The sequence below is a fragment of the Aythya fuligula genome, chromosome 12 (assembly GCF_009819795.1).
Source record: "Aythya fuligula isolate bAytFul2 chromosome 12, bAytFul2.pri, whole genome shotgun sequence".
In the NCBI taxonomy this organism is placed as follows: domain Eukaryota; kingdom Metazoa; phylum Chordata; class Aves; order Anseriformes; family Anatidae; genus Aythya; species Aythya fuligula.
This window is the reverse complement of record NC_045570.1, coordinates 17,690,516-17,762,604: the sequence shown is the minus strand read 5'-3', so window position 1 is coordinate 17,762,604 and position 72,089 is coordinate 17,690,516. Positions and strand designations below refer to the sequence as shown.

Genomic DNA, 72,089 nt, shown 5'->3' with positions numbered 1-72,089 from the left:
AGATTAATTAATAAGTTGTATTGTTATGATTAATCACAGTCAGATGATTACAAAAAGTGAGGTTTTATCATCTGAATGCTTTCTAATTGCATGCTGTGATATACCTATGTCTTTCAAGTCCACATGCAGTAAATCAAGCAATACATACAATAATATCCAAGAACTTGGCATAACCACCATGGAGATGCTGTGAAACCCTTTTGGAACAGCTCCGTCTAGATGCCCTCCTTCATTTATTGTAATAAGAAAGCAAGCAGGATTGAGGCCCCAGCTCAGCTCCTGCCAGGGAGGTAGGTAAATAGAAAACAGAATGCAAAGTTTGAAGGACCAAGATGGAGAATAATTCAGAGACCTTTTTATTGGACTGCTGTGATTGCCAAGCAAGAAATTCCTTCCACCACCTGCTAAAAAGCCTGGCTAATAAACCACACACACACAGCCTGGCCACTTCCAGGCCCCTCCACAATCCCTGCATTTGGCCTTCCACATTCCTTAAAATCAGCTCTTGACACTATTTCTTACCCAATTTCCCCTCTCCCTTTAATCTGTCATAGCCACAAGAGTAGCAAAAGCATTTCAGATGACAGTTTACACCGCTACACATTAATTTCCTTGAACTGGAGTAGTAAAAGTCTTACTGTCATTCTCAATTGAGGGCTTATTTCTAACTGTAAAACCAGTGACCTTTTTTTTGACCTGCTAAGACAGCGTTTGGTTTTCTACTTTACCTGGTCATTCTGCAGCTTTCTAGCCCTCTGTCTTTTATGATGTTTTAAAATAAAACTCCTTTTGACATAGCATTTGAAAATGAGTTTTAAGGACTACTCTCTGATAATAAACTATGAGCCTGATCCAAAGGCCGGAGAGGTCAGAAGATTTCTATGTGCCATGAGCTTGAGATCACAGTTTAGGTTTACCAATAGCTTTTTTTTTTTTATTTTATTTTATTTTATTTTTTTAGTCCTTTATAAGTATACTTTTGCCACAATTCTGGATAACTGGAAGACTTGCATTGTGAAGAAAGAACATTATAGGAAAAAATCAGGAAATTTTTACTCTTAATTTCTAAGTTGAATTACTAAAAGGAATACAATTGAAAGAGATTATTTTAGATCCATCCTTTTCTACTTCTAATTACACTTAAGATTTTTAATAACAGCAAACTGCAAGCTCTTCTCAAAAGATCAAAGATAAATTGCTTTCATTGGATTCTGCTTGGCTGAATAATAATAATAAAAATCTGCTCATGTTTATACAAACCTTTATTTGCAAGGAACACTGAGGTTGTGCTTCTCCACCAGAATGATATATGGTTTTCTAATAATGTTCCTTGAAACTATGCAGTTTGTTCTTCATTTCAAAACTGCCATAATTTGGGAGTTCCTGGTTCTATAATTTCTCAAAGGATGATCTGTTAGCAAGGTGTTATTTTGACATGCCATTTATTTTGGAGTGGACTTGGAAAAGCAAAGATGACTTGAATAAACAAGTAGAAGTTATTATCTAATAATGATGTTTGTTTGAAGGCTTAGGGCAAGTTAGTTTTAACACCACTGATTTATTTCCAGATGCCTTTTGTGCTAAAAGTGATCATGTTATTTTGATCAAAATTATTCGATGAAAAAAATATAGATAATATAGGTATTTTTAATAAATCGCTATCACAAACAACAGAAATTATTCTGTTGCACAAAGGAAGATATGCAGCCTCACAATCCTCACAATTCCCCTTGATCTTTTCTGGGATCCTCATGCCAGACAAGTAAGAAGTGAACTAGTTGAAGCGAGGGTTTGCTACACGGCATGCTATTACTGTCCTGCTCTGCTTCTACAGCCTTTAGGAGAAAAAGCATGCTCTAAAGTTGTTAGCATACAATTTAAGTTCCCATTGTCAGATTTGCTGCTTGAACACACCTAGTAAGTATCTGGGTTTGCCATTTCAGATACAGATATACTGAAGATCAAAGTAAAACATTTCAGGAGGATTTTAATACATTCCAGAGATCTGACTATAAGACAACTCCTCAACTAAAATATCCCTACCAGTATTTCTAGCTTTAAATTTTCATTCACAGGAGATTCTAGATGAAGCATTAAGTAAGGGCTGGGGAAGACATTACACTTCAATAATACCTCACCTCAGTTTAAAAAAACCTATTCAGTCATAGAAATACAAGGCAGGGACAATAAGGACTTCACTTTTAAGAGGTGTCTTTTAAGACAGTTAGGAACCAAGTGTTCTGTCTCACCATGGTGTGTACTAAGTAAATCATAGACAAAAGTATTGATAGTTTGCTTTAAATATTTTTCACCCATATGAAGGGAACTCAAAAGTACAAAGTTTGATGATGTTACCTCATTCAAGCAATGTCATTTCTTTCCCCGGAAAGTAAGGGCAGTACAGTAAAACCTCCATTGAATAAGATGACTGGTCTTTACTAACCACATCTCTATATTTTATACCAGGTATCAGTGACCTAAGATGCACAATCAGGTTCCAGAAACATTCAATCAAGCCCAGGAAGCACAGTGCCTTGGTCATACCAAAACAATATAAACTGAGAATTTACCTTCTATGGCAGTTTCTGTAGGTCATTTATGCTAAAAGGTGTTCCAAACCATTAGTATGGTATATGAGAGGAGACCTACATTTCTGGGAAGCTCCATTATAAAAAATAATAATAAAAAGTGATAGTTTTGTGATGGCTCTCTACATTAATTGGTTGATGTGGAAAAGGATGTGCAATCAAACCACATCACTGCACTATGATTTTTTAATTAAACAATAAATTAACAGTGTGGAGATCAATACTCAATTCCATTTGAAAATGCCAGATGGGCCCAAATTCAGAAAAGGTCACACATTGTAGATGAGCTCTCCTGAAATAATTAGTGAAAGAAGATGCAGTCTAGCCTCTTAATTTGGAGCACATTTTGAAAAATGTGAGTAATTACTTATTTTCAGTATTAGGAAATTAATACAGAGATTATTGAAAGTCTGGAAATTTTACAACAGCATAAAAAATGTGAACTGAGGGTTGCGAGATGGATGCTATGTGTAAAGGAGAAGTGTAAAGCTAGCTGGGCAAAAACAGGAGAGGGATGAGGTGTTTGCGCTTTTGTTCTGCTCACCTTTAAAAGATCTATCCAGCACAGACATGCAATTTCAAGCCCTACAGAATTTATTCTCAGAAGTGAATAGCCCAAAGCAAGCTTATCTCTTTAAGCAAAAGAATAGGTAAATATAAAAGCACCAGGAAGGAAGCTGAATACATTCAGTAATCAAATACCACCCAGCGGACCTCAACTGGTATCTATAGAACTGATCTGGCTATTATTTTGTTGTTGTTGTTAAATATTGAGATTTAAAATGCAATTCTCCTAGATGCTGCAATGTGCAATACACTATATTGTACTACATGCAACAGCAAGAAGCAAAGTCCTACTACTAACATCAGTTTTTCCATCTTCCTGCATGACCAGCATTCTAACAAAGTTGAGATCCAAACTATAAATAATTTGATCCAGAGACACCAAAATCAGTATGGTAAATTTACAGCAGTACCGAGCCCTGTCAGAGTGCTCTTTGGAAGATTAGGATCAGCCTCTGCAATCTGGTATTGCTACATCAGAGAAACAGATGTGTCCATCTCATGGCACTGAAACCTACACAGCCAGTTGTCCCTTTTTCAATGGACAGCTCAAACTTACTGCTCTTTTCTTCAAAACCTGGAACGAATCAGTCAGTAGCTCTTTTAAAGGAGTAAAAAGGGAGAGATCCAAAGCACCCACCCCAAGAACTACGTTCAGTTTCCCGTTCCCTGGAGGAGAGGTAGGTTCCTACATTAAGCATTTCAGAGCATGAGCTTAACTTCAGAGTCCTGCTGTCTATTTATCATATTAGGAGATTAATTTCTCTAAGCTTCTAATATATATTGCTAAAATTAGTTGGTACTAATCTCTCCTTCTTTCCCCATTCTCCCAACTTTTCTCTTCTAAGGTCTCATATTTCTTAGGCTTCATGGATTACTTACAAGAAAGAGGGCCTTATCCTGGTTTCCCGGGATAACTGACAGAAAAATAGATGCCTAATTATTTTAAGCAGCTGTATTACTGGGACTATACCACAGGATACAGGCAGAATTCTGAGCCTCAAGCTAACCCAGAAGGGTTTTAATGCACTTATATTAAGACCCTAGCAGTATGTAGATTATCTTTGTTACTTGAGATTCACCGTGATATCGATGAAAACAATGCTGTATTCCTCAACAGAGCTTAATAAGGGTAATAAATGTAAATGGACACCATGTAGAAGATTTCTCCTGCTCCAGCAAGCTGGAAACACACCTTCCATCTCTACGTATCATTCCCTACAAATAAGCGCAAGCCTGCAACTGGCAAGAATCAGTCCCTAGAGACAATCAGAGAAGTATTAAGTGAGATCGCACCTCAAAATGGGAATAACTAGCTTAGCAATAACTCCATCATTAGTATGTGGTAGCTGCAGATCCTAATTACACTTAATATTTGGTAGCTTGTTAAGTATCTGATGCAGTGGTGAAAGAAAGGTGCAAAGGACAATGAAGCCAATAAGCAAACACACAAACGAAGCATCTATCTTTTGTGAGAGCTTTTTTTTTTTCCTCTTCCTCTTCACAAAGCAAACTCTGTTCTACAACAGATTGGAAGATTGATTTCACACGGCAGCTGGGATATCCCCCCACCCCTTTTCAAAATCAAAGTGCTGTTTGACCAAGGTGGCAGTCTGTCTGACACCTCCAGCAGAATAAATACTCATTCTTTCTCTTGTATCCTTTATGGCCTGAAAAGAAAACATGTCTTTCAGGTGGGGGAAAACTAGAAGGGAAATATATGCATTCACCTACAAGGAACACAAATATCAGTCTTCAAAACAAACAAACAAAAAATATCATAATTCTAGTTCACTAATTTGTACCAATATAACTAGGGCTTGAAAGAAAACAGTTTTTCCATAGGGCACCTTACCACAATAGGTATGTGAAGCAGCTGAAATGCTTCCTAAATAGTATTGACATCTAAGAAAAATAACAAAAATCTTGGAATCCAGGTCTTAGTAACTAACAGATGCTAAAAAATAAAAAATAAAGGCAAAACAAGTACAGAACAACTCAACATTTCACAGGCATCTGGAAAGCAAGTGGCTTAGCAAACTGCAGAATTTGGGAACAGGCAGAAGGACCTGTGCATCTCACTGGGCCATGTAACACCAGCACACACCAAACAAGAAACTGGAGCACGTCGGATCTTACAGCGTGGTTCAAGCTCCCCAAAGGCTGATGTTCCTTTGCAATTCTGTTTCTAGGTAACCAAGTCCCTGTCACACACAGCTTTCCATATTTCTGCAGGGGACACTGACACGAGCAGCACAGAGACCGCTGCTATCAATAGGTAACGCTAGCTCTCTGTCTTTTGATAAATTGTCAGGGAAACGTAACATTACATTGTCACCTGTGACTGGCAGTGGCATAGGGCTGAGGCTGGGCTGCATATGCTCAAAAGGTTACGTGTGCGCTGCTGCAAGCCATTAGATTTCTGTAACACCACCTCACAGGGCTGCAAGGCAGCAACCTCAGGATTTGCAAGAGCATTCTTGGTTGGGGAGAGCTGTGCTGTCACAAGGATTAGCCTGAAAGCTGTGAACGCCTGCCAGACTTTGAGCTGCTGCCATCTGCAGCATGAACGGATGGACAAAGCAGCTCGAAAGCCAGCGGGCGCTTTGTGTGGGGATGCCGAAGGCTTGTGCTAGCAGCTTCCTAGGGGAGATCACAGCTCTTACACTCAGTTACTTGGAAGCACTAGCATAAAGGACTGGCCCTCCAACAGCAGAAATGGTAAGTCAGAGGGAGACATATTTGGGGGCTGACTGCTACTGCCCTGCTGCATGCAGAGAGCTGCACCATCCTGGCTATACATTAAGACAGCAGAACTTGCTGCATCCAGCCTGAGGCTTTAGAAGGCTTTCCCTTGAAGCATCCCATGCTCAACAGAGAGGCCTCAAGACAGATGATATCAGCAATTGATAAGCCTCACTTAAGACCTCAAATTTAATACCAAGAATTGAAACCATATGAATAATATCCTTCGAAGAGGAACAGGAAGATGAATCCAGAGTATCTGTATTTTAAAAAGTTACCTTTCTACTTTTATTAAAACCTTTTTTTTTTTTATCTTAAAAAGAAAATACCTGACAAAAAGAACCACATATAAACCAGGAGGTAGTGCTAAGAGATGGTATAGAATTTGGGTGCTTTCATCTAAGCACACTCAACAAGCTCTATAATTGTTCAACATAAGCCAGCTCCTCTCCTGCTCTCAAGGCTCTTTCTTTTAATATTCATTTCTCAGAGAGATGCATCAAGGCAAAAATTAGTATTTAACCAAACATCAAATCAAGACAGCACACAGGCCAAATATCAGACCCCTATTTCCAGGCAAGTAACAAAGCTGAGGCAGTAACTTATTTTTACATATACAACCAATGAATACTATTAGTGAAGAAGTAAGTTTGGCAAGAACCTCCAACGCTTGTGTTTCCTACAAAAATATCCTTCACATGCAGACCTAGTTGAAAGCTGATATACAAAAAACAAACAAACAGAACTTTTAACCTCAGTATAAAGGTTTCATTGCAATATATTCAAATGGCAGATTTCATAAGCTTGAGGTAAATGTTTGCTGAGAAATTATGCGGCCTTTAAAAATACATCAGAATTGGGTTAAAGAAATTCAATGATTTATTGATGAAAATCACGTCCATCAAAACAAAATTACTTTGCACTCAACTCTACAGAGAAAGCCCAGAAAGCCATCCTTGTTTCTCACAATCATGTAGTTAGATCTATTTTTAAATACAGACAATAAGGGGAATTGAATTTGTCTTTAGGTTTCTGATGCCTGCTATAAAGTTTTAAGGCTCTAGCAGTAGTGAAAGCTTAGCTTCCTTCATCAGTGATGCCCTCTCCCTCTTTCCCCCCTCGGTACCATGCCAAATGTTTGGTTTTTGGCATACCAAATGATGGCTGGAAGAAAAGCTGAGACGCAGGGTGGCATTTCAGCATAAGCGGAATGGACAGATTGGCTCAAATAAGGCTGCCAAGCTAAATACAGTTTTAAGGAAACCTTCAGCTTTACTCTAGTCTTGCTATCCGTATTCACTGCTGCTGCACATGTCTGAGAGAAGAGAGGTCTAAAAGAAAGACAGCAAGAGATGGAGTCAGGACTCAGGGAAGAAAATTCACTGGGGACGAGTTGACTGATCACTGTATCAGTCAGCTCATAACCCTTAAGTATAGGGGTTAAGCTGCAAACAGGCTGCACGGATTCACAACAGCACAACCATGACAAAACCCATTCAGCATAGACAGCAAAACCTTCCTGGGCCTCTGGGTAAGCCCTGGGACAGCCAGCTCCAGGGCCCTCTATTGCCGGTAAGCGACACAGCTCATTTGCAACTGCTTTGCCCTGCAGTTCAGCCATTCCTGCAGGATAACCCTAACACTACAATAAGATGACAAGCCTTTGTATGTTAAAGACTCCTCAGATGCACAGGATTGGTAAATATACGGCTATTAGATGCACCCGTACCAGCCAGCTTTAGTCACATGTAAACACCTAGCTTTCAGGTATCTGTTAGACTACACGTGCTCTGCATCTCCTTCTGTAAAACTACACGTGTCCTGGAGCCAGGAGTTGCTGGGCATACAGTTCAAAAGTCAGTGAGCAAATCCATGGATCTAACTGAAAAAATTTACTTCTCTTTTTAATCTTATAAAATGTAACAACTCAGCAACACTACCAGAGCAGTGAAAGGTACCTGTAAAGTGCTCTTGCAATGAATTTTCAGTTCAGTCACAGCTTGCCAGATATATTTCTACCTCTTCCACTAGCTATGTTATTGCTCAAATTTGCATTTTTTCCCCCCAAGATGGATATCACTGTAGTAGCCAGATTTCTGTTGGAGCACTCCATGATTCTGCTGGAACAATGACAGCCCTTGTGACAGCAGTAGAAACACAGCGTGCCTTACCCATCACTAAGAAAAAACATCTCAGTACCGAGTGTGGGTTAGATCCCTGATTCCCACCTGCAAGACTACTGGGGAGAGAATCAACATCTTTGAAACAAAAGATGACACACTGCTTCTGCTTTCTGTTTGAAAACGTCATTTAAGATAGCTTCAAAATTGTTGCTGAAGCTGATAGGACATACACCAGTTCTCCTGTGGCTATATCAAAGAAGTTAACTGGATAGTTTTATCCAGAGCAAATTTCAAAACAATGCTGTCTCTTACTCATCCCTTTCTTCTTTTCTAATTTCACAATAGTGAATTAGAAGCCATTTAGAACAGGGCTTCAAATTGCTGGCATCACACACAGACTTTTGAGATGCTAGCACTTGCCATGCTCATCTCTTTGCCTGCACGAAGACATGTGGTGAGGGAAGGTGCAAGAAGAGTGTGAGGCTAACTGGGTAGCAGTATCTCACCCCATGTACAAAGAGGGAATTACTGCAACTTTGGTATTTATAAGAGGACTTTCCTCTCATAGTGACTTCAGATCTTCTGTTTGGAAGTTGTGTTCTAGATGATATTAGCAGCATTAATCCTAAAACTTTGAAGCTGTAAAAAGTGTATATATTCTAATCTGTATGTTAAGCTAGGGGGTATTTTCTGCTGAAACTATAGAATCATTCCACTATCTTTCCTTATTCAGCTATACCGTGACTATTATTACAGTAATGCCATTCTGTCAATTGCCCTTTCATCTCTTTTTTCTTAACATAGATCCATTTTTAAACCTATCACGGGTTTTATAACACACCACTTTAATGTGTCATTTATGTTCTTCCCACTTGAGTTTCAGCCTTTGTCCAAGACTTGAAAACTATATGATAGCCTGCTCAATCTTCAGGCAAAGCAAAATAATCCCATTTCACTTACACAGGAGTAACCCATTTTACTTTGAAATGTAAATAATTCTAAGTGTTGGAGGAATGTGAAGGAAATTTCCCAACACAAAGTTCCTATTTGATAGCTTATAATAGAGTTCTGTCTCACTGCCACTGAACTCCAAAAATTCTGGCTGCAGTTCAGCAGCATGGTTAACTTATATTTAAGTCCTGCTGATCAATATGGAATTTACGTGCTTTGTCAGATCAAGATCTACACAAATTAAAAAAATATATATTGGTACTTCCCTGTGCTTCACATTTAAATACCTCTAATTCCACTCCACAGACAAGCACAGGAGATAACCAGCACACAGGTAACCCTAAAACATATATATGAATTCACTCCCATGAGCCAGTATTCAGTAGATTGGTGAGTTTTTACAATATGCTGTAGCAACTGCAGAGAAAGGTCATTTATTTCATCACATAGCAACAAATGGGCTTAGAGCTAGCTGCAATTATCCTCAGGGAGCAACAGAAGCCCCAACTGATCTCAATTAAACTGGCATCAATTCAGAAGAACCCCAATGAATCCCGGCTGTAAGTGGAAATGGCATTTAGCCATTTTAATACAGGTAATGCATTAATAAAAGTTGCAACATTCCATCTTAATCTCATAATTTAATAAAACTCCAGAACAGTTTTTGAGCAAAAAAGCATTTTTTTTTAAATATTTGTTCATAAAAAAAAAGAAACAATTTTTAGTTAGAGCTAGAAAAATAGCAGTTTAAGATGAATCTGACATGTTTTGAGAAGACACTAGAGTGTAATGGTATTAATAAAACAAATGTTACTGTTATTCTGGAAACACCACCAAGTAGGTTTGAGAGCTTTTGTTTTCCCTGAACATATTTTTGCTTTTAGTCCCAATCACTATTTACTGTCACTGACAGTCAGACACAGAAATACAAGCCTAGCAGAGATTATTTTACAGAAAAATCAGAACAGCCACCACATTATTTATCCAGGTTGACACCCGGTTCTGCATTACGTACATAATATATTCATAAGACACCTTCACTGTAAATCAAGTTGAATGTTCTTTAAAATCAAGTCAAATTATTGGTTAGAAATGTTTTTGTTATTGCTTCTATGAAGAGAAATACCATAACATTTTACTGCTTTTTCAACAGCTGAGAAAGGCCCTGTCCCCTCTGCACCTTTCAGTGTATTATTTTTCAGATTTTATGAGGCATTTCATTAGATGAATTATGGATGGTAGATTTGACCTTGGTGCAATTTAAATTGACCAGTCACGGGTCAACATTTGCAAAAACCGCTGAGCACCTGAGGTTTATATACATTTTTCAAGTGAGTTATAAAGGAATAAAATTAGTGAGGAACAGCATTTTTTAATTCAGGTTGAAAGATAAAGTGGAAAATATATCAGGATTGATGCTGCTGAACCTAATAAAATTTTAATTTCCTCTCTCCACAAGCATCATCTTTTGTTTAACTTTGAATCAATTGCTATGTTCATGCAAAACCCAATGGATGTGCAGTTATACTACCTGATCTGAAAAGTGCTCAAAGCTTACACGTTTTAGGGGAAAGAAAAAAAAGTCAGCAAATTGGAAACAATTCTCTAACAAAAGCCCTCCTTGAACAATACATTTAAATTATAGAGGAAAAGCCAACTCAAAATGCTCTTGTACATGTTCAGAACTGGTTCTGTCAGGGCTTTGACATTTTAGAGCAAACTGCAAGTGTTCATTTTGAGTCATCAGTACAAGGAAGTAGCTGCCACATCTTTCCTTACGTATGGGGTTACCCTATGAAAAACTCAGATTCCCCCCAGCACCCCTAATTCCCCCCATGCAGACAGCCACCACTATTACACAGGTCAGATCTAAAGCCTTCTAAAAGGTAATAGATAGATTACAAATATTTTGATAGCCTTTGCATCAGAACTGTGTATGCACAGTTGTACAAGAAAACATTTTTATTATGGTATTTAATGAATAAGCACAATTTTATTTTTAAAATGCATAAAGTATGAAAGAAAGGCAGACAAAAGATGGTTTCAAAAACATTTAAAATAAGCTATTTTCCTACTACTGATCTATCTCATAATTCTCTTATTAAAGATTATAGAAGAAAGCAAGTCGCTTGGCAGAATTAAGATTAACTCTTTTTTTTTTTTTTTTTTTTAATGTTACTGTTAGTTGATTCAGCATTTGGATCTCTTGGAACAAATCAATTATATAAACTACCAAACTTGTTTCAGTAGCTACCTTGATACCAAATAAAAATCCATACTGAAACAATTAGTGCTCATGAGCTCATTACACAAGACATTAAGGCCCGTTGATCAATAATCTCGTCAAGTAGGTGATTACCATCATAAAAAAACATTACATCTCCAGGCAGTGGGCCAGAGGCTGTGTCAAAAAACAGGCTCTGTTTTTCCAGAATCTTCCATATAATCCCATCTTCATATTTCTTCTCCTCCTATCTGCAATTCATAACAGAGTAGGCAAACTTTTACAGACACCTACTAGGAGTTGTTAGCAAGACAAATATATTTCTAGGGGCTAAATAACTGAGTTCTTTGTTCACCTTATTACCTCTGGCAAGGATTTGATGTGATCCTAACTCCCAGAAAGGCAAATCCTCAGAACAGCAAAAGCAAGATGCCATCCTGGCCATGCCTGAGTATTCCTTTATTTACAGCATAGAGGAAGAAAAAGCTAGAGACACATCCATCACATTAACCTATTACCCAATCTAACTTTGTTATCAAAGGACATAATTCTTCTAATATATGAAATCATCATTCTGCTTTTGTTTGTTTTAAAAATGAAGCATTAAGTCATTACAGGCTTTGTCTCCGCTGCTTACTTTCAGAATGGCCTCATCTCTACCCCAAAACAGAAGCAATCACTTCTAGCACACCCCACGCTACTGTCATTGCCAAAGACTGCTTTCAAAGTTTTTTTTTTAACCTAACATTGCATTAAAAAAACTTGATAAACTCTTTGCCAATATTAATTCTCCGTAAAGCAGATATTGCGAAAGCATCTTCATTTTAAACATGAAACATTTTTAGCTACTACCATAAGACAAAGAACCAATTATCCCAAACATTGTTGACAGTAAGTTTCTAAGTGCAGCAGAAAAAACTGATTTCAAAGATTATGCTCAGACCAAATAATATCTTTACAAATTAATGTAATCAAATTCAGTAGCATCTCATTAATAACAACTTGTCTGTGATTTGGCACTGATGTGACTTTGGCAGCTGTTGCTGTTACCAAGCAAATGATATAATAGAAATGTTAGAAAAATGTTACCCAGAAAACATCCCCTGGAAGTAAGTGTTGCTCCTTCAGGCAATGCAGCAAATTAATGCCCAGAACACTATGGTGCCACCAGCACTAAATAAAATATTTCAGAGGAAAAGTTTGTGTGAATAGCAGAAACTTAACAAGCGAAAAAATACCTACCTACTTAAAATACAAGGCACTCAATAGGAAAACATCACTGAATTTGAAGGTTTTGGTCCTTAAAAAAAAAAACACCACAACATCTTTAATCTTTTGATGAAAGCTTTATTCTTATGTAAGCATAAAAGCCCTGGAAAACCCTGGGGAGCTGACTATAGGAAATGTTTAATAATTTTGCAATGTAGAATATTCTTAAATTGATTAGTTTGCTAAAATCACAGTGCTGAACACAATGTTGTGTCAACTGAAAGCAAGTTTGTAATGTTAACTTTGAACTTTTCCTAACCAAAAATAGTCTTGACACAGGTCACCTTATAAACACTGAATATTTTCTTCAGAAAAGATTTATCGGGTTTCAGCACTATATTGCAGTTATAATTCTTTCAGTCTGGCCATATGCATACACACTGGGAAACTGATCTGCCTATAAATTGTTAGTTGTTTCTACTCCCCCAGGTAGGAGGCAGCAGTGGCAGTACTAAGGCAGCAGGGTTTTTATCCTGAACTCATTCACAGTGTCCTGAATTCAATTCATTCTGTGTCTCCTACAGTGAGGACTTACTGTGTGGTAAGTAGATGAGAAGCCCTTAGGCTGGGCTGACCATTCTGCCTCGGCTATCATGGATGTGGAGTGCTGATTTTCCTTTATAAACAGCTGAGATTCAGCCATAGGTACCCAACAAATCCAATTCCAGCAATAATCTAACATTTCAAGTAATCTAATTTCAAAAAATATGAAATTGAGTTTGGAAGTTACAATTCATTTATGTGATCCTCCTCCATATGCTTACTCAAAGAAGTTCAGCTTTTTTACCTGTTAAAACCCATGAAAGCAACCACAGATTTATTTACATGCATTCCCATGCATGCTACAGTTAAACTAAAACATGATTTGGGACCTTGAAAGAGAAGAGAAGACAGTGACATAGAGGAAGTTTGCAGCTAAAGAGTGGGATTTAATTTCCTAATTTTTCCCCTTGCATGCAGAAAAGAAAGGAATACATTGATGTAAAATGCGTACAAAAAAAGTAGATTTAAACTGGCAGGGTAGAACTACACAGCCAAATGAAATCTCATCATTACTTGAACATGAAGCTCTAAACATCTGTACAGAGCAATCTGATGCTTCTCACTAGCAGACAGGAGGAATATGGATACAATAAGGCTTGATAATCCACAGGGGCTAAATCATTTGAAAGGCTTTCCCATTCCCTGAGGCAATAAGTGTTGTTGTTTCAGTTCAGTTCAAAAATTATTGGTGGCATAAATAAGGCATTGGAATGCTTAGGTGAGGGCAGATGGAAAATTCCATCATGTCTGAGGGGAGGCAGGATAAAAGGAAAACTGCTTCCATCTTAAAGCTGGAAAAGTTTAACAGCTAGACAGGAAAAAAAAAAAAAAAAAGCCAACAGCTTTTAAAATAAGAAAACCAGTTTGTATTTGCTCATTCAGAGCTCTCCTAAGAGAGCTATTTTTTTTTAAAGAGCTGCCTTTCTTCAAGGGATATGTGGGGATATTGTCACAGAATTAGGAAGCATAAATTTGCTTCATCAGTTCTGTCTCATGTTGCTTCCTCCAGCATTCAAAGTCACACAGTATTCAGCACTCCGGTTCTTTATAAACAAACCTCCCTTCAACAAGGCCTGAAAAGTTGGAAGGTGGGAGGCAAAGAAAGTAAGTTGATATATCAACATGAAGGAAATAGCATTTTGAAAAAGGGAGGAAAAAGCCAAACTACTTTCAGAGTCAAGCATTGGGAACATTAAAGCATCAGGGACCAAACCTCAATTACAAGGCTTCATACAAATCTGAATCAGAGGAAAAGCTTTCATTAGAATCTGAGTGACATCCACATCCTGGGAGATACATCCCTCAGAAAAGGTCTCCAGTGCTCACAGGAGTTATATCAAGTAGAGACGTTGTTTTCCTTAAAACTGGAGGAGTTACTTGCAGCAGAGGAGTCAAGGGTAAATATTAATCCAAGTTTGCTTCTTATTTGTGCAATATAGCCTTTACCTACATTCACTGCCAGGTCTGCAACACAATATAGACAATTTAGGGATGCATAAAAGTGAATAAACCACCACTTCCTAGCCTTGTCGAGTCTGTAGAAGTGAGCTAGTGGGTAAAATTTCACAGACTTTTCAAATGGTTAACAAAATGGTTAAGGATGATGAGCAGACTATGTTGGAATACGAATACGGCATTTGTAACTGTACGTTTCAGATGTTGTCATGAGAGTCAGCAGTATTTGTATAAGTAAACAGCTTTAAAAAGTCATTAATATGAAGTTAATCTGGGAATAAAAACAACCCCACTTACATTCCTCATTACAATTCTGAGTTGAAAAATCCCAATCTGAAGTTAAAACTCTCAATATTGAGCTTCCATGCACTCATCTGCTTCACGTATGTCAGATTTGATATTGATTTAGTAGAATAACCTTTATTTCAACCAAAAAAAAAGCAGCAAAAACAGTCCCTTTACAACCCTGAAACAATAAATACGCAGCATCAAAGACAAAAACCTCTACTCTGAGTCTTGTCTGAGACAATAACCTGGGACTGAATACCTAATGAATATTAGCTTGCTCTAGGAAAGAAATACAAAACAAATAAATACAGGAGAATGCTATCTACAGAAAATAAATCTGGGATAAACCTATATATCATTTGCAAATAGCACAAATCAGGAGAAGAAACATTATGAAACAGATGCAAATATATGAACATCTGAGTGATAAAAGAGCCTTCAAAGTAGTTTCTTGTGCCTCAATGAAGCTGGATGCTGGTAGAGACAAGCCCTCATTTGGGAAACGAGCAACTTTTCACTTAAGCAAATAAACAAAAAAACAGCCAAGATACTGCACTGAGGTAAGAAAATAGTTTTCTTATTCCCCTTACTATGCACTGATGATGTCTCTGAAGTGTAAAGCTTGGAGAATTTCAGTGAGCTGGGTTTTATCTCCCTAACTACTGACACTGCAAATTTCTTTTAAAAAACTCTCTGAGAAGCTTCTTTGGAAAATCAGAAAGTGGAAGCCATTTGTGCTTTGAAATGCACATTTTTATCTTTGGTGGAAGACCAGTAGCTTGACAAGCAAGACCTCACATTCACTACGCACTCTTCCTCTCGAGACAAAGAGTACATTGCAAACACAGTTTGGGAATATTGCAGCTGAATCACAGTTAGCCCTTTTAAATTAACCTTTTGCAATGACTTTAGAGTTTAACTACTATATTTATATAACATTCTTACTGGGATTTCTGAATTTAATCTCAGTTTCATCAAGAAATGGAAAAATCTTTCCATTCTTTTTAAGGGACCTCATAATCCAAAACACAAAACAGAGTCCTATATACATGAAAAGTCAGGAAAGGGGATTCTTATGCTCAGGTGATGGAATAAAGCATTTAACTGTGCTTGGAAATAAACTGGTAGTGGAACATCACATCATTCTACTGCTAAATGATAATGCAAAAAGAAAGTGTTTACAAGCAAGTCCTCCAATTTAAAATCAGTAGTACAATATGTACTAACCTGGCAATGAACTCTGATATTTATGGGTAGTTGCTTTGTAAAAAAAAAAAAAAAAAAAAAAAAAAAAAAAAAAAAAGCGTATTTACATCGATCGTGGGTGCTGTATGGGGAACACAATTCATTTCAAAAGATAACAGCAGCAAACAGATTGAAAGAAGAATTTTAGTCTGCTCCACTGTAAAAAGAACAAATAACCACAACTAGCAGAGTAATGCAAGAATATATTTGCAAATGCCTTTATGATAAAGTATTGCATATTAATTCTCTCTCTTCTTACATTTGTAATATCTGTTAAAGTATTTTCTAACAGATACTGGTTTGTCTGTAAATATTTATGAACCCCGAAGCTACAAGAATGATATTTCATTTGAAAATATGTTCTAGAAATGCACTTTTCAACCCTCACTTTCCTTAAAAAAGACTCAGCAAGCTAGCCAAAATGCAAAACAAGGACCTTTTGAATCCAGCAACAAATCACAGAGGAAACTGACACCCCAAATGAGTAGTTTGGCCAAAATTCATAGCTTGGAATTCATCTGCAAATGTTATTAATTAGAAATACCAATTAATACTTCTAGATTTTCCCTTCCTTGGGAATGAGAACATGGAAGATTTGTAAGATAAGTGACTAAATTTATAATTAATTATCCAATATGATCTTTACTTGTCTTGCTCTAACACAGATAAAGTGCCTAAGAATCCGTTTAGAGAATACATTGCTTTAACCCTCCCACTGACTGAAGAAAGATGCACATGAACAGCTAGAGTAGAGCTGAGGAGACAGTTTACACAATTACGGCAGCTTGACCTGAAATGACCATGAACACACTGGTCCCAGGATCTAGAAATGTAATTTTAAAGTCAAGTATTAAGGTTCCCAAAGCTCATTTCCCTCCTTCATAAACTAGCATTAGAGATCCTCTGAGCACAACAGATTTGCTCAAGTTCACATTCAAGTATTATTTTTCCATTCAGTGTTAATTCAGCCGTTCTCCCAGCATACAATAGTCTACCTGCCACTGCTGCTACTAAAGCAAATACTGGCAAAATGGACTACCACATATATGTCTAGAGAGTCACTACATCTTTGTTTCTAACAGATGGTCATCGGAATCACATTGTATAATTCTTGGACACCTAAAATCTGTCAAAAACCCTCATGCAGGTAGATTCCAACCACCAGGCCCCAGCAGCTCAGCTCCAGTAAGAGAACTGTAGACTCAGGTGTCCAGGATAAAGTTGGAAAGCCTTGAGCCAGTAACTCAAGTACAATCTACACATTCTGTGCTCAAACTTCAGCTTTACATCTGAGTCACTGGCCTGTAATCCACAGATCAAGTTCTACTATACGCAATGCACAGACTACTTCTTCGTAGTAAAACATATATATATGTATATATAAACACACACACACAAATATATTCCTATAGAAAATTGATCTTGTGCTTATGCATTAAGACTACGTTGTCTGGTTTAAAACAAACACATTTTAACTTGGGTAATCTTGATTTGGCAACCTGTGCATCATCTAATACTTCAAATAGCCTGAAGAGTCGGTTCAAATGCTGTACACTAAAGAGAGATGAATCTGTGTGGTGTCTCAAGAGATTTTTTTAAATGACTAGAAAAACACATGCAAGTCAAGAAAAGTGAACAGAGATGGATGCTACACAAGAATAGGGAACTACTCAGTAAAACAATCCCATAGCAAGGCTACTAGCAGTCCTGCTAAATTAGTGCTGGAAAGCGTTCAGCTTTCTGAAGCGGAGAGTAAGCAACAGCCCAGAGGAAAATAATAAACCTTTTATATATTTTACTCACTAAAAAAAATCTGAGAAGCAACTGATTGATAGTAGGAGCCAAGGATTTCCTCTGTCTTGTGTTCCATATTTTGGTATTTGCTTTTAACTCTCCAGAAAGATCACACATTATTCTGCCTCCTGTTGTTCATTACTGTTAGGAAACACATGGCATGCATACAAGCAAAGTACTGTGCATTAATTTAAAACTCTGCTCCACAACCAGACTTGTAAAAAACATGATTTTGAATGAATTAAAAACAAAACAAAACAAAACAAAACAAAAAAAAAAACACAACACAAAAGAGCAAAGTTTGGAAGACCTAATATATATCCAATAGTTATATTTTTTTTCTTGTCAAGTTGGTATTACACATCAAAATTAGTCAGGTATGTGACATTCCTTGCTCTTACAAACCCTAAAAACCTGTCAAGTTCACTCCCAGCTGGGCTGTTTCCCATATCCTAATTGGAAAAGGGGAACTTTTTCCTGAAAGGTTCTGAGTGAATGTAAGATACTCTTATTCTGACTTTAAGGTACCATACTTTGATAAACAAGAAATCTGACTAATAGTAGCAAAGTAGCTTCATGGGAGATGACTGTTCTGCTTTAAGACAACAAAGGTTACTGTGGTCGATATAGAAAATACTGAGTTTATCATCCCATCTGCACTGATACATCAACTTGTGTAACACTCTACTAGTACCCATTTAAATATCTTCCTTATTAAGCCCTACACATAAATATACCACCCATACAACCTGTTCTTCATCCAAAGCCACATCTCTGGGTTACAAACTTTCAGTAATTCAGCTAAGATTTGACATTCTCATTACTGGATACAAGTTTTTGTATCATCTTTGATGCCTCTTCCCACAAGCCTTTTAAATGATGTTAAGATGTCCTAAAGAGGGATGAGGAGTGAGTATACACAAGCAAAAAGAAACAGCAACAACAAAAAATGAGCTCTGGATTTCTGCAAATAAGGGATGAGTTGAATTTCTTTTCCCATCATAAAGTCTCCTGATGATGGTATAAGCAAGGTACTTTTCCAGCCACTAAGAGGAATATTTCACCAAGTCAGTTTTCTGCTGTTACAGCTGATGGGACAGGTTTTGTAGTTATTATTGAAGTAAAATATTGCTTCAGATGCTTTAACCATTTGCAGACACTGTCCTACCCACAAAGACCAATGAAAGCACAAGCACTCTCCAGTTGCACACTGGTCATGCAGCAGCTTGTCCTTTATTATCACAAAAGTGCTTTGCCCCCCTGGTGTGGATGTTTTTGATTAAATGGCATTTCCTAACTAAGCACTTTCTCACTCAATTGTGGCAGCTTTTCAGTGCCGCTACATCTGTGGAATGTTTTCAAGTTATTCTCTTAAGTAAACATAAGACTATAAAATGTAAATGTAAACATAACAGTTCTCTAACAGTAAAAGCATAATTTGAATAAATAGGGAAGTTAATGAAACACCATTACATGTAAGAGACTATCATCTCCCTCTATGCACTAAGCAATGAACTTGCGACTGCAAATTCAAAAGTAGAAGAATCTATTCAGCTCAATCTTTTGATTTTTATATAAGTCACAAAACATTTGTTTCTATACATTAGCCATTCAAACTACCTTGTAATTTTCTTATTGCTATTAGCATTTCAGTCGTGACTTACCAATCTGAGAGCAGGCAGGAAGTGAACCATTTATCTGTAAACTAACTATCAGTGCAGCAGAAAGAAGCAGGCACTAATCTGAACTGCAAAATGCAACAAAAAAAGCAAAATATTTTTTCAGGTGAACAGTTAAGAGGTTCTTCAGTACTGTCAGTCAAATTACCAGACACTGACACTCTTCCAAGAATGTAAAACAATGAAGAAACAGTGTGTGACCTCCTTATCAAAAAGGAACCCATGTATACATCCTTTATTTTTCTTCATAAACCATCATTTCAATTTCATTATGTGTTGGAATCAACACTTTTCAGTGCAACACTTCATATACATACAAGAACATCAACAGAACCTGGAGTCAAGATTACTTTTGGACCTTTCTCCTTTAACACAGAAAAATTCCATGTTCTCAACTATACTTTCAAGCCTTTAGCTCTAGTCATGTAATTACAAACAGTGGAAAAGTGATACCTACAAACCCATACAACATTATAAATTCTCACTAATTTTGGTCTTCTTCAGGCCTAAATTCTGTCTCATCTGTGGTTTTGATCTCATTTTGCTACAAAACTCCAGAGGTCTGTGTTATATTGTTTTGATTCTGCTTAAAATACAAAGTGGTAGAAACCTACTATGTCATAGAGGCTTTGGGGACAATTTGGGAAAAATTCCCACAACCCAGAAAAAACAGATACTTCCAGTTAGACAAAGCAGTTTGAGTCTGTAAATAAAATTAGACATGAAGTAATAAATATAGCAATTTATGCAACTGTTTTGATAGCTTTGATCAGTGATAGATTTGAAGAGAGGTAAGTATTATCAAATGTTTGTGTTTTTTTTTTTTTTCTTGCTTTAAGTGTAACTGTGATTATCAATTAAAGAAGAGATTATATTGTCAACAAAAGACAACCGAGTCTTTCAAACGGTAGTTTGCATATGTTTACCTAGAGTGCTTAAGAATCTGAGACTAGATTTTCCTCATTTGGGTGCTTTATTGTTAAACCAGAATGTAAATTCTAAGATGTACTTACCATTTCTTTTGTTGTTTTTTCTCTCACTTTAATTTCAAGACAGAACCATTCTCTACTCCTTCCTGAGATTGTATTTATTTTTCTGGAAATTCCTTTTGATAAGTCCCTCTTCCCTTTAAGGGCAGACATACATGCACACATAAGAAAACCTCAGAAAGGAAAATGTATTGTGCTGCCTGAAGTCATCTGTCACATAACCATAAAACGTATTGCTCTAAGAGGCAATAAATGCAGCTTTGTTCTCTGTAGTAACAGTGAAGAATAACTGGGAGCTATAAAAAAGTGGAATCTTTTGCTACTTCATTCTCTTTGCAGCCTTGATACATTAAGACAAATTTAAAGATTCTGCTTTATTACAAAATTCTCAAACATGAAACATTTAGCATTTATAACACAGAAAAGCCCTTATCGTACTAAAAGGTAGAGGAACAAATCAAAGCCAAGAATGACCACTTTCTGTCTGCACTGAGAAACAAGTCTTTCCAAAACAAGAGAGCCTGTCCTTCTGCTACCTGAGAAGTTCAAAATGCTCATGCAGGGTGTTCACCTGCTGCCAGGAACTTCCCATTCAAAGTATTTGTAAACTACTTCCACCTGCTCTGAGAATTTTTAGGAATCATCTCTTACTCAGAAAAGCGAAAGTTAATGTGTATTCTGTAGACTACCTTTCTCAAGTCTATATTAGGAATTAAGACCAAACAAAATACAGTTAACTGACAGTATAATAAAAAATGAGCAGAGGATGACTTAATTAATCGATGGGTTGCGTAACACAATGGTCACAAATCATCAGTCACACAATACAATTAAAAGCAAATAAAATAAAATAAAATAAACTACATGCATTTGCCTGATTAAGTTTGGCTGGGAATAGAAACATTAAATTCACATTATGATTTGACCTTATCTCACCTTTCTTAATGTTTTCAGCAAGTTCCATCGTTTTAGGGGGGAATTCAAAAAATGTTGTCTTAACTGGTGTTTTAAAAAAATGTGTTACACTTCAGAAAATTCACTTAACAAGTTAAATCATACTACTTCTTGAGAATTCAGCTGTTATTGTATGCTTTTGCTTAATTGTCCTACTCTTTCTCATGAGAAACTTAATTAAACAACAGTGGTAAGCTGGCAGGGGTATACAAACTAATGACCAACTGACTTTTTGATGCCATACAGATGCCATTAGTTCTAAGAAATGTAGTTGTCACCATAAGAAATGGCTTATTTCTTCATAAACTTCTGCCAATTGGTCATGAACACTGTACCAGCACAAGTGATACTTATATTTCCCTCTGGGCAGCTTTTGTGACTGAATACTCTCCTAAAGATGCACATCCAAAGTTAAGAAATTTCATGGTCTTCAAGTATCACTTCGGCCAGTTAGACTCATTTCCCTGCAGTCACTACGTACAGCTGAGATCCTGCAGACAACAAACACATATCCCGAGCTTGGGTGAGCCATTCTAATGTCATACTGTTTAGAAAGGTTTTCAAAAACCACAGGCTCAAACGACCACAACTTGCTGTTGGCTTTCAGACACGGCCATAAGGAAGCAAGGATATAATCTCTTCAATAAGATGTACAAGGACTGACTGCAAAAGGGGGCCGTTGTGCATTAATTATAAACAGCACCTCTCAGTTTCAGAGTAAAAGGAATAGCTTTCTCTCGAACAGTTCTTAAAGTTGGTTTAGTGGAGACAAACTGAAGCCAATGCAGTCTGGCTTTTGGACTTCTCACTCGTTGGAAAGCAAGAAAATTTGTAAGGTTTGTAGCTAGATTTTCCATATGAATACAATTACGGTAACAGTAGTTCCTCTTCTCATGCTTAGGTGGAAAAAAGGTTTTTTTGTTTTTGTTTTTTTTTTCCTCCCTCTAGCTTAGTACCTCTTTTTCTACCCATCATACCTTTTGCTGTGAGATTACTATCCTCTGGGGGAGGAAATTATAACTCTCTTGGTCTGGTACTAAAACACTCGATGTGAATTGAACACAAGACATCTCTTACAATAGGTATAGCACTTTCTACAAAATTAGAGCAATCGTGAGGAAAGCCTTTTATAATTCACTTGGCTTCACTTCCCTAGTGCTCTCAGGAATATTATTTTTGTTTTTTTATTCTCTTGAACATTATGATCATTGAGACAACTGTTCTCCAAAACTCTTTATAACAGCCCCTTTGGAGAAAGGCTTCATGAACATCGCAGATTATGCCAAATCAAGGGATAGTTTATTCCCCCAAATTCCAAACCTCCATAATAAACTTAACTGCACCTGAATTTCAAACACTTGCTCAACATTCAATTTTACAGCCTCATGGGACTTAAACTGGCAATAGAAAAAACGATTTTATGACTGGAGCAGATCTGGCTTAAAAAAATTTCACTTTTCCTAAGACAGGTTGGCTACATTTCCCCTGGAAAATCTTGTGATTTGTTTGAATTGACTTTCCATGATGCATCACCTCTCTTGGAAGGGGTCCTGACCCAAATCCTAGCAGAGTAACCATCATTTACTGCCATTTCATTGTACCCTGGTGATGTAATTGTTCACAAAAGTATAAGGTGCTAAGCCAAAGAACTGAAGAACGAACAGCTCACGGTCACTGAAACAGATTCAAAAAACATTTCTGGATATATGAGCATCCTTTGACTCAAAAGCAAATCATTGCTTAACTTTGACTTTTTGAAAACAAAGAGAAAGGAAAAAACAATCCTCATTTTTCACTTGGCGCTGGTTTTCTTTTTTTAAAAATGTTCCCTTGGTTATGCTTTCCTCCTGCAAGTCATGCAATGGAGCTTGTATTTTCATGCAGCCACGTTTCAGCCGAACTTACAGTCAGTGATAAAACCACCTACACCACTTCGTATTTTCCCTTCGCTGACACTAACAGAGAGTGCTTTGCCAGTCAGAAGTGATTCTACATCGGTATGATCTTGTTTCAGCCAAACACCAAGGAAAAGCACATACATTATTTTTATCCAAAGCACACATTGGAAAATAAAAGAATTGAAAATTCAGCCAATGAATACAGTAGCGAATGACTTCACAGTGCAGCATCAGTAGTATTTTCACTCAATGTTCCCCGTCCTTTGTTTTGCAAATAATAAAAAGAGCTTTGCAGAAATAACATGAAATAATAAAAAATGACTTTTTACTATCATTTTCTACGCTATATTTGGCTTCATCATATCTGAGAAAACCTAATCATCTTATTGAAACAGTATCAATACATTCTCCTCTAAAACCTCTCACCAAACTGAGATTGAAAGTAAACCTTGAAGTGTTAAAGCTGGTTTGGTCCCTACCACACCTAGCCATGTAGGAGCTGTTCCCTTGCTGTGATTAGCACTGCATTAACAGCTAGAATTACAGCAAGCACAGAGAGAAGCTTTGGCAATCATAGGCAAAAGGGGCACAGGGGAATTCTGACTTCACCTAGTCTGGCTTTCCTTCCCAGTGCTTAATATCTTATTGTCACATGTACTTAATTCACTGCAGACATACTAAATGTTCACTGGCAACGATTGTGACAAACCTGGCAATCTATGTTTAAAGGTTTAACCTGATGACATAGCAAGATATGAGCTCATCCTTTTTATTAAATCAAGAATAAGACATTCCGCAGGCTTAAAAAAAAATATATCAAAAGATATGGTTTAGTATAAGTTTGGGGTTCAGTAATTTTAAAATATGAAGTAGTTTTTAACACCATGATAAAATGTTCACAATGGGCTGTTAGAAATGCAAAAGTTTCCAAAATGCAGGTAAGACTGAAGCAAAAAAAAGCAATGGCTTTCTGACACTGATGCCAAAGTGATTTGCAAAGTGTTCTTATCTCCTATTACTGGTTGTTCCAACCACCCTTTACATCTTTTCAGTCTAGCCTTGCCTGAGTTGTACCACATGCCTTGCTTTATGCTTTCAACCTCATTCTGGTTACCAATGTCACTTGATCTCTTCCTGCTTGACTTTTTTTTCCCTTGCATACCTTGCTTTGATCTTTGCTCTTGTATACATCTAAGATGTGAATTCCATGCAAAAATATCCATGCAAAAATATTAGAAACACCTAAGAAGCCTGTTTAAGAGTACAATATGTTTTTTGTTTTTGTTTTTGTTTTTTCCTAGTCAAAGCCACCAAAAACATCAATTGTGAAATCAATTTTCATCACAATTCACTCAAGGGACACTATGAGTTTCCTATAAAACTAAAATTTCAGGTATTTTGAGTCAAGAGGAATATTAGATTTCAGCACTGTATAGTATAAAAATTAACACACTTGGAAAAATCCAAGATATTCTCTTCCAGAAACGAAGTGTTTTGACATTTATTTAAATGACTCCTTTCAACTTTTCTTTCACAACTAAGTTTCAGTGAAGTTGGTATGTACTTGTGGAAAGTTTCCTTTTTAGCAGAACTGTTTTCTCATGAGGATATATTTTGTTGAAAGAGTCTCATGTAGTGATAGCTACACTGTAGATGCACTTCCCCTCTCCTCCCCAAGCTACCTGCTCAGATTTCCAGCTCTGAAACAGCTATTGCTTGTTTTTATAACTCAAAAGCCTCCAGATCTCACTGAGGATCCTAAAGGCCATGCCAATAAATACACTACCATTTAATAATCATTTAAGATTAAGTCAGTGAGATACGTATGAAATCGGTACAAAAGTGATGCTTTTACAAGGATGCATATTAAGAGCTGACATAAAGTTAGACTATGATGGCGAAAAAACAAGTATTACGCAGACAGAGAACAATGAGCTCTTTTCCCCAAAGTAATAGCGAATGTAAAACTGGCTAAAATATCTATATTTATACTTTTCTAAAACAAAATGTCTCCAGTTTCATCTTTATATTAAAAAAAAAAAAAAAAGGTGTGTGGGGGCTAAAGTTGGAACTGCTTGTTCTGCTTGTTCAAGCTTAAATATTTGAGCATTTGCAGCACTCAAAAGTACTTAACTAGAAGGATTGTTTTTAAAAACCTCCAAGCAAGTTCAGAGCTTTCACGTTTGTAGAAGAATAGCTTATAGACAATATGCTGTCTTCATTATGCTTTGTTGATAAATGCCACAGGTACAATTCAGAAGAGAGCTAGCCATTTGCTTTAACAAAAGAATATAATAGGAGTACAATATACATGAACAAAGAGCCAGAGGCACTAAGTTGCTTCCTCCATTGGCCATTCTGCAAGCAGAACATCTTCATTTGCAGATCAACACCATCTCTTAAGCCAATAGAAAAATGCCTGTGGATAAATGCATCTATCATATCACATAAATATCACATTGTCTGCAGCGTGCTATGGTGTCTCTGCGCTCCCAAATGCCAACATATAATAAATAGAAAACGTTTTTACAGGAACTAATGCCTGTCACAGCAAGAAAGATTTCACAGTAGATTTTTTTTTTTCCCCCATACAATTGTATACAGCAGCATTTTATATTGTTATGAAGATGTAGTTAATTGGAAGAGTCGTACCTCCCCTCAGCCGTGGTATTAAGTCACTCTCAAAATTTGTCCCTAGCTATAGAAACCAGCTTTGTAAATTGTTGTATGCTCCATTTTCCCATTCCTCCAAAACCCTACAGGGAGCAAAAAAAACAAACCGCAGTGAAACATGAAATATTAGCCAAAATATGAATTATGGCAGCTCTTTTTATACCCCTAGTTTCTTGGCTACAATTGTAACCTGAAGTCAGTGTCTTGATCTCTCTACAATGGGATTGGTTTGATAAGTTTATGACAATTTGTGCTGCTACAACTGATAGGATTTTGCTCTGTACCACAGTTTCTGTAGTTTCAGTACTACAAATCATGATATGTCGTTTATAAAAGCGATAGAAAAATAAAGTAGCAATTTGGAAATTTTGTTAGGTTTTGCTTCAAGTATTTTGCAATGTCCCAGAGTTTCTTCCCTCCTGTTTTATATTTCCAGTTGCAACTCTACCATTATTCTAAAATTATTTTATAGCAGCACATCCTTACAGTTGTCTTTTATAGCATTTGGATTGCCTCTCGTCTGTCACACACCGCATAACAGACTTTTACTCCCCTACGTGCATCTAATAGTCTGGAAAGGATATGGAAAGAGTGGTGGAGATTTGATATCAACTTACACATATCTTTGATCTCAAACAGCACATGGCCTCTTTCCTACCTTTGGACAAGGATGAAGTCAGAATCTCTGTCCCTTCAACATAATAATTCAGGACTTCATTATGATCAAACTCTTAAGAGCTGAAAAAATTCCCTGAAAAAGGGAGGAGCACCATAGGAAAGAACTGAAGTAATGAACATTTCTGTCACTCACCTTACAAACTCATATTTCTTCCACATATTAGATGCTGCCTTGCTCTTCTCCTCAAACACAAGTGACAGATTGTATTAGATGCATGAATTACATGGATTATATTTATGTCACCAGCAAATTAGCTGTTAAATTTAGTTTGTGTGATGTTATTGACAGCTCCCTGATTTAAGAACCTTTTTACTTTTTAGTCTTTTTTTTCCTCCACTTCTTCTTTCCTCTTTTGTCAAGATCTCTGCCACATTTTTGGAAGCACCCAGTAAACAGTGCAAATGTAAGACACAAACTTAAGTACAGCGAGATTAAGTTACTCTTAATAGGGTGGGGAAAAGACTGCTTATAAATGAATTCATAAATGAAGTAAATATTATATAAGCATACGAGCCAATAAATGCACCTCTACTGGTAGATAAAAGTTGTAGCAAACTTATTTGTTCTTGTCCTTTTTTTTTTTTTTTTTTTTTTTTTTTTTTTTTTTTTTTTTTTGTATCCCTAGAAAGATCTTCTGTTCCAAACAGAATTCAGGTAACTTCTGATATTTTTAAGGAATTGTGGAGATTTGAGCTTTATGGCTGGCCCCTCAAATTGACTTTTTTTGAGGTTTTTGACTTTTTTTTTTTGAGGTTTCTAGACCTCAGGAAACAATTCCTTTACTATGAAACCATTTCTACGCATCATGGGCAGCCAAAAAGTTACAGCATGGCTCATTCATGAACTACAGCTGCAAAGTTCTGCCCCACTGAGTACATGCAAATCTCAGCAGGATGCATGAGCTTCAGCATAATGAGGTATGATCTAGTTTGAAGCCCCAGGTAAAAGATACATACTCATCATCACTTATGATTAAACACCACAAGGGCAATAAATCTTTTTTGGGAAAAACTTTTTTTTTTTTTTTTTGTATAACACTTTCCAATTCATTGCGGTCCATAAAATACTTTAAGAAGAACAAGGCAAAGAAAGTCCCACCCAAAATTACAGAAAAACTGTCAGCATCTCTGCCCATTTAAATGACACTGTTAAACCTCAAGTTGTCTTTTTAATAAGTTATCAGGAAGAATACAAGCTCTCATCTGAAAGAGCAGGCAATGCCAGATGTGCTGTAATAACCAGTGTGTTGAAGTTTGAAATTCGCAGTTTGCAGTAACACATTGTTTGAAAATACACAGATTCAGCTCACTGCGCATCACAGCATTCTCATGCCAAATCCTCAGATCACCTCCTCAAATTAGTTGTAGAGGAATCCCCAGGAAGTTATTAGGATCCACAAAGCCTGATGATGCCATTACATTTACGAACTAATGGAGTTTCTACACATACAAAATTATAACCAAAAGACCACTCTGAAGATGAATAGTTTCTCCTGGGGTTCATTTTGTCAAAATTCTTAAGTATTTGGCCACAATAAATTCAAGCAATTGACAAGCAGATGTTCCACGCAGCTCTTTCCTTACATGCACAGAAATATTTATCCTTTCAGGATTGGTTTCTGAATTATTGCATAAACTTAAGGCAACTGGGATCTACAAGTTTGAAGAATAAACAAATGTTTTGATGTCTTGGTTGAACTCCGGATCCAATATGCAGAAATAATGTCAAGCTACTTCACATGAGGCATAGTACCAGAAATAACCACATGTTGAAAAGTTCAGTATTAGTGTTTCTGAGCAACAAGGGATGTCAACTGGTCATTTGACCTATGGACGAGGTCAAATTTATGCTGCCTGTAGTTTATCTAGGTAGGGAAATTCCATGGCACAGCTTGGCAAGAAAAAAAAAAAAGGAATTCCCTTAGTAAGGCAACTCACCAGAACTGAAACTTTACCTACAGGATCATGAGGATGTATCTGTGATCCAGGACTCTTTTATAAGGAAGAGCAAAAATACATTATGGAGCAGTTAACTAGAATAAACACTGGAGGTTGAAAAGGAGTCTGTTTAAAAGCTTTTAAATGGACGTATGAAAAAAACTTGCTCTGGAGGTTTGCTCAAGAAGTATTATACAAGGTTCCTTAAATGTGTTTTAGCATGAAATAAGTGCAATAATGTTTTAAATCTAAATAGCCCAAGTACTATTGTTTTGTCAATGCTTCCACAGATATGCATTCTGTGGACTCAGTAGCATGTGGCATATTTGGCTGCCTAACAAGTCACCTGAACACCCTTTAAGCTTTTATGATACTTTTTAATTAGGACTTCTGTCTAAACTCTGAACCAGACAACAGACAGTTTTGTGCCTGCCTAGAAAAACAGGGGGAAAACGAGCGCTAATGAAGACTCTCCCCTCATTTAGCTTCCTGATATACAAACATGCTTCACAGCATAAATAGAAAGCCACACACTGTAGTAACATCACAAAGAATCATTGGCATCTAACCCCCGCTGCATGCACACAAGAAAGTCTCATACTAATGATATGTGTGCCTTTCAAGGTTCTGGATTTTTTTAGGGCTAGTCAGATTTTGTTTAGAAGCCAGCTCCCTAGCAGAATTAAACTATATTTGACAGAGAGCCAACTAAAATCATCAAAACAGAGGTATACATAGACTTCTTTTTAAACTCAAATTTCCAGATTGACTCTAATCTTCTTACAGTAGAGGTTTATATGAAGGTTAAAAATAAAGCATATATAAATACCTCTTCTGAGCCAGACTCAAGTTCTCGTTCCCCATTTACGTGAACATAAATTCCAAGGGGACCTACCTACCGGGGGGATGAGAAGGGAAGCTTTGAAGACTTTGGTCCCAACACTTAATCTTAAGCACCTCGAATTGCAAAGGAAAGACAGAAAAAGAGAAAAATTGAAATTCTTTTCTCGTATGCCTACGTGTTTTTTTTTGGGGGGGGGGGCAGAAACAAGCTGCTTGCAAGAAAGTATTTCAATTTGCTTAATACATTCCTAAGAGTCTTCCTCTCCCACCCCATGCCTCCCCCCTAATTCAGGCCCTGTTACAAATTCTCATCTTTTAGGATTTAAAAAGTAAGTTTTAATCCTGGCTCTGCCAATAATCTTCTGGATGACCTTGAGGAAATCGCTTAGCCTCAGTTCTTTCAGCCTCGCTGTAAAGCTGGATTAATTCTTATTCACTCACAGTGGTGTAAAGTAAATGATTGTCAAGCAGTATTCTGAAGCACTACAACATGCAAAAGATAAGCAAGACATACACTAAGCTTTGCATGAACTTTGCAAAGATAAGCTTAGAAACAACTGTCTCTGAGGTTTGAAGGGAAGCTATCAATATTCTTATTCAAAAAGGTTTTCATCTTGCATCCCAAATGAATCCCACCTGAAACTCAAGTTTTTATTAAAAGCGTTCAAGACAGTAAGCACATCCTTGATTAGCGTTAATAGGATAGGAAAAACACACAAGTAATTACCTTTTTTCTTATATTTTTTCTTTCCATGACATAAGGCTCTGTACTTAAGTATATATATGCTTTGCTTCAATAGCATCCAAAATCTTGCTGAAACATTGAAATGACTCCATTTTGCAAGACAGCAAAATGCAAAGCCAGACCACCATCTTATTGTGCCTGTAACATGGCTAGACACCAAACAGTGCAAGATGATGGCAAAAATGCCTACTAATAGCCATTATCCTCCATTTCAAAATTTAAATTAATGGTTACTGGCTAGTCACACATTCGTTTTTACAAAACATTTCTATTAAATGCAAAGCTGTGTTACCTAGTGTTCCCAATAATGATTTTAATTAAACTGTCAGCTTTTTGAAGCCAGAGTTATCTAAAGACTGTTCTTGCTGGTCTCTTATTACAGCTAGATTTTGTTTTCATTAGTCTCCTTCTCGTGGTGACTTTGTTCTTTGCACTCATTACAGTGAAGGTTTGTAGATCAAAATGACACTTTTGCAGGAAACTCCCAATTCAACCAACACCGTGTTTTCTCATAAAAGATACAAACCTGCTTATCAGGAACTTATTTCCTCTGCATAAACAAACACACAAGAACTACAATGACCTACAACACTGAAATTAAGAGTCAATCATTGGCATGGGCTGAGAAGAACTGTTCCTAAGGATGCCAGGGGTTCTTCAAGTACGCATACACAGGAATACTGAGCATACCTCTATAGATGTTTGCAGGAATACGTTTTGCAAATCTAAGGTAACTATCTTCAGGCTTAGCTATTTATTTGTTTCTACAAAAGAAAAAAGTTGCAATTTATACCAGAAGAAAAACCCACACTTCTTAAAAGCATGGCTTATGGAATTTGAATCAAAGCCTTTATCTTCCAGTATCTCAGCATTCAGTGAGCTGCTCATGTACTAGAGATTCCACTAGTCTGTGAACTGGCATTCATTAAAATGCAACTCTTAGCAAGACTCATTCTCATTTTTGACTTCTTTTTATTACCTATTTTCTTAATATGCTGATAGCATACCCATGGCAAGAAATGCTTAAAGTACTAAGGGGTACACTTGCAATAGTTTACTGAAGATGAAATAAAACATTATAAGACTGAGAATCTCAATAACCAGACATAAGAATTACATCAAAAGGTCTCGAGTAATTAATATACAGTGATATTTCCGGATAAGCTAGTACCACCTCAGTCCCTAAAATAATCCATCTTTTAAATGAAAGTTCTTTAATGTGATCTTTTCCGTACAGATCCTTGGAACTAATTGAACACAACACTGAAATCTCATGCAGTTTGGTACTGCTCTTAAAAAAATTCTAAGATCTCAAGCAACAGTGTCTCAAGGGAACAGAGTGAAGCCATGATCAGGATTGCTCTTCTGCCTGCAGCTGAGCTTGGTTCCAAGTTTACTGACCTGAGCAGAGCTGGCTCACTCCCTTCCTGCCAAGTGTTGCTGCCCCTTCACACCTGCTGATAGAAGGCTTCTGTAATTGCTTTCTACTCCTGTCAAGTGATCCTGCTTCCTGCTTTTTTGTCTGTTTTTAAAAAACATCACCACTACAAGAACAATTTGCTATTAAAGGCAGATAATATTACTAGAAGTGAAAAGCATTTAACATTGACATGAAGGACTTGTGTGTTAATTAAAATAAGAAAAGAATTTTTGAAACCTATGAAATCCACTGTGGCTTCTGTCTAAATATTCACATGCCTAAGACAAAGAAACCAGAACAATGACAACAAAAAGGATCAACTTAAAGCCTCGCAAAGACTTCTGCTAAAGAAGCACTTTTCAGGAGGCGGATGCCCTGTGGAAATGAAGGCAACAGCAAAAGCAAAGCATGGCACACATCAAATGCAGAACAGACCCTGCAGAAAGCTCTCACGCAAGAACTCCATGAGTTTGTCTGTTGGAATCAGAGAAAAATAACTCAACGTATTAACCGCTGCAACCTTTTACAAAGTGCTTTGTGTGTTGTTGGCATTCTCTAATCTGTCAAAAAGCGGCCTTAAATCTAAATGGGAAATCTTTAGGTGATGTGGTTAATGCGACCTTTGTTTCCTATTTAGATAAAAGCTGTTGGTCTTAGTATTTCAATTGCGAGATTCAAGACAGGCACTGTCTATACAGACATATAAAAAGTAATAGGATTACGTTATTCAAGCTATTTATCCCGCATTGTACAAGCTTTTTCTGCCTTCAAAGTGTAGAAACAGGAAAAAACCATATTTCCATCAGTTTCAATCCATCAGTTCAGTGGCTTTCCTCATCTCTATATCCATTCTAGAGAAAAAATGTTTCCTTTATATTAAAGCTTTTGCGCCGCAGCTATCCATCAACACAGAGACCAGCTTGCTTGCAGCCAGCCCAGTGCTGGCTTCGTATGAGTACCAGAAAAAGCTCAGACTTGGAGCAATAAATATGCATTTATTTCCTAGTAAAAACAAGAGTCAGCACACTTCGGTCAGTGACTAGGAGGAAACACTGAAACACATCACGTTGATAGATCATGATCTGACAAGTTACCTAATACCCACACGCACCAAGATCCATCAGAAAATGCAAATTCAGTCACAAACTCAAAATAAACAAGCATAAGGCCATCACATCAGATCACAGGCTTGCAAGGTACTGACACAAGGGTCAGGATGTTGTACTCAGCAGTAGAGCTACTTTCAGAACTACTTAGTTTATTCCTACCCTATCACAACGTGCTAAAAATCAATTTAACTATGCTCATCACAATCCCATTACTACAAGGCCCTATATATTTGATTGTATAATCAGATGAAAGTTTCTTTTCTATTTATATATATGCCTCAACAGGTCATATGGATAGAATTAATAGTGTGCTTAAATGAAGGATTAGGGTGTAAATGTGCTTGCTTTTCAGTGAAGCTACACAATAGGAGACAAAATGCCTTCCTCTAATGTGAAGACCATTTCAAAGAAAATTTGATTAGATATTTTGAAGAGCTATTTTATCCATACCAGTACTCACAGCAAGCAAGAAAATGAATGTAACAAGCAGACAAAGCACTCCTGCAATCCAAACTAGGAAATAGAAAAGCAAGGATCTTTTTTTTCCATAAGAGAACAATAAACCCAAAGAGAAGGATGGAAAATATCTGGAAAAGGCCAAAAGATTTTGGAAAATGCAGCAAGAAATATTGGCTCCTAGAGCTGCAACACCTTGGACAAAGCACCTTGCCTTTGTATCTGTTATTCTTCTAATTTCTGTTTAGACTGTAGATCTAGAAGATATGTACTACATATTACTTGTCTGCATAATTTCTAACGTGAAAACCCCCAAATGTGTTTGACTTGCCATCTAAAGAAAAATGATGCATTTTCACATTTTCAACGATAAAAAAATTAATTTAAAAAAGTTAAAAATAAAATTAAAAAAAAAAAAAAGTTGATTAAATAAACAGAGGAAACAAGATAATGTAAGAGCATTGGAATTTGAAAATTATTGTTATTATTTTAATTAAGAGTACAGGAGGGCCAACAGTTACAAAATTAATGAGCTAAACTTTAAAGTTTCAGGGCTGGGAAACTTAGATATTATCCTGACTGCAAACTCCACCAATTCAGAGCCCAGCTGACAGCCACACTTCTCAAGCAGCCCTACCACAGGGACTGCAATAAAGGGAACCATTTCACCTCTGAAGGGAGAAAAGTCAGAGGAATATTTAATATGGCATTCATAATTATCCAGACGAGGTAATGAATCTTTCCCCCTCCCCGAATTTGCTCTTATTCTGTAGAACATAATAAACAAGAGGTCATTTTAGGTTCAAAAAGCTTACAAGCATGTGAAGGAGCAACACTGGAGGCTTCATTACTGCAGAACATTGGAGCAAGAAGGTGGTTTCTAGAGGCATCAAGTGACAGAATAATAAAACATTATTGATTTCCCTCTTCAGAAGGAAAACTGAATTCTATTTTAATAAATTAAATGACTGTGGACACAAGAATAATGCCGGTGTGAATTCTAGGCCCAAACCTATTTTGGCCTTGTATGAACAAGAATCAGAAAATAGAAAAAGGCCAAGCTGGGCCTTAGGCCTGTGTTGTTTTCAGCTACCTATAACTTCATTGTACTTTCAGTTAACTGGCACTTCTGAAGTATTTATATTTACTGGGTGTCAATGGGATAAAACCCTCCAAAAAAAAAAAAATCACTAGAAATGTGTATGTACTACTAGAACATGTGGCCTCTTATGTGCTGCTTGACCTATACATTATTTTTACTAAAAGCTATTCATTTTCCACTCAAAGCTTATCTGTGTTAAACTGCCAAAGACAATGGTGGGTTTGTAATTATCATTAGTGTCTAGAAATATTTAAAGCTGAATTTAGTACATTTTGAAATGAACATTTAAGGAAGAAGACAGCTATCATTTTACTTTATGGCACACAGTCATGCATTAATCCCTAAACAATGTCCCAGGTTTCAAAACCTATGAGAAATGTATTTCTGACACAATGTGCATATAACTGCTTTTATGGTGCCCCTCCACTGCAAGCATCATAAAACGCTGAACACATAACAAATAATTCATAGCTAATAGAGGTATGCGTGGTATTTGCCAAACTGCAGGACAAACCTGCTTTTTGTCAAAGTTAGCTTGCCAAAGCACTGAGTGTTTAAAAAAAGGTTAAAATATAAGCTTAAATAATTTTGATATGACCAGCTTCAAAAGTATCATACAAGGAAACCTATTTTTTTTTTGGTTATTTGAGCTTGAAGGAAAAAAAACACAATTTTTCTTTTAGTTTTTCTCTTCCTTAGAGGTGTCCTTGGGTTTGAGTAAAAATAGCCCATGTCAGTGGACTAGTACAATACGGACTGGTACAATAGTCCCTTTTTTTTTTTTTTTTTAATCCATTAATATATTTGATGGGGCCTAGAATGGCACACATTTATGAATTGTTCTTTCCTGAATGGAATCCAGATGATCTTAACACAGTTCAGCACAGGCCACTTCCTAGCTCAAGCAGCTTTTCTGGAGGCCACTTTCCGTAATAGCCATCCCAAGCTTCAATGAAAATTACGTACCATAGCCCTACACTGAGAGAAATACTTCTGTTGTTGTTACCATGATCTGATATATGGCTAGAATGAACATCAACACTAATAAAATATTTAACAGCCTAGATTTAACTTGGCTTGCTATAGGGTACAACAAAGCTTTTGACTTGATTAAATATTCCACTTGAGTGTGGGATGCAGGTTTAGCATTGTTTAATTCTTCCCCAGAGCACCATGCCAGGTTTTCACATAATTAAGTGGGTACACTCCAGACTGTTTACAATTGGGTCCCTGATGAGACTACTGCCTGAAAACTTTATGTTCTTTTCATAACTACATATAGGCTATTAAGTTCCTTAATATTTCCTTTGTAGGGGCTGTTTCAGAAAGAGTTTTAAGTAATTTATCATTAAAGAAGCCAAATAGATGCCACCACCACCTCTCTCCGCCGCCTTTTATTTTATTTTTTTTTTCTAATTTGTTCTCTGCCATGGGTTTATGACTCTTACTTACACAAGTAATTAAGAAAAAGCTGAAACAGAACTAGCTTAATTTGAGGCATAGAAATGAGCCCTTTTACAACATATTAATCTGTGGAATAATTACAAAGCAAAGAAGAAACCTTTAGTTCATTTGAAAAGAATGACTGTCAAGGCTTCAGGAAGAGAATTATGCTTGATACATTAAAAATATTAAATTTGAAACACTGTCATCAGAATCAACTGCTAGTGCATGGAAATACTCTAATAGTGTATGAAATCATTCTCTCAATATATATATTTAGTACAAATTTACTAAGACAGAACAGTTCCTTTATTCAGAGGTATTCGTGCTTTATCAGTCCGCTATCCTGTCACATATTGTTAGGATGCAAGTATATATATTAACAACAACAAACATCAAATTGGAAGGGGATTTCCAATAAGAAACACCCATTCAAGGTAAGTACAACAGTAGACAAGGTCTTGTATACAGAGCAAGCCCTAGAGTTTTAAAAAAAGATGCCTACATTGGCTTTGTACAATGACACACAACCCAACATTAAATGAATTTGAGTGTTCTTACACACGTCTTCCTTAGAGTCCACAAGAACATACAGTAACCACAGAATAAAAGGCACTTCAAGTTGCAGGTGATGAAGTCACAGTCAAAGAACGCAAACTAGAAGAATTTTAAAAATGTTTCCAATAAGCAGTAAGAAGATATCCGTGAAAGAATCACAACACTGAGCCTTTCCTTCTCGATTCACATAATTACTTTGAATGCCACTTCCAAAGATCACGAGCGATTCCAGAGATAAACTGCTTGCTAACATGGATCCTATCCATGTTCTGATCCCATCCAGAGTATCGTGTAGGTGACAAATTCAGTTGTTCCTCTTAAAACCCGTCTACAGCGTAGACATTTGCTTATTAAGTATTTTGAAAATAAAGTACAATAATATTAATTATAAAAATAACAAACAATTGATAATCTGAAATTTAATCCAACTCTTTAACTCAACTCTTTTGAATACATGGTATTACCGTGAATTCATTACGCACGCATTCAGCATTAACTCATGCTCTGTTGCACACACATGATGGTGCACATCTTTGCACCAAATCCTGGCTTTGGCCTTGCAGTTAAGGTGCAGAAGAGTTATCAGCCCCAATCTCCACTCACTGTAAAAAGGGAGACCAGACACACAGTACATCCTTGGTACAACACTCAATTACAAGGGCAGAAATACAGTGGCATATCAAGAGACACAAAATCGCAATTTCTTCCTAAGAGGAGCATTCTCTCCCAAATCCTTTCAATTTCTAATTTTGTTATGCTTTAAATTGAGGTTGTGGCCTTGACTCTTTTTTTTCCTATCCTTCAGAGATTTCACCAGCCACCGCAGTATTTGCAAAAACCATCTGCAGCATCAGACAAGTCTCCCTAAGATTCGTCTCCCTCTTGTATAACTATATTTACTACCACATTAAATGAAATACACCTCTGCACGGCACACGTTTTCATGCTCCAGTTTGTGGGTAATTTCTTTGGGGTCAGTAATCAATAAAAGTTTAAATGAAAACTATGAACTAGACCCAGCTGCATTTAGATCCCTAAGTAACGGCATAACAGTACTTTCACACACATTAGTATAAAATTCAGAGAACTCCCCTCTTCCCTAAACTTGGGCGCAGACATTTACATTTCAATCTCTGCTCGCAAATCTCATGGGTGCACATGAATGACATCAGCTGCATGCAGCGAGGCTCAAAAATTCAGGCCTAGGAACAAGGACTACAGCCAAAATTTAATTCTGAAGGAGCTCTCTGCATTGAGTACGTAATACATCTGATCCTTAGCATTTGGACTGATTGACATAGAAGTGTCTGTTTTTCACTTTTTCTTCTTTAATGACAGCACAATGAGCAGTTTCAGTCAAAATTCGAGTGTTTGCTGGTGTGAGATACTTGCTCAAGCTTACAGTTTCAAAATCACTTCATTATTCAACACGTTCATCCTTCACTTGAAGGCATTCTCATGTTTCCAAACCATCCCCTTGCCTTACACTGCAGCACGACTGCACCCAAATATTGTCCACTGCAAAACATGGAGTGCAGATCTTTAGTTCTGGTGACTGTGCAGCACAAAAGCTAATAGGGACAGACCACTGACATCTGCCATTTCTGAACTCCTGTGGTGGGCTTCTGTGGGAGGGAAAAATAGGCTGGAGCCTGACAAGAAAATGACATACAACTCTTGGAAGTAAGTACACTAAAACACTTAATCTCCAAGATACCTTTTATTAGTACATAAAATAGACTACAATCCATCCTTGGCAGGGAAAAACAACGTACTAAGCAAGAAATATTTCAATGTCTAGCAACAACCACCGCAGTGCCTGCTGGGCCATAGCATATGGGGCTGTACCTCCAGTGCTGCTAAAGTTGAACAATCACTGGTTTCTTTACACAGCCTCTTACGGAGCTTAGTGAAATCCCCTTCGACCATCTATGAGACACAGCATTGACCTGCTGCCCTGTAATCTGAAGGCATAAGGAGAATATTTGCTAGCTAGGTTTGGCTGGGCAATGATGGCTACAGACACCAAGATTCCTCCACTGCCAGTTGGGTGATAGGAAGGCATTTAATTCCTTTCTGGAAACTTGGTGAGATGAGCAGAACAGAAGATAATCGATATCTATTTCCTACTCACCAGTGATATCACCAGTGAGAGCTCCTTTGCATACACCACTTAAAAAGGCCAGATTAAGTGGCTGAGAAGATCTTTTTCTCTTGTTCATTCTACAGTTGTAGCAACTTTAAGAAAGTTAGCAAATAGTATGTAGGACATACATGGTAACAACAGAAATTACAAAAATTAGCATCACCATCTCCACACATGGGAATATATATATACACACACACTGAGTCAGTATAATATATACATTAACCAAGGGAATAAGGCAGAGAGACCTCAATGAGAACTGATCTTTCAGAGACCTTTAGAGTCGGTGATAAAGACTAATACGCTGGTATCATCAGTTTTGACACCCTTGCAAATTCAGTATTATCAGTTTTATACACAAACTAACACTGTAAACACTTCAGTGTATCACCTTTAGCATTACACATATGATTAGTCTCCTGGTAACTTTATGAAATATGACCCCGTACTTATTTCACATAGCAAAACACCGGAACAAGAGAAGTGAGTCCAAGGACCACAATTATTCCAATAGGTAACTTTCAAAAATAAAAATTGCTTTCCTTTCTTATTTCCAACAACATAAAGTCAAGTCTGCTGAAGACAATAATATAAAAACATTATTTTAATTGCCATCGGTATATAACCAAAAGATTTCAAAACATTTTGTTTTCTGAATATTGGGCACAATGTTGTGTGATTGCCGCTTCTCTTAGTTTCCCAATATTTGCTTTATTCTGTTAAAACCAGTGAAAGTTTTTAGCAAAGAAGAGACCACATAAGTTTTCATTTGATTGTAACAGCCAGCTTACACTCATTGCCGCAGCATTAAGTACCAATTGCAGAAGCAAAATTTTCAGGGTAAATAACTATGTTGCATCCTGAATTGCTTCTCATATGATTGAGTTAATCCTTTAACTGAGCAAAATTCTGCCTGAAGCAGAATTGGAAGGGGATGAAAAAAAACAAAAAACAAAAAACACAGAAATCACTCTAATCAGAGAGAGGGAGGGAGAGAGACTGGTCATCCAAGGTAATGCCAAAGTCACTCATGGGCAACGCAACACTTTGCGCATAATCCAGTTACAAGAAATCAGGCCTCTACTATAGTAAGAATGCTTTGACTGTCAGCGCTTCGGGTCATGTTTTGCTCTAAGCTCCACAGAGCTCACTCTGTCTCATTGGGCTATATGGAGCTATTAATCTAGTCTTTTATGATGGAGAATTAAAAGAAAGCAATGAAAACTAGAAAATTCACATATTCCAAACTGCTTCACAAACTAAGAGGACACCTGAGTTTAGCTCAACATCTAAAACCGTGTCACAACAGACGAAAAGCTGTATGTCCTCCCACCAAGAGTACCAAATATTTCATTACATTTCTCATCCAGCTGCTGTGACCAAACACAGGAATAAAATACAAAGTAGTTTCCATATTTGAGACATGCAGCTTCTCCTTCTTGATACCTTCAAGTTCAGGGAACTGAATAAACTGGGTAAATACTAATAGAAGTACTATCTAAAAACTGAATCATGAACTAAGATTTCACAAAAGTTGGGAAAAGACAAAAAAAAAAAAAAAAAAAAAAAGAAAAATGACAATTTGCAAGAGGGCGGGGGGAGGGAAGGAACTTTGTTTAACATACTCAAAGTCTTCTATTTTTTATGCTAAAACAGAAGTTAATTATCAATAGAAGATGGAGTTTTGTTGCTGTTTCTCATCAGTCCAGAATAAATGGGAAGAAAGAAAAAAAGCTTGAAGTCTGTATGTGCCAACTTCCACACTAATTGCAAGGACTCTGGACTAACAAGGATGAAGTACATACTCAAACTCACTTGCTAGATTCCATTTTTATTTGCTATCAAATACTGTAAGCGCACAATCAAGCATCAAACAATGAAGCAAATAAGTGTTTATCTGTAAATTAGCAACTTCCAACATAACTTAATCCCCATGACTGAAAATAAAAATATCACATTTGTTTTTACCTATAGATTGAAATCTTAAAGACTGCTTAGAATCAAGAACATTTCTTCTTCTTCTTTTTTTTTTTTTTTTAAGTAAAATTTAAGTGTGAGAAATGTATTCATCCTTCTGACAGTTACAAATATTCTTAAAGTTAGTAGAACTAGCAAGACCAGATTTTTTATTATTTATTTTTTTTTTAAAATCATGAAAGCTCTGATTTTTCAGGAACTTGTGGGAAAAAAAAAAATAAATCCTTAACTTCTCAACCATTATTTCAGAAGACTGCTCAAAACAGCAAGATTAGTCACTTGAAACAAATATTACAATGATCTGATCTTAAAGACAAGCACCTATTCTGTTCAGCAATTCATTTTGTTACCTAGAGAACTACTCTCTGCAGGCAAATTAAACAAGTATTTGAGGATCTGAAGAATGAGGAAAACACTGGACCCAACTAGCCTTCCAATGAAGCTCTAACAAAATTGTTCAGTGGAATTTAATTTATTGCTTCTGTTTATAAGCCTCGTGTTTAAAGCCAAATAATTCTATAAAACAATATCATATTTATCTAAAATTAAGATTAAAGCTAAACACCGGCTACAGCTCTGGCAATTGAACATTGCTATCTAATTTTAAACAGAGAGCTCTGGGAGTTGTAACAAAACAAGCCTCAGAATTGCCATATAGTATTGCCTATCTGGAGGGCCTAAATAATTGAAGGCCAACTACGAAAGCTGAAAAGATCCTGCTTTTTACTAAGTAACTAGAGCAGCATTTTTTTTCCAATTATACTTCTTGAGATTTATGAAATCTTCAAAACAGGATATTCTCTCATTTAAAGTCATTTTACAAACTCTTTCCAAAGCCATTACCAAACTCATTTAAAGCTTGCAACGCAGCTTGCCACTGTGTTATGACACTGTAAGCACTGCTAACTCACCAACCCTGAAAGAAAAAACAGGGGAAGAGGCCCTTTATCATCTCTCAGCTTTTTTCTTGATATCAAACTGAAAAAGGCTGTTTTTCAATAAAATAAATAGTTCAATGTTTTTAATATGTTCTGGTAGGTACTTAAAAAAAAAAAAAAAACAAAAAAAAAAAAAAAAAAACTTTAATTTGAGAGCTCTGCTTAGAAAAAGAAATTGTGTATATGCCTGATGATTATATGTAAGAATAGAAGTCATGATACCCTTATGGCAGGTGTGGAGTAACATTGCTTTATAAATCTCTCTAGGATGAACAGTTATAAACACAGGCTTTATTGGAAATGCCTCTTTCCATCTTCTTCCTTTGAAGTTAATGGAAGTTTTGATATTCTTTTTAATAGTAGCACAGTTTTCTCCTCATTTAAGACTCCCATTTTACATATACTTGCACACATAAGTGCAAATACTAAAACCCACAGGACTGTATTCACATCCAACATAAATCAGTCTATCTTAATTACAGAAAAATTACTGAGCAAAGAATCCAGGCTATCTTCTTTATTTTTACTTAACATTTGAACTGATTAAAAAGAGGGAAAAAAAAATCAAGTCAGATTGACTTACCATCTTTTTTTATGCTTCTCATTTTGCTGGGAGACAAAAGTGACAATTACTAAAGTATAATTAGTCTCTTTCAATCTCCAGCTTTCTGATAATATTATATATATTTTTTTCAGCAAATCCAAGAAAATACTTCACTTTTTAAGGTTATTTTAAATTAATTTCTAAGTCTTCCAAGTTTAGCAGAGTCTTTGCTATTTCAAGGAAGGCAAGTTCTTGGATCAACAGGCTGAGGAGCTATGGCCAGTAGCAGCCCCGACTCCTGAGCGGGGTGAGCAGGGCAGGCCTCGCTAGCAGTCTGCTTCAGCTGAGAGGCCAGATCAACATGTAAATCCAATGTGTAAAGTAAAGCCAGGGGTGTGAGTCAGAATCAGACCTTGCAATAGCAACCAGAGTCAGACACAGGACAGTAACCGCTAGGTAGGCCCGTGGTGGCAGTCCAAAGCCAGGCCAGGAAGCAGGGATGCCGATAAGGATCAGTAAGGCCCGCAGCCAGGCACAGACAAGGCTCTGCCTGCACTGGAGACCTACGCTCCTACAACTTAGTTCAGAAAAGATCTGAAATGCTCCAGGCTGAATCAAAATGGGGCTCCAAGGCCCATGGAAGGGGCGAGAGGAAGCCCCAGGTGAAGCTGGTCAGGCCCCTTAATCTCCTTTAGTGCCCTCAGGTCCCAACAGAAAGAGACCTATTTTCATTTTTGAAGCAGCAGCTGACAACAATAATAGTTTTCCCCAGGGAACAAAAGAAGTAATAGAAGATTTCAAAAGAAATCTATTACCTCACAAAGCCTTATATCTTACATCATACTGTATTTTCTTGTAAATCAACTAGGTAGCTAGTTTTTAACTGCCTGTAGGTTATAAAAGAGAAGTATGTTATTTCAAGAATAACCAAGGCCAATCTGTGAGGGATGTCAAAATGAATTTCTGTGTACGATTTTTAAAAGCCAGAAATACTGGACTAGATCCTAAGAAATACTGTATCTTGGGAGGTTATAAGGAAGCCTTCAGCTTCTGCGACCACCCTCCCTTTATTAACATACCTGTGTTGAGCTTCCTAAAGTTTCTAGGAATCATTGAATCACACAGAAACTGAATCGGCGTGTAAGGCTTCCTATATTTTTGTAAATACCTTAATGCTTTGATTTAATTTATTTTACTTATAGATACACAAGGGTCCTGAGACACTAAGGAGACATGTCTTCCTGTAGTTACCTATGCGCGTACGTCTTTAGGTTTTCTGGCTGACGAGACAGAGGTAACCATTTTGTAATACTGTTTTCAGAAGCAGATGTGCACTACCAAGAACAGTCTGAAAGACTAACTAGGCACAAGCAGTCTTCTGGCACAAATGTTAGGGTTACGTTAACCAAATCTGCATCACGGCTTGTAAAGAGGTTTATGATATGATCATGTATCTGACAAACAAAGCCATTTAAAGATAACTATCAAGCATACAGAAGAATATGTTCAACTTCTAGCCACCCTGATGTAAAAAAATAAATAAAATAAAATAAAATAAAATAAAATAAAATAAAATAAAATAAAATAAAATAAAATAAAATAAAATAAAATAAGAATAATTCCACCTCTCATTATGGAACATTGATTAATAATGTTTTATTTTATTTTTCAAATGGAAAAAGTTGTGCCCAGCTAATGGGTACTGCAGCATCAATGTTTCTAAACAGTGTGCATAAAAATATCATCATGTTAATTGGTGAAAGTCTCGGAATTCCTCTCTCTTGGAAAATATTAGTGTGTGAATGTGACATAGAGAGAAGCTGTCTTTGACAGCCTGTTTCATTTACAGGAGAAACAGAAGGAGTAACCAGCCAACTTCTGAGTGTTTTTACTTTTACTGAAAATGAAGTTATAAAGTTGTTAAGGGAATTTCTGAAATGTAATTCATTGCCTCTGGATTTTTTTAGAAGTATTTTTCATATATTGTAATCCTTCTGAGTCATATTTCCCTCCCTTAAGGGTTTCTAAGCTTATCTTATGACCCTCAGTTTCCCAGTGCTACACTGCTGACATCGCTTTTTTTTTTTTTTCCTTGTGAGCTCTAGAATATTATTCTAGAAATTTTTAATTATATTTCACACAAATAATGGTGCTGTTTTTATGTTTCTCTGTTCACTGGTAGAGAGGGCTTGATTCTATTTTCAATTCTTCCTTCAGCTGTGGAGAATCAAGAATCTTTATGTTTCCCAAAGTGGGGACAGCTGCTGCTCAGTCCTCATCTCACTGACAACAATCTGACCTACATGTTTTTCTTGGATTAATGGGCATGTCACAGTAATAAGGATAGAGCATATGGAATGTCAGAAACAAATACATCTTTGTAAAACTGGACGTATAAAACCCATAGGCAGTGTGTATACATTTAACTTTATTCATAAAGAGTCCTGTCACACTCCTCCCCAAGAGGACTTTTGGATTTACCACTGGAGGCTTTTTTACAGGTTCCAGAGAGCGCACTGCTTTCAGGACTACATCCTTAAATTACAAAACTGAATTTGCGCAATCTCATGCACTTATTTCAGACTGAAAATGTCATCCGGCCTGGCCCTGATTTCCTGGGACTGCGAAATAACCCTTGTGCCCACACTGCTCAGCCACTCAGTTTGGCAGCCTTCCAGGAGCCCAAACAGGTTAACTCCCTTAAGACCATGGGGACATGCTGTTTTAGATGCTGCCAGTCTTAAATCAGCTTTACCCATGTTGCCAAAGTTTTGTTGTCAGGGCCTTTGGGTCACCATGGAGCTTGGCCTAAAGCACAATTAGTTCATGCCCTGGGTACAGAGGAGCTGTGGGGGAAACAGCATTGTGTGCAAGGAAAATGGGAGCAACAGGTGAAAACAGAACAGGAACCGTTGGGCTGTACAGTGAAGGGTAGAATCATAGAATGGCTTGGGTTGGAAGAGGCCTCAAACATCCACTGACTCCAAGCCCCTGCCACAGGCAGTGGCTCAGGTTGGCCAAGACCACATCCAGCCTGGCCTTGAACACCTCCAGGGATGGGGCAGCCACATCCTCTGGGCAACCTGTTCCAGTGCCTCACCACCCTTTTAGTGAAAAAAGGAGGCAGAGAATTGCTTTGCGCAGCGAGCCACAGAACACCTCTCGAAGAGGAACACCGCTCGCTTGTGCGCCACTCTCAAAATGGCGGCTGCAGCGCCCCTCCACACTTGCCACACTCTCCTGCCCTTCTCCTTCTCGCCTCCGATTGGCGGAGCCCGCGACGCCAGCCAAGCAGCGCGCCCGACGCTGCTCCGTGGGCGGTGCCGCGGCCTGGCCCCGGCGGCGGCCGTGCAGGGAGCGGCGATGCGCGGGCTGCGGCGCGGCCTGAGCCGCCTCGGACCCCGCCTCGGGCCCTGGGCGGTGCCGCGGAGCCTCCGACGGGTTTTGAGGGCGGCCGGGCCGTGGCGGGGCCAGTCCTCGGCGGGCTCCGTCTCTGAGCGTGGAGGCGCAAGCATGGAGGAGCTGCTGAGCCGCTCCGTGCCGCTGCTGCCGCCTTACGAGACCAAGGAGAAGGCGCCGCCGCCGGCGGAGCGGCGCAGCGCCGAGTTCGTGCGGTATTACCGCGGGCTGGAGGCCGGGCCGCGCAGGGCCGAGCTGCTCGGCTGCCTGGCCCGCGACTTCGGCGCCGATCACGGCCGGGTGGCGGAGTTCAGCGCCAAGGTGCTGCAGGCCCGGGAGCAGGAGAGGGAGCAGGGGGCCCTGCTGCAGGCCGAGGACCGGCTCCGCTATTACCTCACCCCCCGCTACCGGGCGCTCTTCCAGCACCTGGGGCGCCTGGAGGGCGGGCTGCGCTTCCTGGTGGAGCTGAGGGGCGACCTGGTGGAGGGGCTGGCGGCGAAGGCGGTGGATGGGCCTCACGTCAAGGTGAGGGCAGGGCCGGGGTTCCCCAAAATGAGTCGGGGGAAGGCTTGAGGGGATGTGGTGTGGGGAGTCCTGTGATCCCAGTTCACTGTGTAACAGAGCAAAGCTCCTTCCCGAAAGCCATGGCACCAGCAGGAGCTGGATTTGCTCACACAGCTCAGCCTGGAAGGAAGGGAGTGGCTGGTGGTGTGAAGTAACGGCCTCTCCAGTGGGAACCTGGCTGTGAGCTCCTGTGGGCTAGCATTAGGGCACTGGAGGAAAGGCCAGGCTGCCACAGCATGACACAATGTGGCTGATGTTAAAACTGCCAGGCAGTGTCATGCTGCACCAGACACCGCAGAAGTGAGGTGACTTCTGAGCCCAGTATAGGGCCGCAAGTGACATAGCAGCTGAGCCGCACTAATGTTGAAGGATATCAACAGGAGAAAGGAGTTGTATCATGGCTCTGTTCAGCACTGTGTAGAAAATGGGTGAGGTGGAACATCCGCCATGATTATATGGTGCAGCAAGGTGTTGTGAGCATGGAAGAAGGAGCAACGTAGCAGCCAGCGGTGCCAGGCAGTGACAGGACGTCATGAAGGCAATGAAGATTCTCTCTGGAAGAAAGACAATGAGTTGGCCACATGTACTGACTAAAACTTGGTAAAACCAGACTGAATTTGCAAAATAGAAATGCGTAAAACATATGAACGCCTGTGCAGCAAATAATACGTTATGTCAGAAACAAGCTAAACACATTTGAAAGTAGGAGAACGTTGTCTGCAAAACCGAAGCTTCAATAAAAGGGTTCTTCTCAAAACATTTTTGAACAGTTTGGTGTTGTCATACATGTATGAGCGTGCATAGTTCACTAAATCTGTTCTTGCAGTCTCTTTTTGCACTTGTTGGTAAGATTTATTTTTCAAATGTAATGTAGGCTAAAGTGAGAGGTGGCGGTAAGTAACGTGTAGCCAGGAAAGCTTAAGCTAGAATTGGTGTGCCTGTTTGTTTGTTTGCGACCCTTTTGGCTATGAGAATTTACTCCAGATTCTGCTTCTTTTCAGTTTGGAGTTTCATTTGTGTTAGTCTAATTTGTTTTATGTGAAAACCCAGATGTGAAGCTATGTGTTAACTCAGCTCTTCTTGCTAGGTTGTCTGGGAAAAGTTAGGACTTGCTTCTGAATTGAATGTCTTGCTCGGCCTTTAAAATCTACTTGCTTCTATTACAAGCAACCATCGGAATAACTAGAGGCTATTAAGGCTACTAGAGGTTACTTCCCAGCCCGCGGGAAGTTCTGACCGTCTCTGTGATGGAGCTGCTTACTGGCAGGTGATCAGCTCAAGTGGGTTATCAAGAAGTTGTGTGAGGGCGTGCGTATTTATGTGGACATCTCAAGATGTAGGTGTGAGTTACTGTATTACCTGTTCTGAGGTTAAATGTCAAGAATAGAGAAATCGATACGGCACAATATTCAGGCCATTTTTGAAGTGGGGATTGTTGTTTTTTTTTCTATTTAATAAAACGTTTAAGTCTTGAGTAGAGAAGGGTTCTCATGATACAAGATGTATCTTGTGATCTTTTAGTGGACCGTTTTAGAGCGGCTCTTGACTGGATTCCCTAAGTACAAGAAAGAGATGAAAAAAAATTACAGAGAAGCTCTGGAATTGGGGATGGGTAGTAAATCCTGCAGTATCATCACTACATGTGATGAACTCTCATCAATCTAAATTTCTTAAAATATACTTTTAGACCAAGAAGATGCAAAATACCTGACAATTTTTTCTCCATTAATGTCATCGTTCTTGAATCATTAACAAAATAGATGAAGCTCTGCAAATTAGGGCAGTGTTGTCTTCTAGTCTAGTGTTGTCTTTTAGTCGTCTTTTTACTCCTGAGTACAGACACCTTCATAAAGCTTTCAGTTGCCTGTTTCATAAATCATTCTTTACCTTAAACATCAACTAAACTTAATCGAAGAAATACATTTGCTTAACTTACTCTGATTTTATGTAGTGTGTGATATGTGCATTGCTGCTCTGCTCTCCAAATTGCGTCTCATTATTAGAGTTGTGAAAGCCTCAAAGCACTGAGGTCACTGAACTGTATTAAGAGTGTCCATTAAATCAGAAGTCATAGAAAAATTCTGTGAGTGTCGTATCTGTCAGGATCCAGTGTAAAGCAAATTGGGTTAGAAAGGCTCATTTATAAGAAATGGAGAAGAATGGTGACTGCCTTACTGGAAGACCTCCATAGATCCTTAATATAAACTCTGAACAATGCGTTGGAAATGCTTAAAATGGTAGGCTGTGCAAAGAAAAGGCACGTGCTGTAAGCAGAGTTCAGTTCATGTTTAAGTTCATTATTATAAGGCAAAACAGTCAACTAGAGCAAGACAGAGAAAATTATTGGTACTTCCAGTGACAAGTTATGACAGTGTCTTTCTGTGGATGTTTAAAAGGTGATGAGTTGTTAATAATCAGATAGCAAAAATTAGCAGAAAACTGTATTTTTGAAGCTGTGCAGCCTCTTCTCTAAGGAGTCCACCAAAAATATGTAGAAGATACATTGAAAGGGGAAAAAAAATCATGACATCCCAGAGGTGGGTTTTCTTTTCTGTTAAGCGTATGGCTCCGTTGTTACTATCATAGGCCTTATGGATAATGTTTTTGGAAATGGTCATTGTAACCAGTAGTGTCAGGAGGTGCTGTTTGAAAAGTTAAATTACAGTGTAGCTGGCCACAATTGTTTTTCATGCTGCTGGTTGAAATTTTTCCCTTTCTCATGTTCTTTTCATCTCTTAACCTTCCTTCCACCAAAGGCTGGGCACGTTTTCTGGTGTTTTGATACCCAAGTTAATTTTCTGATGACTCGTCCTTACTTTGCTCTGAATGAAATTTGCTGAAACCCTCTTGTTTGAGTGTAGCACTCCATATTGCAGTGCAGCACGCTCCCAGCTACATTACTTCTTTTTCTGCCCCAGCTCTTTCCTACTGAGAGGTGGTTTTTATATTTTGCTTGCTTTCTCAGTTTTGGCATTTGAAATATAGGCCCTGGTGAAGAATTCATAACAACATTCTTGGTAACAAACAGTGATCTATCACATTTAGAATTTTCTTCATCTTTCTATATGATTTAGGAAAAAGTCAGTTGAAAGTTCAAGTTGCTGGCAAGAAATAATGGAAAAATAATTATTATTAATAAGCCTGGTTCCATAATTAAGCAGTAGTTAAGATGTATTTTCAATACTGTGGTTCTCATGTTTGTCTACTAGAAAAACGGAACAAGTGCCATAATTGTTTTGATTTTTTTCCCCTCATAGCAGCCACTCATAAATACAAGGATCTAAAGCTATGTATTTTCTTGAATTATTATTTTTTTTTAAGTGTCTCAAAGGTTTGAACACTACATATAATCAGGGAAAATGGTTTTAAATATTTGTGGAGAAATTGGACTTTAAGGGCAAATTTTTTGGTAAGTAAGCTGTACGTGACTATCTGGGGAGAGGAGATATTTGTGGCAATAGGTGTTTTACCTAGGTACATCCACAAAAAGATGTATTTATACGTATGTATTTCATACAGTTGTATTGACTTGAAATAACTATTCTCCTTGACAAGGGCAGCAATGTTCACTCTGAATATTGAAGCAGTTTCCTTTAAAGATCTAAGCAGCCCTTATCTAGAGAAACAACCAAAATTTAAAAGTTTTTCCATTGGAAAAAAACAAAGTGTTTGGTATTTACCTATCAAAAGGCATCTCTAGCCTTTCAGTTACTGTGGATTTGATTTAAATTCTAGCATACTTAAAGGCAATGTTGCAGTAACAGTTCTATAATTTGTGTGTTTGTATCTGCATTGAAAACAAAATGTGGAAATAAAATTAAATGAATCTCCATGATGCTGGATGGAAATCATAGAATGTGTTATATGGCCTAGTGGGGTTTTGGTTTTGCCCAGTCTAAAATATTTCGTAGATGGTCTTAGGCCTTTCAAACCACAAAGTAAAAAACTATTAAAACAAGGATTACCCATTACTGTGGTGTGAATGTAAAACATTTTTGTATTTCCTCAAAGCATATCAATGCAGAAACAGCTTGGGCTGTTAGATATTAGTTGATAAAGCATTAATATTCAGTAGAGTACAGTAAATAACATATACAGGTAATAAAGTCACTTGAAAATGCTTGTGTACACTTTAATTATTGTGTAATTGAGCAAAAATGATGCCCAAAAGGGGAAAAATTAAAATAATAATAAAAGATTACGATATCAAGCAATATAAAACGTGAGACAGCTGACCAGCAACTGATAGTAACTGAGCAGTCTTTCCAATCTGCATGGAGCGCTTGTTCCTACTGCTTCATATTGCATTTATTTGTTCATATGTGAATATGAATTTTTATTGTAAGGGATATTTTGTTTTGGTAGTTAGAGAGGGAAATGGAAGAAATAGTTTCCTCATCAAAAGCAGGTTTTCTTAATTAAAAAAAAAATAACTTTTTCATAAATTTTCCCATCTGTTCCCCAATAAATACGGACCTGATGTGAAGATCAGGAAGTCTGCGTTTTGCTGCCCTGTAGCAAAATCACAATTTATTGTACACAGCTATTAGAAACCAAAGTATAGCTGGTAATTTTTAATACTAATCTGTCTTGTTGCTCACATTCAAAATTGAGCTGCTAAATAATAAATGTGTGATTTTTATTTTTTTAATGAAACTGTGCCAATAATCTTATGGCTAGAAATTCCTCTGAAATTAAAATAATTTATTTACAACTACATTTATGGAAAGGCAGAACCTTTCTTGAGAATGCTATTTGAATTGAACCTTTCAGTGACTTAGTCTATGTTATAATGTTAAACACAACTCAGTATTTTGCTCAAAATGACTTGAATTAAACTGAGTTTTGGATCCTGCAGAGTATGTTGTGTTTCTCTACGCAAAGAATTTTTGTCAGTATGCACAATTCTTTGGCCTGCGTGCAGCCCTGTTATTGTATGAAACATTATTATTTACAAGTGACAGATTATTTGAATTGAGCTACAATTGCCCATAAACAATACTCCTGTCTGCCAAAATCATTACCAAAAGCACATCTGCTTCACTTTCTTTGTTACAGTTGCATGGCTTTTATACCAGCATTACCTTGGACCTAAAGCAGCTCAATAATACGTTCTGCATCTTGGAAAGCAACTTTTAGTTCAGCTGGGCAACATTATGTCCATCATGTGGAGTGCACTTGCTAAACCTGTACCCGCTTCAAAGAGGCAAAATGCATCAGATTTCTGCCTTTTCCACTTGTACCAGTCTCCCCGTAGTATAACTGGCCTCCTCCCAAGCCACTCATTGCCATCTGAGCCGTGGCAGTGCCAGTAGATGCGGAGCAGTGCGTTCAAACTGACTGGTGGGAGCGCAGCCATCAGCAGCTTTCCCTCCTAGCTGCTAGCCTGCAGCTGGAAGTGGCGCTGCTTCTCCAAAAAACAGATGGATGATGGGAGAGCCACAGGAATCTGATGGTTTGACCCCAGTTCCTACAACTGTAGCTCATTTTTTTCTGGCTTACATTGTGTCCTGACCAAAAAAAAAAAAAAAGCAAACCAAACAAAAAGACCACCAATAATCCTGAAATATGTGGAGGTGGTCACTACACCAAGAGATATTTGACTAATATGATTTACGGTTATTTTTGAAAGCCTTCAGAGCTTTCAAAAGAAAAGCAAGGAAAGCTTTTTTTTATTAACTTTTTTATTCATTTATTAGCATATGTTGCCTTGTGATACAAGCACAGGTGGAAGTAGAGTTTGACAGAAGACTTTCGGCACATCTAGCTAGTCTATTAGGTAACTTAAAGGCAGCTCTCCTGAGCAAGACCAACGAAGAATTAATTTATTAAGTTAGTTTCAGGTAAGCCTACAGTTCTGCTCAGGCTGCTGGTAAGGTGGTGCTGGTATCACACTGTGTCCTATATGCAAAGCAAAAATAAAGGAAAACCAAGCTTTTAGAATCTCTCTAAGGAATATTCATGCTGTGCTGACTTCAAGAATACTTTCTAAACTCAAATAAAGAATTTTAGACAGAAAGTCTTTAATAATGTAGGCAGTAGGAAATTAGTAGAGAATATAAAATTCATTATGATGATGAATGCTTTTGAAAGTATTTGGTATTAGAGTTGGCTTTAATTCAGTATCACACTGTTTCAAGTCTGTTGTGATTTCTGAGTTCTGTAGTCTTTTTTTTTTTTTTTTTGCTCCTTTTGCTTTTCTTCCTCAAAATTTTTCACATTTATATAGATGTTAAAAATTCCGTAAAGCCTATGGTTTTAGCTACATCATTGTCAGAGGTATGCATTTTTCTGTTTCATTATCCTGAGTGGGCGGGCACGTGCAGCTGCAGTACTGTTGGATTTAGTGCAGTAATCTTCCTAAGGCATGAGCTACTTGAATACTCGGAAGAGATTCACAGGTAGAAAAATTTCTTGAATTTAAAATCCTTATTTTCATCAAATTTCCTAAAACTTGTTCCATAATATTTAAACTAATGCATCTGAGCACCGGTGCAACTCCTGCTTTATCGTCAAGACTACTCAAACACTTGCGTTTATTGATTGCTTTTTATCTATGTTGTTTTGTGTTATCTTCCATTTTCCTATCTGCAGTTTACTACCGATGTTAAATTCATTCTGTCTGTAAACAGTCATTGTTTTAGTCCTGTGTGAGAAAAGCTGAGCTGTTAGGTCTTTCATCAAATAGATGCATTGTTGTTTTCCTTGAACTTCCCAAAGATGTAGTTTGAAGTAATTAAGGTTGTTTTTATTTGCATTTGTATGCTATACCTAGCTTACTTAGCAAATATGTCCATCTTTCTTCTGTGTGCAGGAAATGAGTGGTGTTCTGAAGAACATGCTTTCAGAGTGGTTTTCAACAGGATTCCTAAATTTGGAACGGGTCACGTGGCAATCACCTTGTGAAGTGCTCCAGAAAATTAGCGAGTAAGTGCTAAAGGTTCCTAAGGCTCGTGAGTGAAGTGGTGATGAAATGCATCTAACTGTAGAGATCCACTATTTTCAAGATAACTGCTTCTTCAATACTTTGCCATAGGCAAAGAATAATTAAGGAGTAGTTGCATTTAATGCACTTAAGAGCACACTTAGAAAGATTGAATTAAACAGTGAAGGGGATCTATTGTCCCACACTACAGTCTTTCAGCAGACATGCTGCATGTGTAGACAGCTGTCATTTCTAGTAAATGAATTTCCTTTCATCCTTCTCGGTTACCTTCTCTACCACACTCCCAGAGTTGGTTTCCTGGTTGGAACTGGTGAGGTGTGCAGAATTGATTGTAAACTCTATGTGAAGACCATTATGTTTATTATTTTAATAAGCATTCACACAGGATCACAGAATTGTAGGGGTTGGAAGGGACCTCAAGATCATTGGATCCAACCTCCCTGCCAAAGCAGATCTACAGCATTTATTCTTGACCTTCTGTCTAATACTCAAAATTGTAGTGATGAAGTTGGAGATGATTGAATAAAATTTAAATTGTATGGCATTTTGTCATATTAAAATCTTAAAGAAAAAAAAATCCCTAAAGAAATTTGTGGAAATACGTGACTAAAATGTTGATGAGGCAAAGAAAATAGGTCTTATGCAAGCTGATTTTTTCCAAATAAAAAGAATTTGTAATATGTCACTTAATCTTCTGGGTATTTTGGCAAACATGCTAGACTTTCAAATATCGTAGAGAAAAGAATCTTTTGAATGATTGTTTGAAGGTGTGGCTGTGGGAGTGCTAGTAGAAATTTAATTTCATCTAGGTGTATATATTGTTTGTCAAGATATATTAAAGCATTTGGCTAGCTTACTAAAACCTACTGAAGTAAAAGATGTTGCATTCCTGTATCTGCCCAGTACACTACATAAATATTCAAAATAACAATTTACAAAACACCCTGGAGTAATATCTGAATACTTTTAAAAGCAAGTGACACTATATGGGTGGTATATTAGTGATGAATACATTTTAGAGTAGGTTGAAGTAGAAGAGCAGAAATGCACTAAGATATGCATCAAGCTGAACTTTTAAAGTTGTATGCTAGACAGTGTTGCTAGTGGAAATCCTTTTCTCACCTTTTTTGTGAAAATTTTGAAGTATTCTACAAGGATGATCATATCTCTCCTTTGTAGTTTGGGAAAGCTAATTCCTCAGAAGTGTGTTCAGACTTACTCAATGACTTAGTCATCTGAATCAGGTATTCTACACCAAATAGAAGGTGCAAATGAAATTTCATAATGAGCATATCCCTGAGAGAGGTAGAAAGCCTTGGTATGCAGTAGGCTTTTACAGTTGACTTTGTCACAGTTTGGTGATGGATTATACTTTTTTGAATTGCAGCCTGATTCTCCTTTTTTGGTTTGAGAATTGTGTTGCTGATATCAGTGGGGAAAAGTACTGAGCTTGTAGGATTGGCAGTGGACGTTTGTAAATGAAAAAGAACAAAACAAAAAAACACTTTTTTTTCTTTTCCCTCATTGAGTTCTGAAGCTGTGCATCCTGTTAGAAACTGGGTTGATTTGAAGCGCCGAGTTGGGCCGTATAGAAGATGCTACTTTTTTTCTCACTGTGCAATCCCAGGAGAACCACTGATAATCTTGCATGTTGCTTTAACCAGTGATATCTCCAGCAGCATCCAGGTACAGTCACTGATATATTCAGTACGCAGCAAAGTGCTCAAATTACAATGTATGCCTTGGGTTTGTTTCATTTTTTTAAAGAGTTGAGAGAGTTGGTTTTCCTTTTAAAAATGACAGGGGTACTCAGAAAATTTTGGAGCTTTCTTCAATCGCAAGAAGAATAAGATAAGAAATTAAGAAATGACAGTAAATGAGATTAAAACTTCAAAGCAGTTACAAATGCTTCTGAAAATTTTAAACCCCATTACAGTTATTTTCTGCACTTCCTAATGGATAAGTAGCTCTTCTTAATACTTTTTGATTAGATTTTTGTTGTTTTTCACAGAGAATAATGAATTAAACAGCGGGAAAATGTGTTAATGCATTTGAAAGTTAAAAGAGAGGTCCCCTCACTATAATTAGAGTAATAACTACAACTAATTTTTTGTTTTCATTTTCATTTCCCAGTCCATAGTAAAAGATGTGGAATCATTAGAAACAGAAGATGCAGACAAAATCACAACAGCAATTTTCTACTCAATCAGTTTGGCTCAGCAAGGACTGCAAGGTGTAGAACTTGGCAATCACCTCATCAAACAGGTCGTAAAGGAGCTGCAGGTAGGTGTGGCACGTAACATAACATTTGGCCAACGTACTCCCCTTATGTCTCTGTTGTAGTTTCCATTTCCTCACGTTTATCAATGTGGGGAACTGCCAGGTCTACTGCACTTTCAACTTCTTACCAGATCAGCTTTTGAAAAAGTAGAAAGAGTTGGAAGAACATTTTCTGCGATTGGTGGATGTCAGCCAGAGGTAGATAGTGTAGACACTTGGTTGACATATGCTCGTTCCAGTTGGACAGGTGCTTAAAAATCAAGTTAGTGCTTTTCTGTTGAACGTATCTCTAATTTAGCTTTAGTTTGATGTGTATATTATCAGATTCATTATTGTCCCACAGTTGAGCGAGTGGGATATTGTTAACACATGCTAAACAGGAGCCTTCCTCTTCAGCATGTGTTAACAGGGCCTTGATCAACATTTTCTCTTTTCAGAGTACCTGATTGTTTATTGTTTGAAATCTAATGGCTGCTCCAGTAGCAGTAATACTTCATTACATAAATGAATTATTTTTCCTGTTTGTTACACTGATTTGCTGCCAGTTATATATAATGTTCACGTTTGCCTGGTAAAAAATGTCTGAGTAAAGAAATATCTTTTTTCATATTAGACATTTCTTATAATATAGGAAGATGTCTTCAGTGCTTGAAAGTTACAGGAATCAGTTACTTTATGAAAATCTATGAATGTATAGAATATTGTGGTGTGCTGTAGGGTCTGTTGTTCACAGTTTTAGGCCTCCTTGTAGAGCCTTCTTTCAAGTAACAGGAGAAAAGAATGAAAATTCATTTATACAGAGTGCTGTGAAAGAGACAGTCAGATTTCTGTTTTAAGTCCATTATTTCATTTAACAGTCTTTAAGTATTAAATTATTAACATGGATACCACTTCAAAGTAATGGTCAATGCCTGTGTTTGTTTTCAGTGTTCCAACTTGTGGATTAGTAATGATGCCTGGAAAATTGTCTATGATTTAGAACTTCAGTTCTGTTTACAAAAATAACTCAAAATTGGATGCACCAAATTTCTACTACTACAAAATGATTGATTAGTCAAGTACTGAATCATAGCTGGCTGCCCTGAAGTTTTTTTTTTAATGGATATTTTGGCTGAATTTTGTTGCTTCTTGCTTTCAAAATGGCTTTTAAATTAATTGTCTAAAGTGCAATAGTCCAGGTATAATTAGGCTGTGCCATCTGTCTGATCTTGACTGAGGGGAAATTGGAATAAATTCATGCAGTTACCTACTTTCACATCTGAAAAATAATTTCTGGATAATTGAGTTGCTCTCATAAAATAACCCCATTGACAATGTATTTGTCCATCACTAAATTGCTTACAACACTGGAAGAATTATGAGTGGGTTACAAAGGAAAATGGACAAACCATGCTTTGATAACATAGATCCAAGTTCTGAAATTTGATTTGTCTAACAGAAGAATTGTTTTCTTATTCGTAATTAAGACAAAAGTTTCTACACTTCAGCACCGTAAAATACAGCCCTCCTTCATTGTTCATCAAATACACAATGAGTAGAAAACAGAATGGTTGAGATACCTTTAAAAACTGGATCAGGCTGTTCTCTTGTGATTCAGGAACAACTGTCATTATCTGTGCTCTTATTTCTCATTCCTATTCCCAATGCTATTCTGTGCTGCATAGATATAGTTTATTCTATCTGGGAGTACAAAAACTGACAGTTGGTTGTGTGTTGCTAGAAATCTTAATCTCCTCATCTCTTCAGAACAAGGCCAGATACTCTTCTTCATCCTTCAGTCAACCTGAAATGATCAGGCTGAGTGCAGGTGAAAATTTATGAAGTTGAGCGCAGGCCAGTATTTCAGGAGGCCTGATCTGATTGTACAATTTGACGTAGGCTTTAATAATCTGCCAAAACCAGCTTGTATTTACAGGTCAGGCTTTTCCTTTTAGGTCAGACCTTTTGAAGTTAAATTTCATCCTCCCAATCTTGGCTTACTTCTAAAAATATTAATGGCCTTGCAGATTTCGCATCTGGACAATAAGTCACCTCTACCCACTCTTACCTCTTGGCTAGCCACCAATGTCCTTCAGAAGTGTGAGACTGCAGTAACAGTCAAACTGATGTTTAGGAGGGAGTTAGAGGATTTTCCCTCACTGTTCATGTTTTTTTGAACCATATAGCAATAGAATTTTCAATCAGCATAGGAAGCGTCTGTCTCTTTTTTTGATTGGAGTACATTTGAAAGATAAAGATTTTAGTATTTTTTGTTACCTTCTTGCTTATCATAAGATTCATGTTGTAATAAATGAAGTTTCTGTGTAGTGTTTTATTGTTTGTTATCAAGCACATTTATACTACATTGACATTATGAATTTTTATGCATATAATCCGCATTCACTTTGCATCTTCAGCCCTTTTTTTTCTACTGAATCTTCTTAAGGCATAAAATAACCAGCACTGTTGTGTCCCATTCCTTGTTTGGAATTTCTGGTCTTACGCCTGTTACTCTTGAGTCACATTTCATAAACAAATAACATTCTGTGTAATAAGTGAAGAAAAAAAAAAGTAGTTTTGACACTAACCTGGGGAAAAAAAATCAGTAATTTGTTGTGGCCATTAACAGCGTGTAAGACATGTATGCAAAGCAATGCATACAGAAAAATGAAGTGCAAAGCAATGCTTATTTACATGTAGGAATTCAGATGTAGAAGGTGAGTTAATATTTTAAATCCCACGGTGATGAGATCCGTCTTTGTATACACATTATTAGGTTTATTTAGCCAGATACCAGTCACTCTTTTTGAATAGCAACTGTCAAAATAAGGTATTATTGTACATCCAAGTTTTGTTCTGCATTGTGAATTAAAAGTATGGCACTCATCAGTCACTTTGCCTTCCGAGCAACTTCATATAATGTTACTTTAACCTGCACCTTGTAGTTTGAGATAATTGATTTTTTTTTTTTTTTTGAACAGACATACACTCTTTCTGGTCTTACAAAATCAAAAGCCCATCTAGTTACTATGGCTAATTTAATAATAGTAATGATGGGAGCATAGCACAAGAAAAGACTTTTTTTTTTTCCCTGACTCTTCGGCACATTTCTGATTCAAAATCAAAGCATGGTTTTGGCTTACTTTGAGGTGGGCAGAACAGATAGATAGCTTCACCTCATATCCACTGCAGATCTATTTCTCTGCTGAATGGATATGAAGAAAGTGTATATAGAAGTCTAAAGTTACAATACATTTCATGCCTTTTTCCAGGAATCTTTTTATTTGGTAGTATTTTATGACAACGGTGTAAAGCTTGGACAGCAAAGGACCTCTTCTTGTAGGTAGATGGCAAGCTGTATAATTTTTGTGAGGTCTGGAGTGAAAAGAATTTAATCCCAAACTGCTTGAAGTACCACTTGTAAGCATGTGGAAATGTCGTTATTTTGGTTCTTCTATAACTTGTGAGTTAAAAAGGGCTTAAAGCCCCAATTTATTGAAAATGTACAGTGATTTTAATGAACGGCCAAGTTAAAGGCTGTTATACATCAGTAACAACCACCACATATCTCATCTACACCATTCCTCATCTTTTTGGGGTGCCATTATAGGGCTGAACAGAGCTAGAGAGAGGAAGGATAATCCGGGACTGTTTATCCATGATGGATATGGTTTTCTATAGTTTTTTTCAGTTCTTTGATATTTTTTTCTTATCTTCCCAATTCTATCCTCCTCTTCATTCCAGAGCATAGTTCCTGAATTTGTTGTCTTGAAATCTGTGAGAACCATTTCCAATTACCTATTTCCCATCTGTGAAGTGACTCTAAGTTCTCATGCTGTTGTTATCAGTGTTTGGGGTGAGAAATTATTTAATGTACTTCTGTGATGTTTACTCATTCAGTTTTCATTGTAGATGTGGTGACTCTTGCCTTGGCAGACTCCTCCTTTCAGAGGAGAGATGCTGTGTGCATTTCAGCTTCAAAATACTTATATTGTGAAATACTTACACTGCAGTTAGGTTCAAGGCAAAGGCAGGGCACGCGATCGGTACTGCTCTTGGCAGCCTGTTTTACCCTTCTCTGGAAGTCCCACTTCAGTGCATTAAATTGCATGCATGTGCACTCTTTCTCTCTGGTCAGGTCTAAGTAAAGGACTTCCCAAGGTTGTGTATGTTCAGATTGAACATAATTCTTTGCAGCAGCATAATAGTCATTTACTTGAGAAGGCACAAATGATACCACAGTAGTGCTGAGTTGACTTGTTGACAGCAGCTGAAACAATGTACTCTCAGCAAAAAAAAAAAAAATTGTTAGTATCAGAAATTACATCTCATTAAGCTTGCAGCTGCCTTTGTAAAAAAAAAAAAAAAAAAAAAAAAAAGTCTCTGGTAGGAAAATATTTTTTTCTATTACCTTTGCATTGCTTTGCAATAAACAAATCTCTCCGTAGAGCACTGCTAAACGTTCAGGTGTTGCAGGTTACATATGTTGAGACTGTCTTTAAATTAACGGATTAAAAAATACTTTGCAGAGAGCATTTGAAGGACTTGAGGATTTTGTTGTTCATTGTACAGGAGTAGTTGATGCTTAATACACTTATGTAATTTTCTATTTGTTTGAATTAACTTTTGTGGACCTTTGATTTTCAGAATGTTACTTGATTCAAACTTTCCCAAAACAATACAAACTTTTAAAACTTTTTCTTACCCTCTAGTAAAAATCCTTTATCTGACTTTGCCTTAGCTTAACCTGCTCTGACACTTCCACTTGTAAATGTCTTTGTAACCTCAAAACTGAATTCTCAGCTGTCATTCCTCATAAGGAAAACTCTGAATCAGGCATGTCATGAATGTGTATCACTAGATCAGAAAAAGACATAAGCTAAGTTAGAAACATGCTAATAGCCATTCTTTCCCCCTCTCCAGTGAAACCTTCATTTGGGAAGACTCTTGAAAACTGTACTGAGACATTGAACTAGATGGTATCTGCACTATAAAGTTATGTCTAGAAATAAAATAACATGTCCAGATTCCTTAAAAGAAAATCTCATTAGCAGGCAATTTAGACCTTAATTTTTAGAAATCTTCTTGCTAATTCTCATGAACCAGTTACATAGACTGCTAACTTATATTGGGTAGCACTGCTTACCTTCAAAGACTGTCTATCACAGCTTGCCTCATGAAAATATTTCTTGCAAATGATTTTTTATTAGGACTGTTAGGGAAAGTGCAGCAGTAGAGGCTCTGGTGAGGATTACAACCCTTGGTGTTAAACTCAGTTAGTCTGCGGTTCTGCATAGATGCCAACAGCCTCCCTTGGAGTCTTGCAGTAACTTAAGCAGCTGGAGGATGTGTGAAGTTGAGTCACAGAAATGGGTCCTCAGTTTCATCTCTTTATATGCGCACAGTCAGTAGGTTGAATCCTTAATCTCTGCATAGCCATTACAATTTGGTACAGGTATTGGTACATTACGATCTGCCACAGGTATCGTAATGTAATTGGGTAAAAGGGAGGGATATAACAGGGAGAATAACAGGGCCTCAGGGAAGGAGCTTGTGTCATGAACAAAGGAAATCCTGGGCGATAGCGTGCTGCTCTAAATATGGTGTTTGGTGGGTTTTTTTTGTTAGTTGCTTGATGAAAGTTTGTTACACAAGTAATTTAGAAGGGTTTTGTAAACACATTTCTGTTGTTGTCCAAGTATGTGCTTTTTTGGATTATTTTGGGGCAAGCAGTGGGATGAATTCATTCATCTGCTGATGCTACTTTAGTCCCAGTTCTCCCTGTACAGATCTGAGAGTAGGCTACATGTTCATTGCTGGTTATACCGATGTATATAGAGCAGGGAGCAGACAGCATAAATAATCTCTTCCATTTCTTATATTTAAGCTTGTGTTGCTCCTGGAAATGAATTCTGAAACAATCTCAGAAAACTAGTTTAAAGAAAAAAAAAGTGGGTGCTGATGCTGGAAAACAAGCAGGCAGATGCCTTTCTAGCAAGCTGATAGGTGCTGGCAAAAGAGCAGACAGATAGATTTCTCATTAACAGACATTTAATTCAGAATGTGTTTATAGCCAATCTAAGTGGTCTGCGGCTCTGCAGAAGGTACATCATAGCAATTCAGTCCGCAGATGACAGACACTGATAACTGGTGGAGCCTTTGAGAAAACTGCTTAGAATTTTATAGCCTGTGGCATTTGGGGGAGAAAACTGATAGCTACTATGTGACTCAATAGAATGCTTAACAATTGGTGGCAGATTTTAGCTTTCTGGTTGGACTGTTGATAATTGCTACCTTAATTTGATCTAGGTGACCTGGGGAGATTATGATTTCCAAAACAGACTTTGCTTTCATTGATGAAAAATGTGACCTTGGACTACAGCTTTCAGAGTGCAAGACAGTTTCAGATGAGTTTTAGATAATAGGAGAAATCTGCACGCTTCTGCAATTAAAAAAAAAAAAAAAAAGCCCCAAAACTAAAAGACGGTCAAAACGAAAAATCCACTCCAAAACAAAATGAGCAGCTGCTTCTTAATGGTGTGTGGGTTTCTGACAAGAAAATAAACATTAATGGATCTCCACCAATAGTCTTTAAAAACTAGCACATCAATTTAGTAACAACATAAATGTGCACACTTCACTGCATCTATTTATTTTTACAAGAAGTGGCCGGCTAAGATAAGCTCCTACACTCAAGAATTTATCAGATATGTAATAGTCTGTACTATAGCTTCAAAATGGGGTCACTTTCCTATGTCTTATCTGTCCTAAGAAGTTAAATAAATAAATCCATTTTGTATTTATTAATAGAGCAGGAGCTACCAACTTTCTGATAAATATTTTTGGGTTGGGCTTGGTGAGCAGGTCACTCCTGGAAGTGAATGATAAATAAAGAGCAGTCAACATCACAAGTCCTGTCATTTTCCTTCCTTAATTAGGAACGTTGCAGCGGTTAGTATTAAGACACAGATATGGGAAGAAACTATCCACTTGTTTTGTCATAGTGGATGGTGTGTTACCGTCTTACCTCTGCAAACTAAGAGGAGCTCAGAATTTTTAGCCTATGTAAGCACGGGGGATGTTGTGTGAAGAGCCATTAGTTTTAGTTCACTACCAAAACAGTATTTTCAAATACTGTGCTTTCATAGTGGTGGTGCAGAAGACTTTCAGATTCCACTTTCTGGTAAGCAGCATTTTTTTTCCAGTCCAGTCAGTTTTTTTCCTTTTAACCTGAAAGAATAATTTCAGCTTCCTCAATTTCAACAGTACTTTCCATCTTCCTCTCTCAGGTTTTAACCCCAAACAACTGTGAAGAATGCATGAAAAACCTAAGCCATGTGTTCTCAAAGGCAGTTTTTATAGGATGAAATAATATAATCAGGGAAAAAAAAAAAAGGGGGGGGAAACTTTCCTGAAAATGTTGAACTGTCTACTCCAAGGGACATTTTTTTAATTAAAACATATTCACTGTATTCATGTCTTAAGTGGCCGTGGTTTGCTGTAAGAAATTACACAACCCTAATAAAATGTTTTTTTTATAAATGCTATATTTTTAAAAATTGTGGAAAGAGGTGCTAAGATATCACTAGAAATTACCTTCCACAGACATGTTTCCATCAGTTTCCAAAGAATGCTTTTTCTTCTATGAAATCCAAATGCAGTGAAACCTTGTAGTTGTACTGCATGAATCTTGCTACAAACACATGCTTCAGAATGACTCTTAAAATAAAATATTATAGTGTCCTTGAGTGGAGACTTGAAAAAGTCAGAGATCAACGCCTCAGTAATATTGCACTCTGACTGTAGTTGTTGGGAATATGACCCAGCCAGGATCTCCTGGGCTCTCTGATTACAGAAATGCTTGTTTTGTTCAATATGATACAGAAATGAGTGTTTTATTAAATAATTTGCTTTTTGCTTTATCCAGTTCTCCAAGGAGATGAAATGGGATGTTTCTTTGTAACTTCTATCTCCTGATCTTGTTCCTGTCTGGTCCCCAAATAATTCTTTGCCTTATGTATTTGTGTACTATTTAATGAACTTCTGATGAGGGGAGGTGGTAAGGTTATTCAGTTTATGCAGTTGTGTATCACAAAAGTGAGGAGATGGTAGTAGGTCTGAGATGACTGGATGTATCATGGCGCTGGAAGCCAGCAGAATAGCAGTATGCTATTTGGGAAGCTCCATGTCGAAAGGAAAAAAAGATGTAAATAACCAGCTGAGTATTATTTCAATTATTGAAGCTATTAGAAACGTTGCATGGCTTAGTGCTGCAACTTGTAATGGGAATATGGCATGTCTGCTTTCCCTGGCTCCTGTATCCTCACGAAACAGACCACAGACAGCAGCAGTTTGCGGAGCACAGCAGTACCTGAGGCTGCAGCAGTGCAGGTGCAATTCAGGCGCTGTAGCAGCATGCATGCCATTAACATTTGCTAGCGTAAGATAGCGTCTAAGTGATGATGACTTTTTAATGGTTATCTGGGAAATGCTTAAAGTAGAACAAAATGTAGTTTGTAGTCATTTAAAGACAATTTTCCATTGACATTAAGATGCTTCTATAATGCTGATAAATGTCTCTGTTCTTACCACTGCCTCCTTTATGAATAGTAATTAAAACACAGTGGTTGTTCCACCTCATCAGCGGCTTACCTCCGTTCCTTGTCCCCCTGCTCCTTGAACAGGTTTGAGTTTTGATGTCAATTTTGTTAAAACCAAGTAAGAGTGAGTTTAACAACCTGCTCTATTCTTTGCTATTGTGCCTCAAAACAAACATAGAATGAATAACATGAAAGGTAGCTGGCATGTATAAAGAACCTCTTCCAAAACTTCAGGAAAGAGTTATTTCATAAAAAACACAACAAAAAACACAAACCCACCAAAACAACAACAAAAAACCAAACATCATACCTCTACTGGTTTCCTCATGGTCTGAAATCATGAACCGTCTTTCATTTTTTAAACATAAAAAGTAAATTATTGAAAAGGTTTTGACAACTTCCATGTTGATTTACTTGTTTTTAAATCTTTTTCCTCTGAGTAACATCCTTATGGATGATTGCATTTGTTTATTTCTGCCTATAAAATTATACGCCAGAAGAAAGGTTTGGTAAGTGCTATGTAAGTACTTCTAAATAGATGGCGTGTGCGGACTGTAATTCAGTCAGTGTTAAAGTTTCTTAGCACTCCAAATGCTTTTTAGTCACTTACCTGTTACTGTCAGTGTGATAGACTTCCCCCCCCCCCCCCCTTTTGGTCTATGTGTATCAGTTAATTCTCAGAATCCTTCATCTTTACTCAAACTTCTAATTGTGAGTCAGTACAAAACTCATGAGTTTTTTTTTCTCCTTTTGTCTGTAGAAAGACCTTCCTCAGATAAAAGCTTTTTCTTCTCTGTCGCCTATCCCTGGATTCATGAAATGGCTTCTTGGTCTCCTCTCCTCACAAACAAAAGAACTGGGAAGAAATGAACTTTTTACAGAATCAGAACGCCAAGAAATCTCTGAGATCACGGAGGACTCTACTACTGAAACTCTAAAAAAGCTCTTATCTAACAGTGAATGGGTGAAATCAGAAACATTAGTCAAAGCACTGCATTCGCCACTTATGAGATTGTGTGCCTGGTATTTGTATGGAGAGAAACATCGTGGCTATGCTCTTAATCCGGTAGCTAACTTTCATCTTCAGAATGGCGCTGAGTTGTGGCGGATAAACTGGATGGGAGACATGAGTCCTCGGGGCATTACAGCTTCTTGTGGCATGATGGTAAACTACCGATATTTCTTAGAGGATACAGCCAGCAATAGTGCGGCGTATCTAGGGACAAAACACATTAAAGCCTCAGAACAGGTTCTTTCCTTGGTGTCTCAGTTCCAGCAAAATAGCAAGCTCTAAGTACTAAAAGAACTAAGAACAGGTATCCTCACCTATGAAGAGCTTTAAAGTATACAGTGTCCGTATTTACATGAGAATATCCTTTATAAAACAAATTTAGTCAGCACAGCAGGATGCAAAATTATTTAAATTATCAGTTGTTTTATTTACATTGTCATATATTCAAAGTCTGGTTTGTTGTGGTTTAGTCACTGAGTTTTAGACATCTGTTATGTACAAATGAATTGGAGGTGTGTATTAAAGGGTGACTAAATTCTCAGTCAGTTTCAAGACAACGGTAACTTGTATGGGAAATATTACAGCAATACCATTATTCTGTTGATGATAAAGCTGTATAAATGTCATGCTTTTGGTGGGGATAGAGTTAATTTTCTTCACAGAGGCTCGTATGATCTGGTGCCTTGGATTTTTGATGAAAATAGTGGTGATAACACACCAATGGTTTTAGTTGTTGCAGAGCAGTGCCTACCCAGAGTCAAGGCTCTTCTGCTCCCTGTGCTGTAAAGCCAGTGAGGAGGCTGGGGGTGCACAAGGAGCTGGGAGGGGACACAGCCAAGACAGGAGACCCAGCATGTCCAGAGGGCTATTCCGTGCCATATGGCGGCATGCTCGGCAGTAAAAGCTGGGGTAAAGGAGGAAGAGGAGGCGATGTTCAGAGCAATGGCGTTCATCTTCCCAAGAAACCTTTACATGCAATGAGCCCTGCTTTCCTGGACATGGCTGAACAGCTGCCTGCTGATGAGAAGCAATGAATGAATTCTTTGGTTTGCTTTGCTTGTGGCTTTTGCTTTACCTGGTAAACTGTCTTTATTTCAATCCATGAGTTCTTGCACTTTTACCTTTCTGGGTAAGAAAGGTTAAAAAAAAAAACTCTAGGGAGAGTGAGTGACCACCTGCGTGGTGCCCAGCTGCCTGCCAGGTTAAACCACAACACTAAACCACAGCTTCAAAAAGAGCTGTGTTTCTCTGTTACACCACTACCATAAATAAATCAGTACCAAAGCACCTGGAAAGTAGCACTGTATGAAAGTAATTTTTGGGTGAAACATATTAGCAGAACAGTAGTCTACAATTTTATTTCAATAATACCATTGCTTTTTTCTACATCAAACCCTTACATAAAACATCTTACTACTTTTTTCAAACTCACTAAAAATCTCACTGATTCTGCTTTGTTGGGAGCATAGAAAAGCCTTGTATTAATGTTCTTGAAAATCAGGTCTTCTCAGGGAAGCAGGTATGTAATATTATAATTGCACTTTAGTCTGCTAAAATATAATGAGCAAGAAGGAAGTGTTCAAATAAAAGACTTGATAAAGAGCTTTTTTAATGAAGAGGTAGGCGTGATGTGTAAACCAATAAAATAAGATTTCTCATTAAATCATGTGTTTTGTATTTCATTGTGTACCTTGATTTACTTAACACCTTTTGTCGATAATAGTATCACCAGAGAAGTAAGACCATCTTAGCACAGTTTGATGCTGTCATATAATTCCCAATTTCTTCCGTTTATGGTCAAATCTTGTTCCTGTTTTTGGGAGAAGAATTATACAGGGGAATTGAAAGTGGTAGAGTCCCTGCTCTTGTATGAAAACAGGAGTGAAGAAAGCTGTAAGTTTCTTCACTAAGAGAAATTGGCCTTTCTCCTAAAATAACATTATATAATCGGTTTTGCAATTTTTTTTAAAATATTCATTATTAGAGAAAAATCCCATTCTTTGGACTGGTAACCGTTACATGGACCTTATTTATAAATATTTTCTAACCAGAGAAAAGTCAGGCTAACTAGCTTGTGTTCATGGTAGATTTCACAGTACCGATTAAAGGAAAGGGTATATCCCCCTGCCTGTTACTCTCTTGAGGGGGGGGGAGGGGGTGGAAGACATTTTTATGCAGCAGCTGGTCATCAGAAGTGACAATTACATTCCAGGTTGCCTTCATTGTGTTTTTGAGAGCTGGGGAACTAAGGCCTAAGGTTTAAAACAGTTGAAGAATGGGAAATTTTTAGTAAGAGACTTTGAAAAAAAGTGCACACAGGATGTGCTACTTTTCACAGAATAACACAATCACAGAATATCACAGAACATTAGAGATTGGAAGGGACCTTGAAAGATCATCCAGTCCAATTCTCCTGCTGGAGCAGGAACACCTAAATCACAGAATCATAGAACTGTAGGGGTTAAGTCATGCACACAGGAATGCATCGCGGCAGGTTTTGAAAGTCTCCAGGGAAGGAGACTGCACAAGCCCCTTGGGCAGCATGTTCCGATGTTCTGTCAACACTTTTGTTCTGAGTGATGGTCAGAAGATGGCTTCGTCCTGTTGCTGGGTTTCCAAGCTTATTGCAGTTGGAAATAAAAGAAAATGCAATAGTTGTAATGGCTACACTTACAGGATAATGAATTTTTGCACTTGAAGCCCCAAGCAAATGTATGAGACTTAGTTCAATAACTTGATAATATCTTATGAGGAAAACAAACCTTGCTAGCATTTTGTTACCACTTAAATTACGTCCCCAGATCTCTGGCTTACACCCAGTGCAGAAAGTACATTATCGTGCAGTGCTAATATCTGCCCTTGGCTTGAGGGAAGCATGCGTGTCTCTTTCTTCCTATCACTCCTGAAAGTGGGAAGACAGATACTGTCATTTTGGCATGTCAAAGCAGCCACAGAAGTTTCTCTAAAATTCCGATAAACTCCTGTACCCCACGGTTCCCAGACTGCCTGCATAGTTGCCTACCAATGTAATTTAGCTGACATGTTGTGAACAAGTCTGCCTCTTCTGCTGTGCCTTATGTGTATGCCACATTTCTCATGAATTGACTTACCAGTTGCTTCCTGCATTAGCAATAAACTCAGTTTAGTTAAATTCTTAGGAGTTGTGCTGAGGTGCTTGAGATGTGGGGCTGAGCAGCAGATTAAAGGCAAGGATCTGCAGCATCTTCCAGGAGGCATTATGGATGGGTACGTTTGTTACCCAACATCTGTTCTCCATCAGAGCCCTAGCACCTGCAGAGTTATTTCCTCTTCAGCCATTGTTATGGTTTTGGTTATTGATTGTGTTTTGCTTTCTGAGGTCACTTCATCTGTTTTATTGATAAGCTAGCAATGGGAGGCTCAATTTCCTACCGCGAGTTCTATACCAGATTCACAGTACAATTTTAAATGCAAAAAAAATCAGATGAGAATGAAGGTGGGACATTCCCTGCTCATAAAAGCCACCAGCTGTTAATTGCTATTAGTTTTCTTTCATTGGTCATTGACTCCTAAGCATCTAGCAGTGCTTGGATTTTCCAATTTCTAAAGACCGATTTTAGCATGAATGATGCTGAAGAGAAAAAATAAATATTCACCATCTGTACTACATCTTAAGATAATAAGCATGTCATTAGAGAGGGATTTTATTGTATCAAAGGGTGTCTTCACAGCTCAAAAAGACAAGAGGAGGCCAGTTTCTACCCCTCCTTCCTCTCAACATGTAAAAATTGTTACTCTGGTTTTGAAGAGCAGCCGTTAGCAGCAGGGGCATTGATAGCTGTCAGGTAACACCCACGGGTCTCTTATGGGGTGACAACTGGCAAAACTAAAAGAGCAGTAGCTTCAAATCTGTCGCTTATAAGTTCTAAAATGAGACATACTAAAAGCTGAGAATGGTTTGGTAAAGTTACAGTTCTGTACCAGTGCTGTGTGTGACCGTGCCAGCAGCCCTCCCAGAACTAATGCTATTCACCTGTCCCACCAGGGTGACACGCAAGTTTCTGCTCTGGTAGGAGGCAGTGCTATTGAGTGCAGGTTTTTAAGCAGCACTGCTGAAATAACTGTGACTTTAGGCCATGATGTAACGCTCTAAACAGTGTTTGGGCTGTCCCACTTGGGGCAGTCCATAGGGGGAAGAAAAGGCCAAAGCTGTAAGGTGTGGTGGTGGTTGTTCCTCACAGAAACCACCTCATGGCCTTACCTGCTCAGGCCCTCACAACGTCCTGTGATCGCCTCCTCAGGAGGGCCCATTTTGCCAGTAGCTTTCACCAACCACCCTGGCCCTTCAGCCTGGATCTGTGACCTTCTCAGGACACTTCTGTCCCACCTTGGGGTACCATTTGTCTAGAAGGAAAAAGTGGAGGCTGGTTTTGGTGGCTCGCTTCCTCAATAAGCAATGAGAACTGCCGTGCTGTTAGGTGCATCGCGGTTTCGCAGCTGCATCCTGCTCTTGAAAGCAAATCAATAGAAATGATGTTACTTTGTCACTTACGCTTGTTTTATGACCAACTTACACCATTTTTCTTCTCACAGGAGTACGGCCTCTATCGGTACAAGTTGTGTGGAGTTTAGCAGGAACTGTGCTCTAGCATGTGCCCTGGAAGGGCAATGAGAGGCCAAAATCTTGCTTGAAGGGAAGATATTCAGATTAGTTGCAGATGCTGAGCTAACACAAAGTCCTGTTAAAGAAAGCAGTAAATGTTTCTTGAAGCAGATAAACCTATGTATTTCGCTATATTCTTTTAGTTTATACTCTTTTAGTTTAGTTCAGACTTTCATGGCCTACAAAACATGTTGCCTGTGGTCTCTGTGCAAATGAATACAAAGGTTTAGTAGACCTGATGAACTAAGATAATAACTAAGATAATGGTGGTCCGATTCTTCAGTGCTTTAATAAAGAAACCCATGGAGCATTTACACATTTTTAGCATTGTTTTCTTTAGAAAAATAAGGAATGAGGAACATTTACAGAACATTTACAGAAAGATTAGAAAAAAAAAAAAAAGTGTTTGAATTTTTCAACAAATTAAATAGAACAGAAATGTTATGTCTCCAAGATACTCATTTCCAAACACAGAAAAAATATGGTGGAAGAAAAAAAACACGTTATTAATGCTACTCAGAGGTGGTTTCTCAAGCAGGCGAGCCAACCACTAGGCTGTTGTATGGATGTTTCTCACGATTTAGTACTCCTCTTTGAATGAATAGACCTAAAGGGAAATCCTGTGTCATAAGCTTGTTCAGACATGTCTCTGCACTTATTCAGGTGCCTGTCTGTTGGTGGATATTTTTCCATATCCGGCTGCCATGGAACTTGCATTAAGGCATCTACATACATGGTATACAGGGTAATAAGGCAAGCTGAACGATCTGATAGTGTTGCATCCAAGCTAGGTGCCTACATTTAGGTATTTGAGCAATTGCAAGCAGGTCAGATTGAAAATACTTTGCAGTCAGACGAGTCACTAGACTTTTTTTTTTTTAAGAATGTCTGAAATTCTTCAGAAAAAAAAAAAAAAAGCTTCTTGCCACATAATATCTAATAAATGATAAAATGAACATATACTTATTCATATTAAAATAAATTTGTACCAGCATTAGTTAGTAATTGGAGAATGCTGTGGATACAGCAATATGTAATCTGCCTTGGTAGTTATTAAGTTAAGTTATTAAACCTTGTATACTCAGATTGTAGCTGAGAGCCAAAAGAGAGCTTAACGTGGGATCGGGTTCCAGGCTCTGTTTTCAGCTCAGGTTTGTTACGACAGTGCCCAGAAGCCATTACCTGCCTGATGAGTCTTGCAGCAGACAGTAGTTCACACAACACATGTCAAACCTTGCTGAAGTTGTCACTGTTCATTGCCTTCTTCGAACTTGATACCAGCCCACCCATTAGCTACTACTCCAGAACTTGGCTAGTTTCCTACGGCTCTCCTAATTCCCTCAGAGGTGCAGGGCTGGAAGAACAGCTGGCATCTTAGCCAGCTTTCTCTGGTTATCAACCCCAGTTAAAGCCTGGTATCAGCACCAGATGCTTGCTGTCTATGCAGATTTCTTAAGGTAAGGCTCAGAAGTTCCCTTTAATTTGGCTTGCTAAGCACTGGAATCTGCTGATCTTATTTAAGCACTGCCACTGCTGAAGTCAGTGGGAGGTTTGTTCTCTTGGAAAGTGTTGAATTTGGATGTATTGATTGTTTTCTCACAGTGAAATCCTTCCAAATGCAAACACGAACTACATGCTTTCAAGGCTGTAATAAATGCTGCAAATGCAATTTTTTAAAGGAGTTGCATTAATTTTTCATGTGACTGGAGCTGCAGTAACTGCAGGATGCACTATCTCATTGCAATAGCTCACATCACATTGAAAAACAGGAAAAGGTATTGCCTTTTTCTATTCTGTATAATATTTATGAATACCCATCTCTTCCCTTTTTTATTATCTCTTTATTATGGATAGAAATAACAAGGACAATCTCTGAAAGGCAGCTTATGCAACTAGTTGCTGAAACAGATAAACTAGGCTGGATTGGTAGGATCATGAGGAAATAAAAGGTATTCTGGTTCCTTTTCTTAGAAATGGCAACCAAAGCTTTATATGTATATATATGTATACTACAGTTGTTCAAACTATTAGAGCCTTCTAATTTTTATTTTTATTTATTTATTTATTTTAATGAAAGAACAGGAAAACAGAGGAAAATTAAGGTAACTATTTTGCTGAAACAGATATGCAAAGTTCCCACCCCAATGTGATTCATAAATCAGGCAACTCATGAACCCAATTACTGGGGATTAGGCTGGAATCATGCACTGAATCTTAACTGCAGCTGGAATTTGGGAGTATTGGGGATGCAGGACAGATAAAGGGAAAAAAATTAGAATTAAAATGACCTAGGTTGTTTCTGCTTAATTACAAAAAAAAAAAAAAAAAAAAAAAAAAAAAAAAAAAATTGAAATGATGCTAAAACTTTAAATAGTGAAAAAAAAAATCATTAAGTTGGTATGATCTGTATCTAAGAAAATACTTAGATGGTCTTTATGTCCCAGGACAGTGTTTAAAATGCAATTTAAATATTTAAGATGTTTGCTTAATCTTTTAAAGCATTTTTTTTTGTGTGTGTGTGTGTGTGTGTGTGTGTTTTCTCCCCAAAGAATATTCTCCAGAAGAGATGGCCTTGTTGAAAGTTCATGTACTTACTGGAAGTAAAGCTCTCATAAAGACTTTTAAAGTTAAGAGAACGGTGATAGTGAAAGTATAAGGTTTTAATTTGATTTCTGAATAAAAGTCTTTTGAATTCTAACCAAATTTCAAATAGTTCTGTATTCAAAATATGTACTGTACTATAGATCTTTGATCCTGTACTGAAATTCTGAAGCTCCCTGCTTTCCTT

At 37.6% G+C, this 72,089-nt stretch overlaps 1 protein-coding gene across 1 annotated transcript; it reads left to right on the top strand.

The window, feature by feature from the left end:
* Window positions 1-45,299: 45,299 nt before the first annotated feature.
* Window positions 45,300-65,336, top strand: MLYCD (malonyl-CoA decarboxylase). Its single transcript, XM_032195694.1, has 5 exons — window positions 45,300-45,803; window positions 52,657-52,769; window positions 54,318-54,474; window positions 54,922-55,071; window positions 64,408-65,336. Exons 1-5 carry the CDS (start codon window positions 45,393-45,395, stop codon window positions 64,939-64,941), a joined length of 1,365 nt encoding a protein of 454 aa, XP_032051585.1. The 5' UTR covers window positions 45,300-45,392; the 3' UTR covers window positions 64,942-65,336.
* The last annotated feature ends 6,753 nt before the right edge of the window (window positions 65,337-72,089 follow it).

Bases quoted from the DNA above. Each gene is read 5' to 3' on its own strand.
- MLYCD (XM_032195694.1), top strand. From the start codon at position 45,393: ATGGAGGAGCTGCTGAGCCGCTCCGTGCCGCTGCTGCCGCCTTACGAG. The intron at 52,770-54,317 runs GTAAGTGCTAAA...TCCCTCATTGAG, and splicing joins GTGCTCCAGAAAATTAGCGA to TTCTGAAGCTGTGCATCCTG. The intron at 54,475-54,921 runs GTACAGTCACTG...TTCATTTCCCAG, and splicing joins ATATCTCCAGCAGCATCCAG to TCCATAGTAAAAGATGTGGA.